Source organism: Lynx rufus, unplaced genomic scaffold (genome assembly GCF_022079265.1).
Source record: "Lynx rufus isolate CCGP_SWC_20201006 ecotype Redwood Valley unplaced genomic scaffold, mLynRuf1.p SCAF_4, whole genome shotgun sequence".
In the NCBI taxonomy this organism is placed as follows: domain Eukaryota; kingdom Metazoa; phylum Chordata; class Mammalia; order Carnivora; family Felidae; genus Lynx; species Lynx rufus.
The window spans coordinates 167254691-167326422 of record NW_025814856.1 but is presented as its reverse complement, the minus strand read 5'-3'; the positions used below and the strand labels follow the sequence as shown (position 1 = coordinate 167326422).

At 47.5% G+C, this 71732-nt stretch overlaps 1 protein-coding gene across 1 annotated transcript; it reads right to left on the bottom strand.

Annotated features, from left to right (window-relative positions):
* Window positions 1-38654: 38654 nt before the first annotated feature.
* Window positions 38655-50572, bottom strand: HTR5A (5-hydroxytryptamine receptor 5A). Its single transcript, XM_047094952.1, has 2 exons — window positions 49835-50572; window positions 38655-38987 (listed from the first exon to the last, which is right to left on the bottom strand). Exons 1-2 carry the CDS (start codon window positions 50570-50572, stop codon window positions 38655-38657), a joined length of 1071 nt encoding a protein of 356 aa, XP_046950908.1.
* Window positions 50573-71732: the final 21160 nt, after the last annotated feature.

Genomic DNA, 71732 nt, shown 5'->3' with positions numbered 1-71732 from the left:
GGCCCACATCTGCTCGTAAACTTTAATAAACACAAGCACGTTCCCAGCTCTGTTCTCAGCTCTGGGTACAGGACAGCGAGCGGTAGAGACACGGCCCTTTCCTTGACACAGCATGGACAAAACACCGTAATTAAAATGGGGCTGACCCCGCCTCGCACCGGGAGACCTGCCCGTGCGGAAGCTGGGCCCCCCGACAGCAGGCGAAGCCACGACCCCCAGGCGGGAGTTGGCCTGTGCCGTGGACCGGGTGCGGGCTGTGGGCTGGGGCCAGAGCTGCTCCACACCACTCTCCATTCACCTTGGGCCCACGTCAACACAGGGCATGTTCCTCTTCTGACGGGTGGTTGGAGTGCAAGAGGTAAAGACAAAAACACACAAGCACATTTGTGGTCTCTGCTTTTCCTCCTCCAGCCTTCATGCCCCACAGGCTGAGGCCGGTCCCCTGGACGAGCCCCGTACGGATGGGATGGGGACGCGTAGCAAGCTAACGTGCAGCAGGCTGTGGATGTGCAATTCCGTCACAGGGACGAGTAGACGGGAACCAGCCTCCGGCCCAGCAGGGGGCACACTCGGCTGTGTCACGGCCAGATTGTGGGGGGTGTGCAGACCCAGCTGGGCGGTGCCCGGTGAGGCTCCCGGTGAGCTCCACCCGGCCACCCTGCCTCCGGCCCACGCGCGCCTGGCATTTCCAAACGTCTAGCCTTTGCCAATCGAATGAGCGCAGGGTGATCTCACAATGCTTTGATTTGTGTTTCTGTGATTACTCGTGGCTTCAACATCGCTGTATTTGGTTGCTGCCTCTTTGGATCTCCTTTCTGTAAATCGCCTGTTCGGACCCTTCGCCCAGTTCTCTGTTATGGTTGCCGTCTTCTTGTTGGTGCAAGAATTCTTTTTAATTGTTAGCTTTGGACATCGCAATACCCTCCCCTCTTCCTCCTATCTTCTGCGTCCATGGTGTGCGTCAAAAAGAAACCCTTATTTTTATGTCATCAAGTGCACATGCTGTGTGTGTGTGCGCCTTGTGGTTTCTGATTTAGATGTTTTTTTTTTTTGTTTGTTTGTTTGTTTTTTTTAATTTTTTTTTCAACGTTTATTTATTTTTGGGACAGAGAGAGACAGAGCATGAACGGGGGAGGGGCAGAGAGAGAGGGAGACACAGAATCGGAAACAGGCTCCAGGCTCCGAGCCATCAGCCCAGAGCCCGACGCGGGGCTCGAACTCACGGACCGCGAGATCGTGACCTGGCTGAAGTCGGACGCTTAACCGACTGCGCCACCCAGGCGCCCCTGATTTAGATGTTTTGATGAAGAAGTCCTTCCCTACCTTTGCGGTCACAGGGATATTCTCCTGAATCGTCTACGGTGAGCTTTCGAGTTCTGCCTTTCACACGCACACCTTTCATTCCCCTTCGCATCTGGGGTCGACAGGGACCTGGTTTTCATGTTTCTCCAGGAGAGTCCATTTTAATTCATAATGGTACTCGCACTTTAATTTCTCAATTTATTCCTAGGGACAGAGTTTTTTCCTTCTAATGATGCAGTTATGTTTCTCTGGGAAAAGACTGGTACTGTTTGTACAGAAAGCCTGAGCTCTCACTGCTGGCAGCTGCAATTTCTAGAATACAGTGTCTATTTAGGTGATGGAGCGGTGGGACAAGAAATGAGGTAAAAAATTGATTTCTAGCTTCGTGGTTGGGGGAATCATTAAACTTGACATTTTGTTCTGTTTGAAGTTACAGCCTCTAGAAGAAGTAGAAATAATTCCAATTTACCTTCTATTTGGAGTCCTGGAAGGGAGGCTCCACGCCCTATGTACGAAACACCATGAGAACAATACATTTCCAACTCTAAGTGCAAAAGCTTAATTTTATCATGGTAACAACTGGTGGTGTAGAATTGCTTCCTTCATGTGTGTGTCTTAGGAGGATGGTGGGCATGGCCCTGCCAGTTTGGGGCCAGCCCTACAACACCTGTTAGCCTCTACTCTTGTGCTGGGGGAACCAGGCGCTGTGTCAGAGGTCAGAACACGAAGTCCTGAAGCAGAGCTGGTTCATTGCCATGTGACGATTTTCCATCTGCCTGACTCGGGATGCAGACAGAGCACAGTCTTTTGTTACAAGTGGAGCCCACCCCACGGGCAGGATCCACCGGGACGCCACACCCGCGAGGATCGCAGCGCTTACTGGGCGCTTGCTGTGTGCACTGGCCACTGCACTAAGTGTGCCCCGTGCGTTTGCTCATGTACCCTCTCAGCCTTCTGACGAAAGAACTGCCCTGGCTGATATTTTATTTTACAGATGAAGAGTCGAGTCTCGGAGGGGATAAATAACTTGTTCAAGGTCGCCCAGAGAGTGAGGGGAAGTCTGGGGTTGGGACCAGGCTGTCTCCTACCTGCTGACGAGCAGTTTGAAGGCCCCGGGCCCCAGGGGGGTCACACCGTCCCTGGAATCCCTGGAGTCTTGTTCTATTTTTTATTTTTCCATCTGTCGGCTCCAGCAGCTTTGGCCATATGGTGACGTCAACTCCTGGGCAGGTTCATTTTCTTCTCAGGAAGGGGTGCCAAAATGCCGGTTGTTGCAAATCACGGAGGCAAAGGGGAGGGGGACCCCTGAGGCGCTGGGGCTGGGGCACGGGAGCCCCGTGGCACGTGGGGGGGCTCCGTAGATCTGTGGTGTGCTAAAAAGAAGGCAGGTGTCGTCCCTGTCGGCTCGGAGACATCTAGGGCCGTGTGGTTAAGTAGGGATGTGACCGTGTCGGGATGAAGGACCCAGCCTCTCGAACCTTTAGTCCAAGGCTCTTCGCGGCACACGCGGATGCCGTCTGTGCGCACAAGATGCCAAGACACAGAGAGCCCCGAATGCCGGTCCAGAACGAGCTTGGCTGGTGTGGAACGAGCCACACTCTTTTTTCTTTTTTTTTAAGATTTCCTTATTTTTGAAGGGGGGAGGGGCAGAGAGATTGGGGGACAGAGGATCTGAAGCAGGAATCTATGCTGACAGCAGACAGCCTGATGCGGGGCTTGAACCCGTGAACCGCCAGATCGTGATGTGGGCCGAAGTTGGACGCTCAACCCACTGAGCCACCCAGGCACGCCCCGCCCCCCCTGCCAGCCACACTCCTGATAAGGAAACCAGTCCAGCCCAGATCCTTCTAGCTGAGCCACAGGGGCTGAAATAGTGGATTAGGGTGCGTGCACATTTCATGCCTTTGAAATCTGTCTTCCAGGACTCCTGACCTGGGAATCCAATGGTCTGGGATGTACTTACTTGGAAAATCGCCATATTTTCATTATTTGTGTGACTCTTATAAAATTGCCACTTTGTAGGTTAAATGGTTGAATGTCAGAAATTTCACTGGGTCCGGATGAATAAGAAGGACAATCCCGGCAGTAAGGGTAACCGTGAGATACGAGATGGGGGGCAGAAAGTGGGCAAGCAGGCATGCGGCTGGAAAAGTGTTCCCGCTGGAGTTGGGTGCTCACGCAGGGGGGCAGGAAGGCAGGACAAAGACAGTGGTCAGAGCCTGCGAAGCTGGGTGCGAAACTTGGCTTTGATGGGGCGCTGGGGGGTGGGGGAGGGGCTCAGTTGGTTAATCGTCTGACTCTTGATTTCGGCTCAGGTGGTGATCTCACCGTCTTGAGTTTGAGCCCCGGGTCGGGCTCTGCGCTGACGGTGTGGAGCCTGCTTGGGATTCTCTCTCTGCCCCTCCCTCGCTCATTCTCGCTCTCAAAATAGATAAATAAATTTGTAAGAAACAAACTTGGGTTTGCTAATCTTTAACATATTTTACAGAATAATGGATTTGGATCTCATTCTGCCTTTCTATTATATAAAGTATCACATGCTATGCTTCGAAGATATATGTTATATTTATAACATTTAATAATATGTGATGTTAGGGGCGCCTGGGTGGCTCAGTCGGTTAAGCGGCTGACTTCGGCTCAGGTCATGATCTCACGGTCTGTGAGTTCGAGCCCCGCGTCGGGCTCTGTGCTGACAGCTCAGAGCCTGGGGCCTGTTTCAGATTCTGTGTCTCCCTCTCTCTGACCCTCCCCTGTTCATGCTCTGTCTCTCCCTGTCTCAAAAATAAATGTTAAAAAAAAATTAAAAAAATAATATGTGATGTTATTAATATAAATTAACATCAACATATTTAGTAAATATGTTATATTTATTCAATAGTGACTTAGAGTTAGTTTAAAGATGTGGGGCGCCTAGGTGGCTCAGTTGGTTAAACGTCCGACTTCAGCTCAACTCATGATCTCACGGTTCGTGGGTTCAAGCCCCGCGTCGGGCTCTGTGCTGATGGCTCAGAGCCTGGAGCCTGCTTCGGATTCTGTGTCTCCCTCTCCCTCTGCCCTTCCCCCACTCACAGTCTCTGTCTCTGTCTCTCTGTGTGTGTGTCTCTCTCTCTCAAAAATAAACATTTAAAAAAATTTTTTAAAAAAAGATGTAGACACATACACTAAATATCAGTGAAAGCCACTTCCAGATTTTTTTTTTCAACGTTTATTTATTTTTTTGGGGACAGAGAGAGACAGAGCATGAACGGGGGAGGGGCAGAGAGAGAGGGAGACACAGAATCGGAAACAGGCTCCAGGCTCTGAGCCATCAGCCCAGAGCCTGACGCGGGGCTTGAACTCCCAGACCGCGAGATCGTGACCTGGCTGAAGTCGGACGCTTAACCGACTGCGCCACCCAGGCGCCCCGCCACTTCCAGATTTTAAATATCAGATGGATTAAGTTACTCATCAGTTACCCATTATATTTTGTAAACAGAACATTCTTAGAATCTTTAATAGTACTTTGTTACTTTTCATTCTTAAAATATCCATTCACTTTCACAATTTTGAAACTAAAAGTGTACCAGGACATACAGAAATGTTACAATGTCAGGTACTCTGGCAGAATTAGTTTCCCCTTTGGGGTTTCCTCTCGACATTCCTTGGTGGGGACAGCTTCCTCTGGTTTTGTTAATAAAGATTTATCGGCATTCAGGCTGTCCATTTCTTCACTGTCCTGAGTCCCTGGTACACCAACCTGACCCACCAACCAGCTGGCTGACTTCTTGCCTGTATTCGTTTTACTGGTTACGTCTTAGATCTTTTTAAGACTCTTTCTTCTACATTTGTTTTATTTTATTTACTTAAGTTTTGAGACCTGTTGTTTTTCTAAAGGATGTATTTTTATTTTTTATTTTTCTCAATTTTTAAATATTTATTTTTGAGAGAGAGAGAGAGTATGAGGAGGGGAGGGGAAGAGAAAGGGAGACACAGAATCCAAAGCAGGCTCCAGGCTCTGAGCTGTCAGCACAGAGCCCGACGTGGGGCTCGAACTCACGGACTGTGAGATCATGACCTGAGCCGAAGTTGGACGCTTAATCGACTGGGCCACCCAGGTGCCCCTCAAGAATGTATTTTTAAGTTTTTTCTTTTTCTTTCTTTCTTTCTTTCTTTCTTTCTTTCTTTCTTTCCTTTCCTTCCTTCCTTTTCTTTCTTTTTTTGTTTCTTTCCTTCCTTCCTTTTCTTTCTTTCTTTCTTTCTTTCTTTCTTTCTTTCTTTCTTTCCTTCCTTCCTTTCCTTCCTTCCTTTTCTTTCTTTCTTTCCTTCCTTCCTTTCCTTCCTTTTCTTTCTTTCTTTTTTTCTTTCTTTCCTTCCTTCCTTTTCTTTCTTTCTTTCTTTCTTTTTTCTTTCTTTCCTTCCTTCCTTTTCTTTCTTTCTTTCTTTTTTTCTTTCTTTCCTTCCTTTTCTTTCTTTCATTTCTTTCCTGCCTTTTCTTTCTTTCTTTCTTTCTTTCTTTCTTCTTTCCTTCCTTCCTTCCCCCCTTCCTTCCTTCCTTGCCTGCCTGTCTTCCTTTTTCTTTCTTTCTTTCTTTCTTTCTTTCTTTCCTTTCCTTCCTTCCTTTTCTTCCTTTTCTTTCTTTCTTTCTTTCTTCTTTCTTTCTTTACTTTCCTTCCTTCCTTCTTTCCTTCTTTCTTTCTTTTCTTCCTTTCCTTCTTTCTTTCTTCTTTCTTTCTTTCTTTCTTTCTTTCTTTCTTTCCTTCCTTCCCTTCCTTCCTTGCCTTCCTTCCTTTTCTTTGTTTCTTTGTTTCTTTCTTTCCTTCCTTCCTTCTTTCTTCCTTTCTTTCTTTCTTTCTTTCTTTCCTTCCTTCCTTCTTTCTTCCTTTCTTTCTTTCTTTCTTTCTTTCTTTCCTTCCTTCCTTTTCTTTCTTTCTTCCCTTCTTTCTTTCTTTCATTTTCTTTCTTTCTTCCCTTCTTTCTTTCTTTATTTCTTTCCTACCTTTTCTTTCTTTCTTTCTTTCTTTCTTTCTTTCTTCCCTTCCTTTCCTTCCTTCCTCCCTTCCTTCCTTCCTTGCCTGCCTTTTCTTTCTTTCTTTCTTTCTTTCTTTCTTTCTTTCTTCCTTTCCTTCCTTCCTTTCTTTCCTTCCTTCCTTTTCTTTTCTTTCTTTCTTTCTTTCTTTCTTTCTTTCTTTCTTTCTTTCCTTCTTTCCTTCTTTCTTTCCTTTCTTTCTTTCTCTCCTTCCTTTTCTTTCTTTCTTCTTTCTTTCTTTCTTTCTTTCTTTCTTTCTTTCTTCTTCAGTGGTTGGAGTTACTTGACCATTGATCTGTGTTCTGCTGTATTAGTATTTAGAGAAAAACTTCCTTATCCTCTTATTATGGTCAGTCCTGCTCTTTGGCTAATTGACATTTGGAGCAACCAATGGAACTTTCTGTCACCTGGTTAATTTATGTGGCTCCCCGTGCTGATCTGTTCTCTCCTTGGCTGGTGTTTGCCTTTTCTGGGAGTGAGTCAGTTTCCTGCATGTATTCCTGCTTAAGCAGGTGGAAACAAGTAGACGCGTATGCTTCATGAACTGATGTGAGAACGAAGAAACAAAACACTCACCTACATAAGCATGTTGGGGGACTGAGCTTCAGGTCGGGGAGGTGACCGCCTTGCCCATGTGGAAATTCTGCACGCCTGAAAATCTGGGAAATAGGCCTGGGGTCCCCTGCCCAGCACAGGGCATGCAGGTTAAGGTGTGTAGGGGCTCTGGGAAGCCAGTCTGACTCTTCCCTGACCCTTGCCCTCACTGCTCTTGGGTCGGAGCAGCCTGAGCCCTGGTAGACGCCCCCTCCCCAGCGCCCCCGGGGCTGCCCTGTCCTTCCTCTGTGTTGTCTATTACACCTGGCCCTGCCCGGGACCTTGGGGTTGATGCCTAGGAACTAGACCTCTCCTGTCTTCTTGGTGACATGCCTCTAGGGGAGCTGAATGGGCACCTCTGGTTATAATCATCCACCTTAATTACCGAGGGCCTCTCCCTGTGCCAGTGGCTGTGGCCTGCGTGATGTACTGGGTTGAAAGAGCCAGGGAATAAGAGGTCTTCCTGGCAGGAGGTCCAGTCCAGACAGGGCTGGAAGCACCCATAACCTCTTCTTCCTCCCTCCTGCACAGCCCCCTGGAAGTTGGTGCAATTATTGCGCATTAGATTATAACCTGCAGGGATCTGTGGGCAGTTCAGAGAGGTGCACTCCAAATGACACCCAGTCTAATCAATTCTTTTAGTTTATGTTACTTCAAATTGGGTTCTGGTTCCAAATTTTGATATGACCCACGGGCAGGAATTACAACTCCCCACCCCGTCACAGCGGCACAGCCCGCTGTCGACACATAATTGCCTGCCTTTTGCCCATTATTTCCAACAATGAGTTGAGGGCCTGTGGCTCTCCAGCCAGGACATTTTTGATGATGTCAGGGGTGCCTGGGAGCTGATGACTTAATTTTCTCAGAAACTGCAGCATCATCTGTCACTGCCCAGGACAATGGAAACCACAGCCGCGGGGCCGTCACTTCTGATTTGGGGAAGGTGAGGCGAGGGCAGACGTGTCCGGGTCAGTCTGGATCAGCGTGAGGGAGGGAGAGACAAGACAGGTCCTGAGACCTACGAGCTGCTTAACATCCTGGTTAAAATTCTTCTGGTCGGGACACGTGCCAAGCCCGGCAGGCCCATCTCAGGAGAAAGAGCGCTGTTGGGTCGTTCTGTTGCTTTAGGAAGAAGATGTTGATCGTTCAATGTCTATTTTCCACGCCAGAACAAATACTCCAAGATGGCAGGGGCCACGGAGGCTTGGACCCAGGAAAGCAGCAGAGGAAGCTTGCAGCCCCTACAACAAGGAAGAGAAGTCCCAGCGGGGGGCTGTGAGCCGCGACGGGCCGGCCGGATCCGGGGGCCCTGAGGCCTGGGTGTCGGGGGCTGCCACTGGTCAGCCTCCAGGGTGCTGAGGGAAGTCGTCCTCGCCTCAGTGGGCCAGGAAGTAGAACTGAGGACGCCCACGAGATGTCACGGGTACTTGTCAATTCCTGGCCCCCTCGTGTCCCCTTTGCTCATAGGCAGATCTGCTCCACATGTGGGAAGCTGGCCACCGGAGGTCTGGAGGTCCTCCAAGAGAGAAAAAAAAACTTTTTGTGATAGTATCATGTAGTTTTAGAGCTGCAGGGACTTTATTAGATTTTTATAAAATATACAATAAACAGGGAAATAGATTATTTCAGCGAGAAAAAAAACAGCAGACTCGGACTCGGGGTGCCTGAGTGGCTCCGTCGGTTAAGTGTCCGACTTCTGCTCAGGTCACCATCTCACAGTTCATGGGTCTAAGCCCCGCGTCGGGCTTTGTGCTCACAGCTCGGAGCTTGCTTGGGATTTTTTCTCTCTCCCTCTCTCTCTGCCCCTCCCCTGCTCATGCTCTGTCTCTCTCACTTTCTCTCTCAAAAATAAATAAATAAACGACGCAGACTAGTGGTTCTGTGAGGGAAGAACTCAAAGGCAGGCCCGTCTGACAGCACAGTATAAAAACACAGAGACAGCCGTTAGCAGATGAACCCTTAGGTCATACTGCCTCCTGGACGCTAGTAGGACTTTGGTCAACATCTGTCACCTTCTGCAGAAGTAATCATGGGAGGAAAACGAATATGGAATCCTAGGTCCTCACTTCGGAAAATGCAATCAGTTTCTACGATCAATTCACCAATAAAAATCACGTTTGGGGATTCAACTCTGTTGTAAAAGCCACTGTAATCTATATAAACTATAGTGAGATATTTTGTTCTGTTACTGATCCCTTAAAGCCGTGTGACTGTGTGGAAACCAATGTGACAATAAATTTCATATATTGAAAAAAAAAGCCATGTGACTAAAGATGATTGTTACCTCTGTAAACTCATCATCTTAGCCTCAGTAAGTCCTCAAATCGTTCAAAGTCTGCGAGCCAGTGCTGTTCATTTGCATAGTCGGGAAGGATGGGGTCAGATGGGAACGAACTTAGCGTTCATCGGCAGAGAATAACTGAATATTTAGACTGGATGTTCCATTCCTACCCCAGGTTACTGCCCCTCTACCACACGGAGGCTTGGCTACAGGGATTGTCTGACTATTTCTGAGTTCTTCGTATTAGTCATCAGTACCATAAGCAAAGTAGAGAAATCTTAAATCTATCAAGTTTGATTTTCAGAGCCAAAGTGTGTGTGTGTGTGTGTGGATGGGTGTGGATGGGTGTATGTGTGTGTGTGTGTGTGTGTGTGTGTGTGTGTCTAAAGTTGCAAGAAGTCCATAGAGGTAAAGATACTGAGAATGTTCTTCTCCTAGAAAAATCTCTGAATTCTTTCTGACCCTTCCGCTCTGAAGCTAGAAGTCTCTCTGTGGAGCTGGTGCGTTTGGGGCAAAAACGTTACAAGCCCCCCGTGCTGATCAAGACAGCTTACATGTGGGATACTCCTCTGGTTGAGAGAAGGTATAAGCCTCCATGGAGGTGCCTCCCTTCCGTGGCTGCCTCACCATGTGCTGAAAAGCCGGCCTCACCTGGCAGGGCAGCGTCCCAGGCCGCTGTCATCAGAGGTCACAGAACTGACTCGTGCAGGGCGTGTGGGAAACTTGCAGCCTGCAGGAGCTGTCTTGACCAAGTCTGCCTTCCTACATCCCTGGCTCTCTGGACACCTGTGATGTCTTCTGACCCCAGGACCCCGTGCACACTCCCTGTTTTCAGCATCGGCCTGGACAGCCAGCGGTGAGCCGTACAATCGTCCATCTGGCGTTTAGTTTTCTAGAAACGCAGCGGTCTGTTTCAGCACCTTACAGACGAGTAATGAGTCTCCTGTGTAAAAAAGGTCTTTTTGAAAGTCTAGATCAATGGGTTCTAGAACACGTGAATCGGCTTGAGGGACCCCGATCGGTCACTCGACACCAGAGTCGGGTCTCCAGGGCATGGGGTTTCCTGCATTAACACTTCGGCCTGGCCTTGGAAACTGTCCCTGCCCAACTACCATTTTTTCCTTTATTCAGTTTTCCTGACGTGTAACTGACAAATGAAATCGTCATACACTTAACGTGTACAACGTGATGATTTGGTATGCAGGTGCCTGGTGAGAGGATTGTCACGATCAAGTTAATTAGCACACCCGTCACCTCACACATTTTCCTTTCCTCTGTTTTGGCCTGAGCACTTACGTTGTACCCTCTCAGAAAATTTTAGTTATGCAATATCATCGGCTATGGTCCCCATGTTATATATTAGCTCCTCAGACCTTATTCCTCGGGTAACTGACAGTTTGTACCTTTTTAAAAAAATTTTTTTAATGTTTATTTATTTTTGAGAGAGAGAGAGACAGAGTTCGAACAGGGGAGGGGCAGAGAGAGAGGGAGAGACAGAATCCGAAGCAGGCTCCGGGCTCCGAGCTGTCAGCACAGAGCCCGATGCGGGGTTCGAACCCATAAGCTGTGAGATCCTGACCTGAGCTGAAGTCGGACGCTTAACCGACGGAGCCCCCCAGGCGCCCTAACACTTTATACCTTTTACCAACCTCTCCCCATGCCCCTTATGCCAGCTCTTGGCCACCTCTCCACTCTCTGTCTCTGTGAGTGTGACGTTTTTAGGTTCCACGTAGAAATGATACATCTAGTATTTGCATCCATGCTACCCGAAGCAACCTACTAATTCGAAGCGATCCCTATCAAAATTCCAATGGCATTTTTCACAAAAATAGGGAAAACAATCTGAAAATTTGTATGGAACCACAAAAGACTCTGATTAGCCAAAGCGATCTGGAAAAAGAACTAGGCTGGAGGCAAAAACGCTTCTTGATTTCAAGCTATATTACAAAACGACGTAACCAGAATAGTATGGTGTTGACAGAAAAACATAGATCGATGGAACAGAATAGAAAGCCCAGAAATAAATTCACGCATATATGATCAATTAATTTATGACAAAAGAGCCAAGAACATGTGATGGGGAAAGAACATTCTCTTCAATAAATGGTGCTGGGAAAATTAGACAGCCATGTGCACAAGAATGAAACTGGACCATTATTTCATACCACACACAAAATTCAAGTCCAAATGGATTCAATGGTCTTAATAATTACTAAGCTGGAGGGTTTTCGCTTATGAAAGTTGTTTGAAGTTTTAACCCCCTGGGAAAAGTCACAAGAGTCTATCTGATGAAAGTGCTCCCATGTCCATGGACGGAGGCGGAGAGAAGCCGGGGAAGCACATTCAGGAGACTGATGTGACCCCCCCCCCCCCAGGAAGACACTGGAAACCCCTTAGCCAGACAGTATTGGATGGGAACAGATGTGTTTCTGGTGTAATCAGTCTTAGACTCCCTCTTCCCTACAGGAGCCGGAGCAGGGAGGAGGGACAAGTCCCCGTTGACTATTGTTCGAATCCCCTAAGGCTTATGGCCCTGGAGCAAATAGCAGTGTTTCTTAGAGAACAGCTGTGGAAATAGTAGGTGCTCAACAAACACCTTGCCCTTGGGCGTTGCGCTGGGCGTTGGGGGCAGGGTCTCAAACACACAAAAATACCAACACAAAACTAAAAATAATTAGAAATAAACTTAAGACATTTACAATACGTATACAAGGGATGTTTCAAATGCTCCCGAGGGGCACAAAAGACACTTCAAGAAATGATAAGCCATGTGCACACTGCCCAGGCCTCCCCTCACTCACCCCCCAGGGTGCGTTTCTCTCCATGGATGGTCATCTCTGCAGCTCACTTTCCCCTCTGCGGGTCCTGCCATGTGCCACTGGTCTCACCCACGTCCCTCGCCCTCTTAAAGGCATTGATCCCGGGGCGCCTGGGTGGCTCAGTCGGTTAAGCGTCCGACTTCGGCTCAGGTCACGATCTCGTGGTTCATGAGTTCGAGCCCCGTGTCGGGCTCTGGGCTGACAGCTCGGAGCCCGGAGCCTGCTTTGGATTCTGTGTCTCCCTCTCTCTCTGCCCCTTCCCAGCTCATGATCTGTCTCTCTCTGTCTCAAAAATAAATAAACGTTAAAAAAAAAAAAGGCGTTGATCCCAAGAGCACACCCTGACACATTTTCTGCATGCAAATCTTCCTCTCCGAATGTCTCCCTGGGAACCGCTTTCCCACAACATCATCATAAGGCGTCGTTTCTCCCTGAATCTATAAAGTTTAGGTCATTCCGATAATCATGATGATATAATTTTGAGACTGGATTGATGAAGGAAGGAAGGCAGGATTTGCCCTCCTAGACATTCAGACTTGAAATAAAGCTTTTGTGATTAGATCCAAAGAACAAAACAGAAATCCGGAAATAGACGCACAGCCCCACAGGCCTGCAGTATAGAAAAAGTGACATCTCAAGGTCGTGGGGCAAATAAATTGCTCCGTGAATGGTTTGTTACCTGTGCTTAACGGGTTAGTTCCCGCTTGCCGCCTAAGAACTCACCCCAAAAGCCAGTGTCTTAAAACCACAACGGTCGGTTATCGTCTCTCGCCGTTTCTGTGGGTCAGGAACCCACCAGTGAGTGAGCTGAGTGGTTCTGGGGCCTCTCCTGCGGGTTCCGTCCAGCTTCGGGGATGTGGCTGGAGGAGCTGACCCCGCGTTGCCCGTTGGCACGTGTGCTGGGCGCGGGACTTGTGCGCGAGGCCACTTGTGTGTCCTCGCAACAAGGTGCCAGCTTCCGCCAGGGCCCCCACGCGAGCGGGAGAGCCAGCGTCCTGTGGTCTGGGCTCCGCTGAGCGCACCCTCGCTTCTGTACCATCACAGAAGTGAGTCACCGAGTCCCGCCCACCGTCGGGGAGGGGAATCGGCCCCCTTCGGAGGCGTGTGTGCCGGAGGGTTTGTGGAGAGAGTGACAAAGTGGGTAGGACACCTGTAAAACAGCGAAGTTGGGTTCGCGTCTCACACCCGACTCCAGGGTAAATTCCAGATGGATTAAAACTTAAATGCAAAAATAAAATTCGGCGGATTTCTTCTAGCCTGGAGCTGAAAAGGCCCAAGCACCTGAAACCCAGATGCTGTAAAATTAAAGATGAATAAATCTGACTGCGGATGGTGTTTTGCCATGCAGAAATTTCTTTCTTTATATAGAGTCCAAAGAGAAGTGCACTGGGAAAAAAATGCTTTCTGGTAACATCGCCGACATAGGGTTAATTTTCCTAATAGAGCGTCTGCAGGCGGATACGAACAAAGACCTGACTCAGTAGCAAAAGGAGGAAAAGAGAAGGAAAATTCACAGCAAAGGAAATAAAAAGGCACTCCAAGGAAGCAAAGATGCTCACCGTTACTCACAACCGGAAGTGCAAGGAGAACTATTTCGAGATTCCATTTTTTACCTCTTGCGTTGGCTCCCCTGGCAAAGGCAGAGAGGGAGACGTCCCACCGCCTGCGTTCTGTGGAATCGTAGATCCGGACGGCGCTCTAGCCAGCAATACCCATTAAAGTTCTAAACAAATGGCAAGATTCCATTCTCTTTCATCGCCGAGTAGTATTGCATTGTACGCATACATAAACCACCTCTTTATCCATTTCATCAGTCGATGGACGTTTGGGCTCTAAAGTGGCTGCAGTGAGAGGGTGTCGCGCTAAGCGAATGAAGTCGGTCAGAGAAAGACAGATATGGGATTTCACTTATACGTGGAGTTTGAGACTCAACAGATGAACATAGGGGAAGGGAAGGAAAAATAAGATGCAAACAGAGAGGGAGGCAACCCAAAAGAGACCCTTAAATACAGAGGACAAACTGAGGGCTGCTGGAAGGGAGGGGGGTGGGGGACGGGCTGGATGGGTGATGGGCACTGAGGAGGGCATGTGTTGGGATGAGCACTGGGTGTTGTACGTAAGCAATAAGTCACTAAATTCTGCTCCTGAAACCAAGACTACGCGGAATGTTTAACTAAATTGAATTTAAATAAATTTTAAAAACCACAAAGTGTTCTAAACAAGAATGCTACTTGTAGGAATCACAAATTATTTATTGTAATATAAATATAAATACCCACCAATAGAATGAATAGGATACTATAGCGTAGAACACCTTACACCACACACACGTGCACGCTCACACACACATGTGTGCGTGCACGCACACGCGGGTGGAATTTTGTATGCGCTCATGTGGAGAAAGCACCGTAATTTATCAAGAGAAAGAAAACAGAGTTAAGGTGTGCATCAGTATAAAGGGATGACGTTTTGCATGGGGTCAGAAAAGGATATAGCTGGCTGCGACATTTATGTGATTGTGACCCTCGGGTGGGTATTCGTTTTCCAAATTAGCTTGATTTTATCAAGAATGGGAAGGGTCCCTGTGCACTTGAATGTCTACAAAGCAGCACTTCGGTCCCATGTCACTTTTACTTCTAGACAAGCAGACTTGCGGAAGTTATTTCTCTGTAAGAGGCGTTACATCCTCTCCCGCGTCCGCCCAGCTCACTCCCGAGCGAAGGGTTGGTTAAGAGGCGTGTTTAGATCTGCCTCTCTGGCGTTCAGACGTTGCTGCAACGTCAAATGTCCCGGGCTCACTAGGAACCACTTAGATTATATTTTGCAGAGTGAGCGTTCCTAAGGAAAGACAAGGGCAGGAGACGAAGGAACCGTGACCCAGAGAAACAGGAGGTCCCTGAATTGTGCCTGCTGGCCGCCCAGGCCTGGGCTCCTGGTCCTTGGCGGATGTGGCCACACTGTGTGTGGGCGCTGGGCCCCGGGCTGCGGGGGCAGGAGCCATATTTCTGGACCTCACCTCCCTGGCTTGCGACGGTCAGCCTCACACCGTCGCTGGCCCCACATGAAACGTGTGCCCACCGAGCCCCGCGAATGTGGGCTCAAAGTCCGACTGTCCTTCGAGGTGGGAAAGGCATGTCTTTCCGGGTCTGCGATCGGGGAGTGACGTTGGTTACGTTCTGAGAGGTCGGCTTGAGGACGCTCTTTGCTTCCAGCGCTGTGCTGGGACACAAGTCCGCACAAAGACCCATGACCCAGTAGAAAATGGGCGAAGAGAAGAAAAATCCAGAACAGGCACCTAAAAATGGCCCTGATCCCAGCACCGGGCTTTAAGTGACACCTCGAGCTTGCCGTCTGCCTCCTGGCTGGGCCTGCGCCCCCCGGTCTAAGCCCCATGGTAGACGGTGGGGTCCTCGAAGTAATTTTCTTTAAAAGTGAGCCTGGTGTTAATCTCTCGGTAGAGGGTGTGGGAGGCTCACCGCCGGGGGAAGAAGCTTTCCGGAGATCCCGGCGTGGTGTGGGGCTAAGGCGTGAGGATCTCCAGGGAGCTGCCCCCGCCGTGGCCTAGACCCTGGTTCTCCGGCCATCTGGCGGCCTCGGCCTGGTGACACCCTCTCTGCAGCCCTCTCCGCGTGGAACCAGAGCCCCGTGTGATACCCCAGCCTCCCGCACAGCCACACCTCAGTCGCTGCTGCCGTTTCCCACAGGCAACCCAGAGCGGTGGCCTCCTGGTGCCCAGCAGCTGAGACCAGGCTGGAGGCAGTGAGTCCTCAGGTCCCAGGACAGCTCCCAAGGGGCTGTGTGGGGGGTGCACAGGGATCTGGGCCCCAGGCACAGCGCTCAGCAAAGAACCCTGCAGCCCCAGACGCGTGCAGGAGCACGGAGGTAGCCAATCTAAAGACGTGACCCTCGGGGCGCCTGGGGGCTCAGTCGGTTGAGCGTATGACTTTGGCTCAGGTCATGATCTCGCGGTTCACGAGTTCGAGCCCCGCATCGGGCTCTGTGCTGAGGGCTTGGAGCCTGGAGCCTGCTTTGGATTCTGTGTCCCCCTGAGCCTGTTTGGGGCCGCTGGGCCAGATCCCAGGGCTCATGCTTCCTCCCTCGCCCTCACCCTGATGGAGGACAGACCTCCTCCTGAGCAAATGGGGGCCGGTCTGGTTTAGTTTCTCCGGCACCAGGGAGACGCCTGTCCAGAATTTTAATTCTCCCTCAGGATTGAGCAGCAGCTCCCAGAAATGTCACGGAGTCCTGAACAGCCGAAGGGGTAACTGATATTGTCAGTTTACCTTCCCGCGGTGAGAGAAGCCCTTTACCCTTTTGCAAAAATAGACCGATTTCCGAGGGTGAGTGAGCCCAAGGAGAAGGCAGGGACAATTATCAACGCAGCCCCTCACTAAACATGGCCCTGGGTTAAGAATTTGGGACGGGAGGGCAGAACTCTCTAGGTACCGTGTTAGCACGCAGGCCGAGGCCGACCGGCCGGGGCAGGGCACCTGTTTCGTGGTCCGAGCAGCGGGTGATGCGTGATCAGAGGTCAAGGCGGTGGTGGGACCTCATCGCCGCAAAACAAGTCGAGCTTTCTGGGCTGGAGTCTCTAGGTGCACGTGGGAATAAAGTCATTGCTCCTTAAACACAGGTTACAGTCAGGGGTGAGCTGTGGTGCTGGGTGCCACTCCCCTGCTTGCTCAGTCACGCTACTCTGCAGGGCGGCCCTCCTTCGCATGGAGACGTGTCCCTCCTTTTCCGGCCTGGGCCGCACGTCCAGCCCGCTTGCCCTCGTCCAAACCCTGCAACCCTCAGATTAATGGATCCTTTAGGTCGAAAGCTTGCTCAGGGCTCAGGGCTCAGCACAAAGTTCCCAGATCTAGAACTCGCTGTCAGAATCCCATCATCCCATTTCTTCCCTGCAAAATGGAACCAAAGCCTGCCCATACCTACCTCACAGATTCTGCTGAAATGAGATGGCGGCGAGGAGCGATAAAACCCACGTTGACACTGAAGATCTCTTTGTAGGTCAATTCTTAGCTCCGATCAGCTAAGGGGAACTCATTTGTAGGTAATTGGAGGGCGCCCATCTGGTTGGGGAAACCCATATACTGGGCCCAGATAACATAGCCACTGATGCCAGAAGGTGGCTCAGGTAAGGAGCCATGGCTTAGGGGTCCAGCAAAGAAGGGGTCCCGCAAAGGACAGCCTCACCGCCAGCAGGAGCCTGAGCCAAGGCCGTGCTCGGGAAAAGGGGAAAAGGGGAAAAGGTATTCAGGCTCAAAGCAGAGGGAGCCCAAAGCTTCCGAAAGCCTTCATTCCGCAGGAATCGAGTCAGAACAGGTTGGCGGGAAAGATTGCAGGAAGTGGGGTCAGCATGGGCGGAGGGCACCTGTCAGGCTCCCGGGGCGGGCAGGCAGCAGGCTGGGCGTATCAGGACCACCCGGGCAGAGCTACGCAAGAACCGATGTCCTAGCTGCTGGGACGATGCGATGTCCACATGCAAAAATGAGCTGGGCCTGTATCTCACGTCATACACAAACGTTGACTAGAAGTGGGTCAATGACCTAAATGTAAGACGTAAAACTATGGAACCCTCAGAAGGAAACACAGGGGCGAATCTTCGTGGCCTCAGACGTGGTGCGAAAAGCACAAATGACGACAAGAAATAGATCAATCCAGCTTGATCAAAACCGAAAACGTTTGTGCCTCAAAGGACGTTATCAAGAAAGTGAAAAGAACCCCCAGAATGGGACACACTGTTTGCAAATATGCAGAGCATCTGAAGAGCTCCGTCAACGACAAAATGACAAACAACCCAGTTCACAAACGGGCGGAGGACAGACAAGAAGGCGTACGGATGGCTCGCCCTACATTCTGAGTCCGGAGGGAGAGGCAAATCAAACCACAAGATGCTGCTGGTCACCCACTAGGTACCAGGATGACTGGAATAAACAAAACAAAACCAAACCAGAAACTTCCGTCTGTACAAAATGCGCACAGGAGGTAAATCCATACGGATGGAAGATTGGCTGCCAGGGGCTGGGGGAGGGGAAGCGGGGATTAACCAGCTTAAGGGGAGCGAGGTGTTATTTGGGGGGAGAGAAAATGTTTTGGGGCCAGATGAGGGTGAGGCTTGCAGTAGGTGTTGCTGAGTCGCTCCCTTTCCATGGTTACTCTATGTATTGTGAGTCTCACCTTAAATAAAAAGAAATCAGCACCCAAGGGCAGTTGAACTCGGACAGAGGAAAGCAGGCATCAGTATGTTTTCACAAGTCCTCCAGGGACCATGAGCTCGGAGCTACGGCTGAGACCTGCAGGTATAGGTGGGAAGGGAGGTGGCTTTCCACGCCCCCAGCGTGTCACAGGAGGGGTCACGGTGTCCGGATACGGTGTCCCACTGGCCATGTGGACCCTGGGCAGGCTCATTCCCCACCCTATGGCCCTGGGTAAAATTCTAGAACCGTGGACGTAGCTTGGCAGTTGAAATGCAATTAAAGTGACACTTTGAGTACATCTGAGCTTACGGCCCGAGCTTCAAGGCTGTGTGTGTCCTCATACGTTTTAGTTCTGCACATGCTTAGTCATACCATAGAATTCCCTTGGGGTGCTGCAGGGTGGAGAGGCGCCTGGCTATCATTTATTCATTCAACAAACGTTAACTGAGCACGTACTAGGTGCCTGGCACCATTCCAAGCCCTGGAGTTACAACAACGAACCCACAGTTTACAGCTCTGTTGACATCTGGTGGGGAGCACTCCTCGGGCCTTTGTCCTGAGAGCCCGCAGCCCACGTGACCATAGCATCTCATGCTGCTTAAGGAGTCTTAGGTAGATGGTCGCTCGGGCGGACGAGACGACCCCAGGCTTAGGGCGTCTTTGCCCCAGAGGCCACGAACCAGTTTTGGGGGACCCCACGTCCCCACTCCCGTTCTCACCTGCAATCGTACTTCCTCAAACCCTTTCGGACCAGCTTCCCCGGAGCTCTGCTGGTCCACTCACTAAAGAGTCAAATAAAGGGGCGCTTGGGGGGCTCAGTCAGTTGAGCCTCCAACTCCTGGTTTCGGCTCAGGTCATGATCTCACGGTTCATGGGACTGAGCCCTGTACCGGGCTCTGTGCTAATAGTGCGGAGCCTGCTTGAGATCCCCTCTCTCTCTCTCTCTCTCTGCCCACCCTTGCCTCTGTCTCTCAAAAATGAATAAATAAACTTAAAAAAACAAAACAGAATTAGTTCTTATTGCCAAAGGTCAAAGCCACGGTGAACACCAGCTTTGTGAAGCCCTGGCCCCCAGCAGCCTTTCTGTCCCGTTCGGTGACCATTTGAAGCCCTCTGAGGAACAACGGAGCTGAGTTCACAGCAGGTGCAGTCAGTGGCCCACCCCGGCCAGGCCCTGCTTCCGCTTCCCAGCAGCTCCCTTGGTCAGTTTCCAGCTTCTGCCTCAGTTTCTACCCGGGGGCAGTGGATTAGCCTAAGAGTGAGCCCTCCCCCAGGCTAACGGCTGTCAGGAATGTTGCAGTGCTTAGATAAATCTTGGGCAAACACAGTTTGTCATCAGCTGGAGCTAAATAATTGCTCTCTGATGCCTTCTCCGCATTTATCCCCTAAGCCTCTTCCAGAAAGTGCACCAGGGGCTGGCTCTTGTGCTGGGTGGACGCCCTCCTCCACTTTCCCCCCATCATCCTCCCGAGTCCTCACTCGGGGGCCTGGCCCCAACTCACTTCTTTGTCTCTAGCGCCCCCAGCAGACAGAAATCTCCCTACTCGATCCATCGCAGTCACTTCCCTCCAGGGGGGTTTGAGCTCATCTGAGGGTGTGGGGGTGTGGACTTAGAAGCTCTGTGCTCCACAACCAAGAAAACCATGTGAACGTTTGTTAGGTTTAAGTGGTAAGCGGTGCTAGGTCTTTTCCAGACCCTTCAAGACTCCTATCCTCATTCAAATATTTGAAGATGAGCCGTCACCGGATAGAGTGAAATTCAGGGAGCAGAGGCAGCCTCCTTTAGAAAGCTCAGGGTCCTGGCGCGCCTGGGGGGGTCAGTCAGTCAGGCGACCGACTTCGGCTCAGGTCATGATCTCACGGTTCGTGGGTTCGAGCCCCACGTCGGGCTCTGTGCTAACAGCCCCCTCTCTCTGCCCCTCCCCTGCTTGTGGGCTCTCTCTCTCTCTCAAAAAAATAAACTTTCAAAAAAAAGAAAGAAAGAAAGAAAGAAAGCAAGCAAGCTCATGGTCCGGTGCTATTCCTACCCGGAGAGACGCTGACAGCCTGGGGGCGCGGGGGCAGATCCAGGGGGCGGGGCCGTGCCTCTGGGGGCAGGTGACTTCCCTCTGGCCTGGTGGCTTTAGAATAGAACCTGCCTGGGGCTGCCTGGGTGGCTCAGTTGGCTTCAGCTCAGGTCATGATCTCACAGTTTGTGGGTTCGAGCCCCACATCAGGCTCTGTACTGACAGTGTGGAGCCCGCATCTCCCTCTCTCTCTGCCCCACCTCCACTCTCGGTCGTTTTGCTCTCTATCTCCTGAACTGATTTGGCCACAGAGGAGCCCTTATGTTCTCACAGTGTCTATTCACATTCACTGGGATCAGGGCTTGATGGAGCACAGCCTGGAAAAGGCTGGGTGAGGAAATACTGAGTGGGTGACGGTCCTGGGGGAGGACCAGGCGCGGATGACCATCACCGCTCAGTGTCACACGGAGAGGACTCAGCTGACGCTAAGGTGACCAGGGACACGCCTGCTTTCTGGCACACTCGTTTCTTCTGACCACCCCCTGCTTGTGCAGGTGCACGTTAAAGCAGACACGTGCCCTGGAGCCCAGAGACAATTCTGTTATCTTTCTGGGGTGGGAAACTGGGAGAAAATAGCCTTGTGGAAGCCAGAATGGGACCCCCAACCCCTCAACACACACCCCCAGATGCTCCCTAACTGCAAATCCTCTTCCTTCTCCTCTCTCCTCTTCGGAGGCTCCAACTGGTGTCTTAAAGGCTGCATTCCAGCTGAATACAAGTGTCTCGGGGAGATTTCTGTCCCCACCCCGACTCGCGAACAGCCTCTGATCCACTAAGGGAGCACGGTGGGAACTGTTGGCTAACCTGCGCTTATCCAGGCAGAACCCTGCACACGTCCTCACACACTCGTGTGTCTCAGCGGGACTTTTTATGTAAAGTGTCAGAAGATTCTTTTTCTCCTTGAGGAGCTTGGGCCCAGGCAAACAGAGATTTGGGGTTGACAAGGTGTCCTATTCAGTAAAAACGTACTTTTTCTGCCCTACATTGGGCATCAGGGAAACCAGATGTATCCCCTTGAATATTTATGGTCTAGCACCTTCTGCCATTAATAATTCATCACACGCAGTAACGTCTACCCATCAACAGGGCTGTGCCGGGAAGGAGAGTAAACAGGAATAAGCCCCCTCCTCCTACGAACTCTGGAAGTCCCTGAGCCCGAAGCGGACAGATGGGGAGAGCCGCATGCCTTGTGCGGACCACCCCGTGAAAGGTAATAAAACACACTTTGTTGGAAGTTTCCACAACAAGCCTTTATTACTTTAATAAATCATGGGGGATGGGGAATCATCGGGAGAAAAAAAGCATTGCTTTTCCAGCCAAACTTCTAGGAGGAATATTTGCCTTCTTTAGGCATTAGGGGGGTCAAATATTGCTGTTAAATTTGTCTATTTTCAATACATAGGGAAACTTCCTGCCTCATGCACATTAGCTTGTCTCCAGCTCAGAGCTCTCGAATTTACAAGCACCTTTGTTTCTGGTTATACGTTATATTCACTGCAAGCGTGTCCAAAAATATTTCAAAAGTTAAAAGGAAAAGTCACCTGGAATCTGGACACACAGAGGTGAGCACCATTTATGTCTTGCCTTACAGCCTTCTAAGGTCTACGAACCCACATGTGTAAATACGTCCTTAAAAATAGGATTATGCTCAAATTGGTGCAGCCACTCTGGAAAACAGTGTGGAGGTTCCTCAAAAAATTAAAAATAGACCTCCCCTATGACCCAGCAATAGCACTGCTAGGAATCTACCCAAGGGATACAGGAGTACTGATGCATAGGGGCACTTGTACCCCAATGTTCATAGCAGCACTCTCAACAATAGCCAGATTATGGAAAGAGCCTAAATGTCCATCAACTGACAAATGGATAAAGAAGATGTGGTTTATATATATAATGGAATACTATGTCGCAATGAGAAAGAATGAAATCTGGCCCTTTGTAGCAGCGTGGATGGAACTGGAGAGTGTGATGCTAAGTGAAATAAGCCATACAGAGAAAGACAGATACCATATGTGTTCACTCTTACGTGGGTCCTGAGCAACTTAACAGGAACCCAATGGGGAGGGGAAGGAAAAAAAAAAAAAGAAAAAAAAGAGGTTAGAGTGGGAGAGAGAGCCAAAGCATAAGAGACTGTTAAAAACTGAGAACAAACTGAGGGTTGATGGGGGGTGGGAGGGAGGGGAGGGTGGGTGATGGGTATTGAGGAGGGCACCTTTTGGGATGAGCACTGGGTGTTGTATGGAAACCAACTTGACAATAAATTTCATATACTGAAAAAAAATAGGATTATGCTATAAGTTCTTACAGATGTCATTCCCTGGAAATATATTACAGTCCTCATTTCCTATAATTTGCACACACACACACAATTATAATGACTTCAAGGCCTTTCATTGTGCATATTATCCTGGGACGTTTTCTCCAATTCCTGACTGGTTAATGTTAATGTCACGTCTACTTACTCTTATTACAAAAATGCTGTGTAAGGGTAGAACTCACCTGTAGCCTTAAGAAATAACAGCTTTGTTAAGAGATAACAGCCTCATCCTATCAATCAAGGGATGGATTAGCGCTTGATTGGATTGGGGCAAGGGCCTGCTTGAACTGTTTCCACCTGGGAACTATTCCTTTGTTCTGTTCCCAGGTGATAATAAGAGGATGTGGTCGGCTATAAAAACTCTGTACCCCCGACTGTTCGAGACCCATTCTGGTCAAGAGTGTCGGTCCCGATCGGTCAGTTTCCCTTGCCTCTCATTGTGATAAACTTTGTTGTGACTGTCACCGTTGCCCGTAGCATTCTGTTTCAGGAGTCGTGTGGATGCAACATTTGGTGCGTTGGCCGGGAAAGTTAAAGGTCTGAAACAGGGCCCTTTCCTCGGATTGCTCCTCCCTTGGAAGGAGGCTCAGGATTGGGAGAGGTAAGGATTGGGGTGCGCCATTTGAATGACTCAAGAAGGGTCTGCCGGACGCGCCTATAGACCCAGAGTCAGGGTTCCTACCGGGACGCCAGTGGATCCCATGTGGTTTGGCTTTTTTTAGAAAGGATCCTATTTTCATGTGACTGCTGCGGCCTACTGGCCTCGAGATCTCGAACTTGTGTTCTCTTCGTGTCTTAATTATTTTCTTTCCGTTGATTGTGCGTCCTTCTCGGTTTTGCCTATTTATGTCATGGGTCAAAATCAGAGTACTGAGTCTCATACTAACCCATTTCCGGGACTATGGGAAAGCTGCCTCAATTCTCGGCTTCCACGTCAAGAAGCCAGTCCTTCGAACTCTCTGCGAGGTAGAATGGACCAGCTTTCAGGTTGAATGGCCTCCGCAGGGGTCCTTTGACCTTACTCTGGTACATAAGGTTCATGCTATGGTCTAGTCTAGGCACGAAGATCAAATCCCATACATTGAGGCATGGAGAACCTTCATCGAAAACCCTCTGGATCGGCTAAAACCTTTCCTTTCCCCTCACCTCCCTAAAGCACAGGTTTTGCTGCTTAAAGGCCGTCCACTTGGTAAGAATATTGACGGGACTATAGCGGCCGCCCCCTTTACCGTCTGCACCAGAGGAAGAAGAAGAAACTTGTCGAGGCCCAGAAATTGGTGATGGGGCCAAACAGGCATCCCGCCGAGGATCCCGCCTTACTCAAGGAAGTTTTTCCTTCCTCGCACCCTGAAGATTAGGATCCAAACACTCCTCACGGTAGGCAATCATTGACCCTGTCTCACCAGACTCTACTGGGAGGTCTCCAAGCGGCCGCCCGCCGGCCCACAAACATATCTAAGGTAACTGACGTAGTTCAGGGGACCGAGGAGAGCCCCTCAGCCTTCTTAGAAAGGCTCATGGAAGCGTACCGTACCTTTACCCCTATTGACCCTGAGGCACCTGAAAATAGAAGGGCATTAAACCTGGCCTTTGTCTCACAGGCAGCCCCAGACATTTGGAAGAAATTGCAAAGATTAGATGGGTTCGAAGGGAAAAATTTATCTGAGTTAGTGGAAATAGCCCAAAAAGTTTTTAACAACAGGAATTCTCAGGAAGAGAGACAAAAAAATTGACTAGGGGGGCGCCTGGGTGGCGCAGTCGGTTAAGCGTCCGACTTCAGCCAGGTCACGATCTCGCGGTCTGTGAGTTCGAGCCCCGCGTCAGGCTCTGGGCTGATGGCTCGGAGCCTGGAGCCTGTTTCCGATTCTGTGTCTCCCTCTCTCTCTGCCCCTCCCCCGTTCATGCTCTGTCTCTCTCTGTCCCAAAAATAAATAAACGTTGAAAAAAAAAAAAATTGACTAGGGTGGTAGGGGCCGTCCTGGATGCCCGTGAGGGAAGGGGACCCCAAACGCCCAAAGAATTCTGGTCTGGGAAAAAGAAAAAAGACAGACAAAGGGTTAGAGCACCACTAGGAAAAAAACCAATGTGCATATTGCAAGCAAGAGGGACACTGGAAAAAGGATTGTCCCAACTTAGCCCAGCGTAAAACTCGGCCACCCCAGGTGTCTGTAATGGAGGTTGATTCCGACTGACGGGGCCGCGGCTCGGTGGCCCCTTCTGAGCCGTTGGTTACTGTTAATATGGGGGGCCAGCCTAAGACCTTCTTGGTGGACACTGGGACAACCTTTTCAGTTCTAAAACAAGATCTTGGCCCCACCAGGTGAGGAGCAACCCTGGTGCAAGGAGCGACTGGGTCCCAAACTTGTAAATGGACCACTGAACGACAAGTAGATTTAGGCCGTACAGTTCTGGACTTAAAAGATGCCTTGTGGCCCCACATCCCGCTGGCCCCACAGAGCCAGCCACTGTTTGCATTTGAATGGACCGATCCTGAAGAGGGAAAAGCCGGACAGCTCACCTGGACGCGACTTCCCCAGGGATTCAAAAACTCCCCTACTCTTAATGAAGCCCTGCACCAGGATTTAGAACCATTTCGAATCTCCAAACCGCAGGTAACTCCGTTGCAGTATGTTGATGATATCTTGCTGGCGGCCCCCTCTCGCTCAGAATGCCTGAGTGCCATGAGTGCCACCAAGGAACTCTTGGGATACTGAGTATCAGCCAAAAAAGCGCAGATCTGTCACACTGCAGTCACTTATTTAGGTTACAACCTTAAAAAAGGTAAGCGCTATCTCGGTGAACAAAGAATCTGGGCTATGCTCGATATTCCTCAGCCTAAAACTCGCAAACAAGTTCGCGAGTTCCTGGGGGCAGCAGGCTACGGATACCTGGCTTTGCTGAACAGGCAGCCCCTTTGTGTGCCACTCTCAAGGGGTCTCCGGAGCCCTTCACATGGGGAGGGACTCAAACTAAAGCCTTCTAAGCTTTACGAGAGGCTCTCATGACCCCACCGGCCTTGGCCCTGCCAGATCCCACCAAGCCATTCCATTTGTTTGTAGCCGAGAAAGGGGGGGTAGCCAAGGGAGTTCTGACTCAGCGCCTGGGACCCTGGCCCCGACCAGTGGCCTACTTATCCAAAAGTCTAGACCCAGTTGCTTCTGGGTAGCCCACATGCGTTCGACAGATTGCTGCCACCACACTACTAGTCAAAGACGCAGATAAACTAACCCTGGGACAGACGTTGTCTGTCACGGGGCCCCATGAAGCGGAGGCCTTACTGGGGGCTCCCCCAGAACGCTGGCTACCAAATGCTCGGATTGCCCAGTATCGGGCATTGCTGCGCGACCAGCCCCGGATACGTTTTCGTGCCCCCGCAGCCTTAAACCCAGCTACTTTGCTGCCCGAAGGACTAGGTCCCCCTCTACATTCTTGCCCAGAGACCTTAGCGACAGTCTCATCCCTCTGCTCCAATCTCACGGACATTCCCCTACAAGATCCTGATCTCCACATGTTTTCAGACGGCTGTAGTTTTGTGTTTCGAGGGCAAAGGCATGCCGGTGCCGCGGTTACGACAGACCGCGTCTTAGAGCCAGGGGACAGGCCAGGGAGGCCAGCAATAATTGGTCTCACTCTTGGTCCCCCTGGCTCACATCGCTGCTCACCACCACAGCTGGGCCACTACTATTGTTACTTCTCGGGTTAACTATCGGCCCATGCATTATCAATTGGTTAGTACCTAATCAATTGATTAGGTCCAACGATGTCCCCTTAGTTCCTAATGATGAATCAAGGGATTGATTCAGGGACAAGAAAAGGGGGAAGTGTAAGGGTAGGGCTAACCTGTAGGCTTAAGAAATACCAGCTTTGTTAAGAGATAACAGCCTTAGCCTATCAATCAAGGGATGGATTAGCGCTTGATTGGATTGGGGCAAGGGCCTGCTTGAACTGTTTCCACCTGGGAACTATTCTTTGTTCTGTTCCCAGGTGATAATAAGACGATGTGGTCGGCTATGAAAACTCTGTACCCCGGCTGTTCGGGACCGACACTCTTGACCAGAGTGCGGTCTCGATCGATCGGTTTGCCTTGCATCTCATTGCAATAAACTTTGTTGTGACTGTCACTGGTGCCCATAACATTCTGTTTCAGGAGTCGTGTGGATGCAACAGCCGTCAGGAGTGCCCTGCTGCTGCGTCCCCTGACTGGTGTTTCTCTCCCTGTGTCCGTCCTGGTAGGACGGTGTGTCCAACTGCTTCTCCTTCTCCTTGCACTGCCCCATGGATGTGGGATCACAGGCGACGATGTCTGTGATCACCTACCTAAAGTTTGTTTTCTCTCTGCTGTTAAGACACAGGGACAGAAGCAGTAACAGTGGACTGCAGGACAGCACTGCCCAGGCCAGCCCGTGTGGCCTCGGTGTCCTCTCAAGGGCACACGGGAAAATCCATCCCAGAATCCCCCTACAGGGAACACAGAGCCTCTGCAGTGAAATGTTTTTAATGGCAAGCTGAGAGCTTTGGAGCCTAGCTCATGAAGTTCGAGAAACTTGGGGTTTTGATGTCTTGGTAAAAGAAGCACGGAGTTTTCCTAAAGTTGACGGACATCCAGATTGTTTTCTCAAGGACTTACAGCAAAGAGAGTCGGAGTGCCCAGCGACAAGGTCACGTACGCCCAAGCACAGCCTCTGAACACGGGTGTTGCTGGCTTCCCCACCATCCTGCTCCCCTTCGTCCACCAGCAGCCTGTCCATCTGTCTGTCCATCCACTGGCCTCCCGTGCCTCCCCCAGCCCCACCAACTCCAGGCTGGGCTCACCAATGTTTTCTTGAAGGTTTTACTTTCCTCCAGAGTAATTCCCTTAAGAATTGGATCATATCATTGTTTCACAGCCCACTGGTCCTGACCTCCAGACTCGGACTTCTGAAGAGACAGACCCTGGCTCGTTTTCATCTTTCGGGGGTTTGATCTTCTCTTCATAACACAGGAGTCTCCCACAGCGCTCCTCCCGCGGCCGCTCCCCCCTCTCCCAGCCCTCAGCCTGAAGCAAACATAACACGGTGAGAATCAAGGAACTCCAAAAGTAACTTCTTAGACACTTCAGTCATTCTGGGCCCGTGAAGATCAAAGGACGTAATAACTGTCAGCTTCTCAAAAATGTCTTTCCTGAATGGAAAGCTGCTTTCCTGAGCTTCTGGGGGCCCATCCCTAATGGGGGACGGAAGAGCAGGCAGAACTTTTCCTGTTATGCACACGGTCAAGGTTTCTGTTAAATAGAGAAGAATGAACTTCGAAAACACTGGGGCCATTTTCACTCCCACCAGCTGGGAATGAGGGAACTCATAACCATTCCAGCACTGAGTATCGTTCGTTTTGGCCATCGTGTCATTTTTTAAACCAACAGATTCTTCTTAATGAAAAGATGGAATATTGTTTTAATAGTATGGTTATTATTGGTGATATATATATATAACTCTTTTGAGCTGCCTACTTGTGTAGTGGGCTCAGTTTTCTCTTCAGATAATTCTCTCAGGTAAGATGGTTAATGAAGGCAGATGAAAACCATGACAATCTAATGTAAACTATATATAATTAGATGAGAAAATAAGATTGCCATGAATCAAGGCGCCTGGGTGACTCAGTCAGTTAAGCGTCCGACTTCCGCTCAGGTCATGATCTCGTGGTCCATGAGTTCAAGCCCCGCGTTGGGCTCTGTGCTGACAGCTCAGAGCCCGAAGCCTGCTTTGGATTCTGTGCCTCCTCCCTCTCTCTGCCCCTTCCCTGCTGGCTCACGCGCTCTCTCTCTCTCTCTCTCTCTCTCTCTCCCTCTCAAAAATAAATAAAAACATTAAAAAAAAAAAAGGATAACCATGAATCAAAACTGAAACTCAGAAGAGAAATAGAGAAATATTAAGGCATAAAGTGGGGACTCATCAAACTCAGGAAAGAAAGAGGAGAAAATGACAAAGTCCACTCAAAAACGACAATAAAATTACAAAACTAAACAATGAAGATAGCACCAGAAACACAAGGAGGAACATAAAGGGCCAAGGGGAAAAAGAAAATAAAAATGATCAGAGACATTCACGAAACTAACAAAGAAGGTTCAACATGCAAATCAATGCAGCCACTAGAAAGATAAAACAACGGAACAGACTATTTGGAATTTAATTCAAGGGCGTTTTCCTGAAATAAAAGATGGACCGAACCCACATATTGAAAGGTCCCTGGGGAAAATGGGTACGTCCACTCTGAGATGGAAACCCATAAAACGCATGGCAGAGAAGGAAAAAGGCCCAGAGGCCTCCTGGCGAAGAGGTCAGGTCACTTACAGAGCGCAGGGTGTTAGGTTTGTGTCAGACTTCAAGGGCAACGCACAGGAAGGGAACAGTCGAATAACACTGCAAGGAAGTGAAAGAATGTAAACCTTTATTAAAAGTTTGCCACAGAGTACAGTTCAAGAAGACCATTCTTGGGGCGCCTGGGTGGCTCAGTCGGTTAAGTGTCCAACTTCAGCTCAGGTCATGATCTCGCGGTCCGTGAGTTCGAGCCCCGCGTCGGGCTGTGTGCTGACAGCTCGGAGCCTGGAGCCCGCTTCTGTTTCTGTGTCTCCCTCTCTTTCTTCCCCTCCCCTGCTCATGCTCTGTCTCTGTCTCAAAAATAAATAAAAACATTTAAAAAAATTTAAAAAAATTTTTAAAAAGACCATTCTTCAGGAAGTAAGAAGTTTAAAGATTTTAAAAATTAGATCAGGGTTCAGATAATTTGCGTGCTAAATCTGCCACTTATTTTTGTGTGACACACTAGCAAAGGGTGGATTTTACATTTTTAAGAGAATGGAAAAAATTCAAAAGGATAATACTTCACAATGCAATACATTCACACTACCTGTGAAAATTACGTGAAATCCAAATTTCAGTGTCCATAAATAAAGTTTTATTGGAACAAAGCCCCGTGTGCTGATTTTTGTAACCTCTACGGCTGTGGCCATGCCATCATGGCCCAATTAATAGTGGTGACAGAAGCTGTATGATCTGCAAAGCCTAAAAATTTACTATCTGAATTTTTACAGGAGAAGTTTGCCAACACCTGATTTTTGTAGAGGACAGTCGGTCAAAACTCACTTTTGTTCTAAGTTTTGTTCACCCAAAAGTGACCAGGGAAACTGAGATTTATAGGCAGCAAGACAGGGGACCTGGGTTAACACCATTATTTGGACATCTTGTTTAACCTTTTTTTAATGTTTTAATGTTTTTTAAAATTTATTTTTGAGAGAGAGACACAGAGACAGAGCATGAGTGGGGGAGGGGCAGAGAGAGAAGGAGACACAGAATCCGAAGCAGGCTCCAGGCTCTGAGCTGTCAGCGCAGAGCTGGACGCGGGGCTCGAACTCGTGTACCCTGAGATCACGTCCTGAGCCAAAGTCAGATGTTTAACCGACTGGGCCCCTGGACATCTTGTTTAGAAAGAGAAATGGGGAGGAATGTCTGTCTCTACCACGGATACATCACGTAGCCATTTCAAAGACGAGGGCTCGTTAGATGAGTCCCAACTGCCTCCCCTTCTCCTGGAGAAGACATTCCCAGTGCCAGCCGGGCTCCTAACCCAGGAGCCATCCCCTGGATCTACATCTGTCTGCGGTAGAACGGCCAGTCTGACTTTCGTCCTGGACCACCGCCCAAACTGGGACTGGCCCCCTCTCTCCTCTCCAGACCGTGTGCCGAGGCCTGGCCCTGAGTCATTTACGTCTCGGGGTCTCGTGCCCACCTGCGGCCTCTGTTCGTCATCAGCACCTGTGTGTCACTTCAAAACACAACACTGCAGGATGTCCCCTGGACGGCCATCTAGGTCATCCTCTGTCACTCTGAGCCAGTCCGAAGGGCGGCAGAGCAAAGACGCCACGACACGGCTGCTCTCGGTCTTTTCCATGTTAGCCGAATATTTCTAGAGCATCCCACAGAGGCTGGAGGACAGGGACCACGTGCCTGACCTCATCGCTCTGCCCCTGGGTCCATTTTTCTCAATTCTCCAGGCGGAAAAGCAGGGTTTAAGCCTTTCTATTTTCACTCAAAAGATATTTGAGAGCTTACTGTGCTGCAGGCACTGACTGTATCATTGAGGCCATCGTGGAAAAGAAAGCAGGTACGTGCACCTTCTCTGCCATAGGGCACCAAGTGTCACCGCTTAGCGGCCAGACACGGGAGAGTTCGCCTCTGTAACGGTGACTTTCACGGGTCAGCTGGGCTGCGGTGCCCAGATATTTAGTCAAACGTTACTCTAGGTGTGAAGGCATCTTAAAATTTCAATGACCATGTGAATCGGTAGACTTGGAACAAAGCGGACCGACCTCCACGATGCGGGTGGGTCTCGTCCGGTACGTTGACGGCCTTCACCACAGACTGACCTCCCCCACGGAAGGGGGAGTTCTGCCAGCAGATGTCCTTTGACTTTGGCTGCAACATTCACTCCTCCCTGAATTCCCAGCCCGTAGGCCCTACTCTACAGATCGGGCACACACACACACACACACACACACACACTATGGGTTCTGTTTCCAATTATAATACTCAAAGAGAGGAGTTCGAGGAATGTAGAAAATCCTTTCTTCTCATTGTCTTTTCAAAACTGCTATTCAGAGCTGAGGGGATCGATCTATCCTTCTCCTGACCATCTTAGCCTCCAATCCCGGCAGACGGACACCTTTGGTGACTGGGGAGAAGTCTGTGTGTCTGGCAAGGCGTGGGCATAAGGCACATGAACGTATTCTTTAAAAAAGTATGTCGGTGACCCCAGATCATTCTCATAGTGATTGTTGCCCTGGCACCTGGAAAACAGGAGAAGCTCCAGGAGGTTGGCTCATGCTACCTGTGCCAGGATAGAAGACGGGTGTCCCACAGTCGGGAGAAACACACAGTTGTGGTCCCTTAAAGCCAGTGTGAATCTCGTGGAGTCTATCCCGCCCGTGTCGGCCACGGTCTGAGAGTGGCACTTCTGCCGGACCAGCCACGGCAAGGCCACGGTCCCCACGGAGGTGCGGTCAGAGGGACTGGCCTGCTTTCGGGGTCTGCTCTTAGGCCCTCCAGCTTTATCCCCTTCGTACTCTGTGGCGTGGGGATGGGCTTCCCGGGGTTTATAGAGAAAGGCAGCTGTGACGGTAGGCGCCCTTTCTCCTTTTAGAAAAGCGATCATTCCTCCTAGACGTTCCGACAAGGCTTCCGAAGTGCCCACAGCTTTTATTACAATAACCTGATTGGTTCTCTCATAAGCTGTCTCAAAGCCTTCCTGGGGCCAAAGAGGGAAATAACGATTTCATTGCGAATTGAACACGTCAATTAGAGCACAGAGGCAGAGCTAGGATGGGAGGTGGTGAATGAAATACGTTCATCATTTTCTAAAGCAGTCGGTTTACACCAGGGAGAAATACCAGTTCGGATGAGCGGTTCCCTTCCCAAGGCACTGATGTCAGGAAGCTGCTTCACTGTGGATATGAACAGAGGAGACACGCGACTCTCAGCCCGTCATCATCTTGGAAAAGTCCCCATTGGGATTTTGGCCGCAGGGAGCAGAGAACCAACCCTGTGTCCGTGAGGCAAGAACGGAACCAGGATGCCTCCCAGTGTCTTGCTACCTGGGAAGGGGAGGACCGGGAGGGCCACCGGCCCCGGCAGTCTCTAGTGTCCTCCAGTAAGAGTCCTCTGAGGAGTGGGCGCCCTTGGTGAAAGGGTCCTATTGCCAACTCAATTTGCAAGCCACTCGCCTGGGCCACTGGTGTTCTGCGCGGTGGGGGCTACGACGAGTGAAGGCTCCTTGCTCCCTGATGGAAAACCGCAGGCCCGGCATCCAGGGTGCCATCAAGGCGGAGGGATGGTTGATTTGCATAACCACTGGCACGGTGCCACATTTTGGGTGATTTGGGCACGGACCCCTCACCCACAATTGTTGGGAAATAGCACAGCTAGTGTTTCCTCATCAGGAATTAGCCTGCTGATTTCTTTTTTTAAGTTTATTTTGAGAGAGAGTGCAAATGGGGGAGAGGGAGAGAGACAGGAGAGAAAGAGAACCCCAAGCAGGCTCCACGCTGTCAGTGCACAGAGCCCAATGCGGGGCTCGAACTCACAAACCGTGAGATCGTGACCTGAGCCAAAGTCGGACGCTTCACCGACTGAGCCCCCCAGGCGCCCCTACCCTGCTGATTTCTAAGTGAGTTCAGTCTGGCCTATCTGCCCATTAAGCCGCACATTAGATCCCACATTCCAGCGGCTTGGACGATTGACCGTGTGGCTTTGGAACTTTAAAGTACTTCTTGGAAGTGGCCTCAGGAGTCAGCTGCCCGTCCTGGGCAGGTTTGCTGGATTATCTCTTTGGGCCCAATGTAATCAAGGGATCCTTACAAGTGGAGGAGGGAGGCAGCAGTGAGCCCGAGGGACGTGTGACGATGGAAGAAGGCAGGAGGGCTGTGACGTCGCTGGCTTGGCAGCCGGAGGCAAGGCAACGAGCCAAGGAAAAGTGTCTCTGAAAGCTAATGAGTCCAGGGCACGGATGCTCGCCTGCCTCGCACATCCAGAAAGAAAACAGCCCTGCGGAGGCCGTGATTTGAATCCGGTGAGGCCATGTTGGACTTCTGACCTCCAGAACTGTGAGATGATCAGTTCCTGTGGTTTTAAACCACCAAGTCTGTAGTATTTGTTACAGCGGCAAGAGGAAACCGAGCAGTGCTCGTGATCTGTAGTAACGTAATTGGGCATCCCACGGCTTGCCATCCAATGGAGGAAACCGGAAACGCTGTCTGGTGGACTCTCGTCGCGTGATTATGTCTTGAGGCTTTTGTTTCAAACCGCAGGGTGGGCTCACCACAGTTCGGTGTGTCTGTGGCCAGAACTCTGTCCTGAGGCTACAAGACGCGAATGGCCTCACCGATGGTTCCAGGGCCCTGATCTCGCGTCGTGCTGAGACGAGGTGGGTTGGTTAAGGAGCAGGAAGGAAGGAATGTGTTACACATGAACAAGGACATCCCTCGCTCTCGGATAGGATGACTCAGCATCCTAGACGACTGTCTTCCCTAAGGCCTTCCAGGTTAGGCATGGAGCCATTTACCTAACGCAACATTAATAAAAAATGCCAACCACGTTTTGCCTGGAACTAGGCACGCTGACATAGAGTCCGATGGGAAGATAGTATTTAACAAAACTGGGAAAACCGTGACAGCAGAGGGCTAGGTGAACAATAATATGATATCTACCGGAGGGCGTAACAAAATCTGGGCCTCGACGGGTAAAGAGTGTGGCACTGGTGGGTGAAGAGATAAACAGCCGAGCAGAGGAGAAGCCACACCTCCAGACGAAGAGAGAGCCAGAGTCAGCAACCAGGGTGGCAGGTACTCTGCTGTACGTAGACCTACTGTGTGTCCTGCTACTGGCTGGTTTTAAGCTCCCAGAGCCTAGGGCCCCCTGGCCGGCTGTTACATTTTACAGCCTTGTACATTCTCTGTAAGTCGCATGAGCACGTGTGCACGTGCACACACACGCAGACATGCACACACACACACACACACACACAGGGTCATCTCCAAACTTTGCTCTCTACCATATTAAAAAAAATTTTTTTTAATGTTTATTTTTGAGAGAGACAGAGAGACAGAGCACGAGCAGGGGAGGGGGAGGGGGCGGGGGTGGGGGGAGACACAGAATCCGAAGCAGGCTCCAGGCTCCGAGCTGTCAGCACAGAGCCCGACGCGGGGCTCGAACTCACTAACTGTGAGATCATGACCTGAGCCGAAGTCAGACGCTTAACCGACTGAGTCACCCAGGCGCCCCTCAACCATATTTTGGGGGACGCTAAGAACCATTGCCCCACTCACCCACTGGTCTCATTTAAAACACACAATTAAATGGACAGAAGAGCTGGGCAGTCAGTTTTGTCCTCAAATGTGGCTCTGAGCTCACCGCCAGGCCCTTGTCTCCAGCCACACTGGCGAAACCTCACGTGGTCTTTCCCGAGATCCTTCCCCTCTTTGACCTTAACATTAGATTGATTAGATTAACATTAGATTACATTAGATTGATTCTAAAATGTAGGGGGGGAATTAAGTCCATGAGACAAAACTTACATTGTCTCAAAGATTCTAACACACTGTATTTGGAGACATCAGTGTAAGTAATGAAGAATGTATTTATTAGTGGCGTGGTTTCTTGCTGATGCTAGAGTCACAACGGGCGTAGTTGTGAACGCCGACTGCGGTCCATCGTGATCCCTGTGACCCGCTGGGGAACGGCTCAGTGCCCAGGGGACCCCACCTGCCTTGAGGAGCAGGAAGGTGAGAGGTGGCCTCTGTACCCACTCTCTCCAGCCCACCTTCTCCAATCTGGGCCCGGACCTCTGTCCCCCTTAAGGTGCCTGGTCAGGGCAGAGGAGACAGGCAGGCTGTCTGGTGCCAAACAGGAGGTTTGGTTCGATAACCCTAACCCGAATCCTATCCTGTGTTAGTGTGTTTGGGCTGCCTTAGCAAAGGACCACGGGCTGGGTAGTTTAAACAAATACATTCATTTTCTCACAGTTTTGGAGGCTGGGAGTCGGAGATTACGGTGTGGGTAGGTTGGTCCCTCCTGAGGCCTCTGTCCCTGGCGCGTGGATGCCATCTCCTCCCCGTGTCCTCATGGGGTCGTCCCCCTGTGTGTGTGTCCTGACCTCCCCTTCTTATAGGGACACCAGTCACACTGGACCAGGGCCACCCTCCTGACCTCACTTCACCTTAATCACCTCCACGTACAGCCACATCCCGAGGGCCGGGGGGTTAGGGCTTCACCTATGAACTCTGGGGGGACACGGCCCAGCCCACGACACCCCCAAGTTCAGCTCCAGCAGACCCGACTGGAGAGAAGTTGGAGGGCAGAGCCTGGAGACACTGTCCCATCAAATGCCACCACCCTCAGAGTTTGCCCAGCTGGGTCAGGAGACAGGACCCTCATCGTTTCTGTTAACAGAAACACCAGGATGGCCAGAGACGACATCTCTGGGCACACGGTACGAGTAAGTGTGAGCTGCTCTGAATGCAAAGGGGGAGACAAAACAGAGAGCTGTTGTGCGGCTGGGTGATCCCGTGGCAGCCAGACATGGGCTACCCACGATGGACGTGGTCCTCCAGGGCCGTGGCACCCTCGGCAGAGAGGGCTCCCCGCGTCACTCAGGGGCTGCTCGGGAAGGCGAGCCCACCAGCCCCGCTGACAGACAGAAGCACGGACGAGCACGGCCAGCCAGCCCTGGACTGCTGACCGCGGGCCGTGGCGGGGTCACAGGTGACGACATGCACCCTAGACACCCTGGCTCAGTCACCGTTTGCATTTTCTAGCATTTCCAACCTAGTCACGGACAACTTTTGGAGTTGAAACAGAAGCAGCGAAACGCATGAGGTGCCACTCATGGAAGACCACGGCGGGGACAGTGTCTCCCACTCTGGCGCATGCAGAGCGTGTCGCACGACGTATAACGTGCCGTCCGGGAGGCGTCAAGTACGTATCGAATGACAACAGCCACGGGACCTGTTCATCTGACAGAAATGTGAATAGCCTCAGTAGGAGACTGAAATGAAAATAACGACGTGTTTCTCCAACGAGGGATACGGAATCTTGGGGGAGCCGAGGAGTTTTTGAAGCCACCAAACTAATGTGGCAGATCTTCCTAAAAGTGTCAAGGAAAGGAACCCTTGTTTTTTTAAAACAGAAAGACAAACATTGAAATAATGGATTGCAATGACATTGGCGGGCTCTTTCAGATAGAATTGACTGAAAAGTTTACCCGTGGTTCTTTTATTTATTTATTTATTTAATGTTTATTTGAGCGAGAGAGAGAGAGAGAGAGAGAGAGACTGAGCACGAGTGGGGGAGGGGCAGAGAGAGAGAGGGAGACACGGAATCTGAAGCAGGTTCCAGGCTGTGAGCGGTCAGTGCAGAGCCCGACGCGGGGCTCGAACTCATGAACTGTGAGATCATGACCTGAGCCGAAGTCGGACGCTCAACTGACTGAGCCACCCAGGCTCCCCTTCCCTTGGTTGTGATGTCCCATCTCTGGGCTCCCCTTGTCTGAGCGTAGCCTTCTCTGCTACGAGGTATTGATGAAATTGTAGAAGCTCATCCTTTATTATGACACTAGAATCTAATAGCATTTGGTGGTCTCTCTGGTTCCAAGTAATAGTGGGGAAGATAACTGAAGTGAACAATCCGTATTGTAAAATATCTGTGGGTTGGGTGCCTGGGTGACTCGGTCACTTAAGCATCTGACTCTTGGTTTCTGTTCAGGTCAAGAGCTCACAGTACATGGGTTTGAGCCCCACACCAGGCTCTGTGCTGACAGCATGGAACCTGCTTGGGATTCTCTCTCTCTCTCTGCTCCTTCCTCTCCCTCTGTCTCTCTCTCTCTCTCTCTCTCAAAAAAAAAAAAACTAAAAAGAAATGAAAATATTTGTAGGTTTGGCACTTCAAGTTATAAAAACAGAAGGCAGAGAAACCTAAGAATGTTTCCAAGCAAATTCTTCCATGAACTTGCTTCAATGCATAGATAAGAGGTCTGCACTTAGCATCATCAGCCATGACCCACAGAAGCTGTGTAACATTTCCTCGTCTGCTCACGTTCTTTGAGTAAAGAATCTTGGCAGTAAACGCAAGACTAAACTTCCAGCCAAGACCGCAAATTCACACAGATTTCCTATTCTTGATATAATTTATTATATACAAAAGAATACATATATATTTATGATAATAATCAAAGATTATTATGAGATATAGTTTTTGAATTCATGCATTGAAAGAACCAGGGACATAGTGGACCACAGGCACTTTTATTGCCCAAGATCTTTTTAAAGTTTTGTAGAATGGCCTAGGTTTTATATGATCATATAAACACCACACCATCACTTAAATGCCTGGACTCACTTATATAGAGGTGTCAACCTGCCGAGGACCGAGGCCACATTTTACCATATTTCTGCTTTTCTCATTAGTTACTAGTAGTGTTGGCCTCAAAATGGGCATTCACACATCGGTAAAAAATAGCAAATTAACCAACTGTCCCTTTAAAGTGTACGTGTTCGGTAAATATACCTTCACAGTCCTTGGTTATGAGACTAAAAGAAGCCGCCAGCTTCATGACACCTGTTTTCCTCTAACCTCATGATCCAAGGATAAAGGTCTTTGTCCTGCAACGTTTGAATAAATTCTATACAAAGAAACTCCATAGAAAATAAGCAAGTTTGACAGAGTCTACAAAACTAGTCTATTTTTCTATGGTTTGTGCACAGTTGCCTCAGAATGGTGGGAGATATTTGGTTTGACTTTTAGCTCCTGTTCCAAGTTGACGGGTTGGATTTTAGAATAAACTGGCCTTTGGAACATTCACCTCCTCCAGAGTTCTGTGTGTGTGTGTGTGTGTGTGTGTGCGTGTGTGCACATGCACACACACACACATGTGGTTGCCACAAACAAAGCCTTAAAGCCAGTATTCACTGGTCTTACAGCTGTGGCCATGTGCTTTAATAGGTTCAGAGACAATATTTTATGGCCAAACACTGGGACATACACAATAAGTACTAGGGTATATTTACCAGGACCACAGAATGGAATGTTCGAAATAAGGACTATTCCACAAAACTTGGGATTATGGTTTCCTTCCCCTCGGATATCGCAGTGTGACTTCTAATTCATCATCTTCCACCCATTCTCAATCTGTCCGTGTTGCTTTATTTCCTCCCTCTTATCTGCTATGTCTGACTTCTCTGGGGCAAGGACGATGGCCATGCTGGAGTGGATTTGGGGGAGGAAAGGGCACTTTGTGGGCAAAGTCCGTGGCTGGTAGGTGCAGGGAGAGCAAGAACAGGTAAGTTAGATTAGTAAGGTCACCAAAACTGTCTGGGAAGACCCACATTCCTGCCTTGGAGCATGGAAGGGAGGGCTAGTTCTGAAGACGACCCCGGAGAACTCTGAGGACTTGCCTCTTCCGTGTGGTGCTGGGTATTTATGGGGAAGTAGGTAGAATTGGAAATTTGATGGAGTTACAGGACAGCTCCTTCCTATCCCCAGGCCTCGTGCTCAGTGTTGCTTAGAAAAGAAGTTCTTGAAGGCGCTGTTGTAGTTCTTGTTGGAAGCTGTATAGATCAGGGGGTTAAAGAAGGAGTTGGAGTAGCCAAGCCAAAGGAAGATGCTCTTCCAGACGGTGGGGATGTCGCAGGAACACAGGGGGCCGATGAGCTCCGTGGTGAAGAAGGGGGTCCAGCAGAGTGCAAACACCCCAATGAGGATGCCCACCATCAGGGCGGCCTTCTGTTCTTTCTGCTCCCTCCACGTGTCCCCTTCTGTCTGGAAGGTGACGGTGGTGTGGCGGACTGTGGACACCATCTGAGGCTGCTGAGTGGAGGTCTTCGCCTGGAAGAGATAAGCAGAAGCTTCATGAAGAGCCACCTTCCTGTGCCTTCCAGACGCTGGGTCCCGCACATCCACCTGTAGAGAAAGCCCTCGAGCATTGCGTGCGGGAGACTGGCTGCCTGGGGAGCCCACCCTCAGCCGTGGAAACGTGGTGACAGAGCTGGCATTTGCTTGCGTCTTAGAAGCGGAAGGAAAATGGGAACACCCATAACAAATATGATGAAGATGGACTTCCCACTGCTGCCTGTTCGACAACAAACTGAAAAAATAAGCCAGTCACATAGTGCGTGTAATTCGGTGACAAAGGCACATGAGTAATCTAAAGTGCTCCGAGTCCTTGTCAAACGCTGGGACAATTAAAGTCTGACTTTCTAAAATCCTCACAACTTTCTGAAATCTTTGTAACCTTCTGTGCTCATGTGAATCCTCCCTCAAGGAATTTTCTAGAACTTTTCTCCTGGTGTCAGTTTCCCAGGACCGTTTGGGACAGTTCGCTCACCGGACACTTACCTCCCTCGGGGCTTCATGGAAAGCAGACTTTCATTCCCTAGCGGGTGAGACTACGTGGACGTTCGATATCATTCTTCCCAGCCCAACCCAGCAGATTCAGCATTCTGTGATCCCAGTGCATTTGAAAAGGATGTTCACACAGCTCTCTCTCAATAGCACACAAACTTTTAGGCGAAGGACCAGGTCAGAGGGTCATTCTTGTTAACCTAACCCCCTTGACCAGTTCATGGCTACATCTGCAGATTGGGAGTCCAAAGAAATCGATTTATCTGTTCACGGAGCATAACGGAGGTATAAATAAGGACACTATGGTTAAGGTAAGATTAGCTGCTATATGAATTCTCAAATTTGCATGATAGCCTTCTTGTTATTTGCTTGAAGAATAGTGAAACACCAAGTATTGTGCAATCAAAAAGAAAACCATAAATATTGGAACAAATAGTCCACAACACCGCAACCTGGAAAAACGGACATAAAGTGAGAAGTGAAACCTCTTTCTAGACCCCAGCCTCACCCTGAGATGCGCCACAGTGACCTTTCATATATTATTAGTGCATATCCGGTAGTGCATTGCAGGGAATTCATTTATGGAAATGCAACACAATATTTAGCTTTATTTTTCCACACAAATGGGAAAACCTACCAATTTCTTAATAAAACTCAAACCCAAAACGGCATCAGGGAAGCGATTTTTACCCCTTTTCCAAGGGTGGCAACTCGAAGCAACATTCTGGTCCTGACTTTAAAACCCCTAAAAATTCTCCTCCCTCTCAGCACTTTTTCAGGGGTAGCACTGGCCACTCAGGGTTGTGACTCCCCTGTGGCCACCCCTTAATTCCCTATAGCACAACGGATATAAAAGTAGAACACTTAAACTAGACTTTGTCAAAGGCTCTGGTCTAACAGTAGAAATAAATACAGCAACACACAGCCAGACATTCTGGCTTTGGAGATATGGCACTCTTTTGGGAAACAGCCAACCCCTCCCATCCTGACTCCCTGTCTGCCTTCCCCGTGGTCATTAGCCTTTTCAGACTGACTCCAGAAGCCCCTGCGTAGTCCTTTATGTACTCAAATTCCAGTTGCAAGACACGATGAGCCCCACAACGAAACTACCAATGGAAGACCAGCCTTCTGTAAGGATGAGATATATCCCCGTGTTGGCACATTATGTTTGTAGGAGTTTCCTGTTGCATAATGGGAAAAAGTTGCAAGGTTTCCAGGCATATGACCTACATTTCAGTGTAGGATTTGACTATTTCTATGGAAATTAGTCTTGGGAAAGGGAGCTGACGTTTTACAGGACACTTTTATGGAAGTTCATCACTTCAGTCGCGGTCCCTGTACAGGAACGTGAAGTGCCCTACGTGCAGGCCTGCTTGTATGGGCATTTGGCAGTTATCCTATAAAACCTGGTGTTCTTCCAGTTTACCTGGGTTCCTACAGGTGATGAGCTGTTCCCAGATAAAACGGACATTCGCTGGATCTGCGAGAATCGTCCTCTGTGTAATGGTTCTAATGTTGAATGAAGGGCATTCTTAAAGATATCCCAGGGAGTTTATTCCTAAGTTTGTCTTCAGGAGGACTTTCCCCATGTCAATAGGGGGGCTCAGCTAAACCCTCGCAGGGGTTACATGCATGTTCCTTCCTCACGGAGTTGTTAGTACAGCAGTGGGGAGCCCACGTCCATAGCCCCTTCCAACAAAGACTCAAGATTCCTGTTTTAACCATTCCCCTTTATTTCCCATGGGGACCCCTTATGGTTCTGCTTTAGATTCAGATTAAATATTTTCTCTGAATACTATCTTTTTCTGGCTTTCTGTGAGTCAGGAGCTATTTATAGGTTAGTCCTAGAACCCCACGTGACTCAGAAAAGCACATTTTCTAGGACCTCGATATGAAGTGTTGACTGTTTAACTGGGCCCCTCTTCATGCATCCTTCAACACCAACTCACCTGACAGAAGAAAGAGGGCCACGGATTTAAAATGGTTCTTCCGGGACAGCAGAGGCTCCGCTGGAAAGAGGATCTTTGTCGCCTGGGAAGTTTCAGGTTTCTAGTGTCTCATGGCTTTTTGTTGCTCGCCCTGTGGCTTTCTGACTCGGGGACTCCTTAGCTCTTTGCTTTCTGCTAATCAATGATTACAATAAAGCGCCTAATTGAGTCTTGAGAATAGAACTCTATTAATTACTCTACCAATTTCTCAACACGCAATTCACAGAAAAAGAAGTAGGAGGATAAAAAATAAAGTGGACATCCAAGCCAAATTAGACTTTTCTTAATCATCTTTGTAATGCTGTATCGTTTGAAGCACACATCTCACAATTTAGGATACACATACAAAATTTTTCTAGGTGAACAATTAGCCTCATCTCTCTAAATAAATGCGTTCTTTGGGGGACGTGTACTTATGTGTTAGACTTCTCATTTTTCTGAAATCGTTATGTACTAAATAACGATTTACGGGTTAATCATAAACCTAGTAGGTTTCTTTCATTTCCTCTAACCACTCAGCTCCGCCTTCCTATTAATATCACACATAATTGATAGATTACCATCAGTGGTAGGTACTGCAGTTCAAGGATGAAGACTGTTACCTTAGAAGTGGTTTTGGGTGGTTTGCAGGTTAGACCAGCCCACTGTCAGAATGGAAGATGGACCGATGAACCAGGATGCTCAAACTAGAAATGGTCTTACACGTTAAGGGAGGGCTCCACACAGGGGAGGGTGAAAACATCACTTGAACTTCCCAACAAACTTAGGAAGACTGATTGTTCTGTGGCTATGGCAACAAGGAGTCTTGCTGTTTACATATCTTCCACTGACCAGGGACAATCCCCCTCTGTGAATACTCATTTGCAAACCACACAATCCATGTCTGGCCTCGAACGTCAGCCAATTAGGATAGGACTCACCCCCAATAAATGCTCCTCTGAGCACCAATCAATTGACAGCAGTCTCACCGAGGAACCTCGTCTTAGGGGGATGTCAGTTCACTGCCCTGAACTCCACGCTGTCCCCAGTCCCCACAGGTGGTCAGCATTCTGCTCCGTTCTGGATACGGTGCTTGACAAGTATAGTTTCTTCTCACTGTAGTAAGCAGTTTGGCATTTATTTCTGTTTCAGATACTGTGTGGTGGTCGTAGCATCCTTGGACAGTTCAACAGAGTCCACTGAGATCATTTTGAAGACCCTCCACAGGACGCTTGGACCACAGGTGCGTTCACTGGAGCCCAGACTCCAGGGGCACTCAGAATCTGTAGCCAGCTGTGGTGGTCTCAACAGCTCCAACCAGCTCCAATGGGCTCTTTTTGCTCTCTGAATTTTGTTATCCTAGGACTTGTAACCAAAAGTGTCTTTGGTTAAGGTCTTTAGACTTAGGTCTTTGTACCAGGTAACTAGACCTTTGATTGAGATGTATACTATTTGGTAATTGACTTAGATCTTTGTGCAAGCCAATTATATCTCTCATCCTAGAGGTGTACCATTTGGCAAATATGTTTATGCCATCGACGTACTTATTCTACTGCTACTTGCTTTGCTTTTGCTATTATTTGTCTATATATGCAAAGTCTGGTTTCATAGGGTAGTTTCGTTTGTTTTTCCTAGAGAGCCTTTCTCTCAGTTGAATATAAAAATATAAAAAAAGATTGTTCTGCATGGCATTGGCTTGATAAGCTTCTAATCCATTCCAAGCCAGACCTGAGGGCTAATGTTCTGAGGACTGATAGACTTAACACCAATTTGTGGAAAAGCAATTGATCAAACTTCGCTTTCGGTCCTTTACAAAATTTGAGGATATTCCCTGTCCTCTCAATTTGTGAGGGAAGGTCACTTTGTTTAGTTGGTATTCCGGCTCAGTGAGTGTTGGGTTGGTGTTTGTATGGCCTCTTGCTAGCATCTGGTCAGGGATCCTTGGGCACTATTCACAGGCACTGACTGTTGGCCAACCATAGAGTCTTTCTTGTGTGTCATGGTTGGTCTAAGCCAAGGACTCAACCTTCTCCTTTAGGAACTTTGACTTCCTATTTTAACTTGCACTATAATCTGAACTCCTGTGCTTTTCTCAACAAATGCCTTTTTAAAAAAACTTTCTTGATAAGGAACTTCTGACAAGTCAAAATCAGTAAATTCACCCAGATAAGAGCCCTAGAAAAATCAGGGGGAAAAAGACCAAACAGTTAACAGCTTCCTTCTTTAATTGGTATGCTAGGGCCTTAAACAAAATCTTAACTCTAAAATAGTCTCGAAGGTTTTGTAACATCCCCACACCTACCTGCCTTGCACATCTAGGTCTTGTATATTTCTACCTAGCTGCACCTGACTTCCTAAATGAACTGTCCTCTCTTCAGGGTTTTCTCAGAAAAAGCAAAGCCACATAGTAAATTTGCCAGATAAGGAGTCAAATCTATAGAATTTCCATTAAAACCCTGGCCTCAAGTTAAGTTAAGGGTTATAATTTAGAATTTTCCTAAACTTCAGAGAGAAAATAAGAATAAAAATGGTTATGGAATTCAGAATTTGGTGAGAGTATTGGACAAAATTCTTATTGTCTTGAACTACAAGTCTGTACCAGTGAGTGAAGTGAATTGAAGTCCCCTCAGATGGGGAAAAACAGATCCTTAAAAGTAGAAGGATAGAAAAGAGAAGAGCTATATAATCCAGCTATGAACATTTTAAATATAAAAATATATAAAACTATAAGATGTAAAAATCAGAAGCCCTTCTTTTAAGGAAAGATTGAATAGATGTTCCACATTGTAAACTAAATAAAGATAGAAAATAGACTTCTGGAAATGTTCAAGCAGTATTCTGGTATAAACCCAGCATCTGAAGTTTAGAGTCTTGCCCTATCTTTCTATAAATGGGCTCAAACTTGAATTAGGGAATTGAATAATAAAAAATAATGGAAATGTGAAATTACCAATTTAGAAAATATCCATTAAAGGACTAGACGTTTCCAGATATCCTTAGAAAAATAAATTAGCTAGAAAGCAATACAGGATATGTTTCTCTAGATGAAACATCCCAAAGGACCTCTGTTGTCAAAGGTTTGGGAGTCTAGACAAGGACCCTTGTGAGTATTGCCAACAGAAAAATCCTTGAAAGAATCAGTGTTCCATACTGGCTACAAGTAAAGATGACAACTATCTAAAATCTGTCCAGTGAAGTCCCTCTGAGGGAGACATTATCACCCAACAAATCCCTGTCCTTCTAAATTTCCAAGGGGAGTTGTCTATCATTATAGATGTAGAACAATACAGCTTTCTTGTTTATACAGGCATCACTATAACTGCCATTATCCCCATAATTATAGAACAACAGATCCTTCAGCCTAAAATTTTACCGTTGTCTGAAAAGGAAACAGCAAATTGACTTGAAATAAGTTAAAAGCAAATGAAGAAAACTAGAGAAAATTTTCTTTAAAAAAGTAATTAGTTATACCAGATGGTGAAAGAAGATCATGAAAGACAATTTGTGGCTAGAGAGTAAATTTCTAAAGGCTTGAGGGAAAGTGAACTTCATGAGAAAAATTCAAGCAATGAAAATCTTTCATAATTTTGTGTGCCAACTCAAGGCTGGTATTTTAGGATCATTATTAGAAGAATAGTTCTTCAGTTTCTATAACACACCTACAAATTTAAGAAGTAAGATCTGCTTCCAGATGAAATTTACTGCAGCCCTTGTATGTTATCAGATTATAGCTGATCTACACATGAAAATACTTACACTCTGTGTAATTCCAGACATTATCAAACAAATGGCAATAAGTCTAGAATCCTATGAACAAAGGACACCACAGAGAGAAAGATTAATTGGAATAGAATGCATAAAGTCCAGATTGATTCTTCCTAGCTTATCATTAATCTGCCTTTTGTACAAATATGATAATGCTGGGCCATGCTCTAGGTAGATGAATTCAGCAACATGGTGCCTATCAGAGAACTGTTGTCTCTTGAAGGCCAACCCTCAGTTCAGTAATAAAGGTTTTTCCCTTTGCTTCGGAGAAATTACATGACTAAAATTAGTCACCACATTTTAAGACCTTATATTAAGCCTTTAAATCTTGTTATTATACATAGACAATCCCTACTGCTAATCAAAACCACCCACATTTTTCTACTTGTTGATTAATCATGATTCACTGTCACCTTCTCTTTCTCCTACTACCACCCATTGGTTTAACACTAACAATCCGGCAACTGTATAATCCTTAGCCAATGAAGGTAAGTCTCATGATTGTGTTTCTGTAACTGAAGAAGTGTCCTTGCCCCAAGCAGAATTTTTTTCGCTCTTGTTTGAAATTACAACTTACTATTCTTTGTTGGTGGGTGTTATACTGAAAATAAAAATAATGTGTAATAATCAATTTGATATGTAATAAGTAGTTCAGCCTTTCTCATAAAATGTAATTTTATATCAGAAGCCAAACTGTTCAATGACTCAACGGTGGCTGCTTCTAGGGCATATAAAATTGCTAAAATAATAGAAGAGGAGGTATAGGAACTAACAACTGGTATGCTTTCCAGATAATTCACTTCTTCAACATGCTATAGAAGCACCTTCTTCAGGCGTTCTTTAAAAATGAACAACAAATGTGAATTACTCGGTTGGTGACTTAATGCTCTCTGAAATTATCCTAAACTGCAGTGTTAGGCTTCAGGGAGGATGACCTCAACATTAGCTGCAGACAATGCCCAGAAGTAGAGGGGTAGGCGTTGGCTGCTAATCAAGAACCTTGACCAAGCAGATGAGTACATGAAGACTGTCTGACAATATACCTATAGCTTCACTGAAGTTGATCACATCTCTTGTACACCTCCAGGGTTCTTTATCCCATACTAAACTCACGCTTTTTCATGTCAATCAAGAAACAAGATTGATTGTTCAGTAGGGCCATCGGTTAGGCCATTTCAAGGACTAACTCTCCAATGCCCTCAATGGATTATATCTCCTTACAAAGAGTCCAAACGGTTACAACTCTTTCAGGGAAAAGATTCCTGAGAATACTGACCTCATCCAAAGGAGTCAGACAACTTGAGGTTTTCATTTAAAAAAAAAATGATTGGCACAATAATGTCTACATTGGCTGACATAGTAAATTGTACAGTCTACGCTCTGGGGGCACAACAAAGCAGTTTAAGTATCTTAACCTAAAAAATCTTGACTAATAAAATCACTCCAGATTTGCTTTTGGCCAGCCAAGGAGGAGTCTACCCACTAACACTAAGTAAGACTTCACATTGTACCTGGATTAACACTACAGGTAAGATACAACTATTTTTAAACTAAAAGAAAAGGTAAACTAGCGGTCTTAGGTAGACACAGGGAATCTTTGGGACTGGCTTTGATTAGGACTAAAAAATCCTGGGTCATGACTTGGGAGATCTTCCAGGCCCTTCTTATAATACTTCTACTTGTTTGCCTCAGAGTTGTTCAATGCTTGGTAGCCAGAGCTTAAATGCTTCTGCACTGCCCTGTCCTGAGAAATGATTGGAAATTACATTGACTGATGTGCAATTTGAGCATCAGATCTCCACAGATGAAACTTCATCTTCCGGGAGAATCACCAACAGTGGTCAATATCTGGTTAGTCCTTGAGGGTTTCTCTCAAAGCTTTGGCTGAATAAGGACCAAGAGTGGGAGCCTGAGAACTAAATGTTCCCACAAACTTAGGACAAGACTGTGTGTTCTATAGCCTAGAAGCCAGCTTAAACTTGGTCTATTGATCAGGGGCAATTCAACTCAATGGACTTATTTTACAAGCCAACTTAGCAGTGTCAGTCCCAGGTCAACCTGGTTTGGATTCATTCCAGTAACCCCCTACTGGGATGACAACCAACCAACAAATTTAAGACTCGTACAGATGATATCAACCTACATATATCTCTCAAAGCCTCCCAATGTCTGAACTCCAAGCTTTCTAAAAATGCTATTTAAGATCAACATTCTTCTCTGCTCAGAGAGATTGTGCCTGGCCAGCATGGTTCAGCCATACACTAGTAAATAATAAATTCAGCATTATCTTTTTATGCCAGATCTTTGGTAGTGTTTTCATCATCCTTTTTTTGAGGGCAAAGCCCATCTCTTGTGTTGCCAGTTCCCATCTCAGTGTCTGACATAGGTTAGGTTCTCAGTAATATCCTTGGAGAAAACTCAGCAGATAAAGAAGGAGGAAGTATTGTGTTTCCCTGGGTAACACAGCTAGTTGGTGGTAGAATTCTATTTAGAAATTTTGGCACCTGCTACCATGGAGAAATCAGGAGACCTGGTTTGTAATTAACCCTTCACAGTAACATGAGGACAGAGGCAGCCCCATATTGTATGTGGAACCCTGGATCATTTGGAGGTCTTGCAAAGCCAAGACAAACCATTTTTTAAAAGTTATCTGGCAGAGAAAGGAGAGAAAATGAAACAGTGCAGACTAGTGTATAAAAGCACAAAGATATCATGATGCTTTGTTTCTGTTGTCTCCAGAGCAGAGCGGTAAAAGCCTGCATCGCTTTGCAGTAAGCCTCACAAGAAAAACGGTGACTGCTTTCCTTTTAAAGCTGTATCTGGTACCAATTGTAAACCATTTACCTGGATAAGCATCCCAGCAGAAGAGAGTCTGTGTAAGGAGGACCCTTGAAGGTGGTCAGTCCTCTTGCTCCTGACCTGGGCTTGGGGTGATTCTCATACACACGGAAGTTCCCGACAGTCTGGTGCTGTGAGCACTCTTAGCCATCAGCACTCCTCATTCAGGTTAGAAATCGAATAGGTCAAGGTTTCCCAAATTTGGCATTACTGTCGTTTTGGCCTGAATTATTTTTTGTGGGGGCTGTCCCGTCCACTGTACAATGTTTAGCCCCACCCCTTGCCTCTAACGCTAGATGCCATTAACACTCTCTCCCAAACTTTGATAATCAGAAATGTCTCCAGACATTCCAAATGGAGGGGGCAAATCACCCCTGGTTGAGACCATTGTTCCAGATAAAAGGATAGGTAGCCTCTGACCCCCTTTCCCTTCTTTCTTCCAGAATGATGCACTTTCTCCTCCGTTACCTACACCTCTGGTCCCTCTAAGCTTGATTGACTGGTTATTGTTGGAGTTAGCCTCTGATCAGGAAAACAGAACCACATTACAGCATCCACAGTAGGTGTTTACCTCCCTCACTAGAGGGAACTCTTCATGGGCAAAGATGACGTCTTTCATTGTTTCACTCCTACCACCATCCCCATAGTATGTGCTTGATATGCTTAATTGAATTTATGTGGTTGTCCTAGAGCCCCTAACAGAAAATGGGGCTGTGTCGATTTCTGATCTCACTTAAAAAAGTGAATTAGACTCAAGGAATCACCTTGGCAATGAGTTGGTCAAGGGGGACGCAATCCCCACACCCCATGGGTTCAGTTGTCATATATTTCCTGAATTGAAATCAGGGTTGGATTATTAAGAGTTAACAAGAAACAGAAAAGTGTGGCGGAGAGAGAACTGGAAGAGAGCCCTCACTGTGGCTGTAACGATTGTCCTACAGAAAATGCCACTTGCAAAGAGCTGGGGAATTGTCTGCCTTAGATTTTTAATCCCTCTCCTCCCCCCCCCCCCCCCCGTCCCGTAGCCTGTCTGGGAAGGCAAACAGGTGATCCTCAGCTATACACAGAAGCCTGACAGGGCTGGGGCTACACCCAGAGAGCAGCACCACAGGCAACGATGGGACATAACAAATGCAGGCTTGGAGACAGACAAAGGTCTGTAATCTCACACCAGGGGAAGAGGACGCTGCAGAACTGCAGAGAGTAATCCAGGAGACCCTGTATTCTGCAAAGCTAGCTGCTTTAATTTGCAAAGAAAAAAAAATAGATTGGGTCGAAACATGAATCTGCTTGGCCTGCTGTTTGGCAATCTTTCTGCCAAGGCTCCTCACCATCTGTCCCTTCCTTCCTCATTGAACAGCTCAGTCCAAATGCAGGAAGCTGCAAGTTTATCTAGTATAGCCCCAGACACCTGCTTCTTCAGCCCTCCTACAGGGTGTGATAGAGTCACAGAATTTTAGAGCCAGATGGGACCCTGTGGAAGAATGTAGTCCAAACCCCTCATTTCCCATATGGGGGGGGGGAATCCATCAGAGATGGTAAAGACCATTATTGGCTCTGTGATACTGAGCGCGTTGGAGCAAAATCAGCCTCCGAGGGTTTCTTCAGCTACCCCGGTCTACCCCTTCCCCTTTGCCCCCACCCCTCCCCAAGAAAGGAAACTGAAAAGCTCACTTCCTACAAACTTTCAAGTCAGCGTGCTGGAGCTAAAGCCCGTAGGAACGCGAGTGAAGTATTCGCAAGGGTCACTAAAACACCCACCTCCACAGCCTCCGATATGGGTGAGACACTGTTGGTCCTGGAGCCCACGCGGAACCTGGCCGCCTTGTAGATCTTCCAGTACACGAAGAGCACGACGCAGAGGGGCAGGTAGAAGGCGCCCACGGTGGAGAACACGGTGTAGGACGGCTCACGGCTCACCTGGCACTCCTCGTTGTCCTCAGAGTAGGTCTCCCCCCAGCCGAAGAGCAGCGGGGCCAGGGAGATCACGGCGGAGAGCGCCCAGGTGAGCACTATCATAACGTTGGAGACGCGCTTGCGGGTGCGCAGTGTGTACTGCAGGTGGCGGGTGATGGACCAGTAGCGGTCCAGCGCGATGGCCGTCACGTTCCAGATGCTGGCCGTGCAGCAGAGCACGTCGCACGCGATCCACAGCTGGCACAGTCGCCGGCCCAGCTGCCAGCGGCGCCCGGACAGCTCGTGCACCAGGCTCAGGGGCATGACCAGAGCGGCCACCAGCACGTCCGAGATGGCCATGGACGCCACTAAGTTGTGCGGAACCCGGTGGAAGGTGCGCACGCGGAGAATGGTCGCCAGCACCAGCAGGTTCCAGGAGAACGTGGCGGCCACCAGAAAGCCCAGAAAGGTCAGGATAAGCACACCGAAGACGGAGAGGAGGGGGCTGGGGCGCGAGTCTTCCGCGCCGAGGCCGCTGCGGTTGGTCTCCAAAGGGGCGGGGGTGGAGAGGGAAAAGTAGGTTAGGTTCACAGGCGAATCCATCTCTGGGTCAGGAGGCCGGCGCAGGGTGTGTGCAGGAGGGGAGTTCAGGAAGACGGACGGTGGCCACTGCGTCCAGAGCCACTTCGGATGTTTGCAACCTCTGGCTGGGGCTAGGGTTTCTGGGGATTGCCTATGAAACTGGCCCCAACCTTCTGCCGGCGAGCATCCGTGGGAGACGGCGCGGCGGAGAGGAGGGCGCTGGGCTGCGTCTCGCAGCCGGGGCCCGCCTAAGCTGTCACATGCCCAGGCTTTTCACCTCGGCGGAGACAGCAGTCTGGTCGCCCAGAGCCGAGCATCTCCCAGGTCGGGGAGGTGGGGGGGGGGGCGGGGAAGCTGGGCGACCCTGGAGCGTGTGGGTGCCTCTCCTGCCGGAGAGGATGCTGGTGCGTCAGAGCAGTACTCTCGCAGCCTTGCCTCCGTACCCGCCCCTCTCTCCAGGCAGCGGGCTGCAGCCTCAACTCCGTGCCAGGGAAGCCAAGCAGGGACCTGCTTTCGGGGACCTGCCTTCTGCTATCCCTCCCCCCCCCCCCCCGCTCTCCCCCCCCCCCGCCGCCACCACCCGTCCCCTAGCCCCACCCCGTCTGGGGCTGCGGCTTTTGGAGAACAAACACTGGCGCGCGCTCCAGACCTCCCTTATCAAAGTGGGGATCCAGCCTACGTAAGGCATCAGCTGATAAGGTCGCCTCTCCCCGCCTCTCTCCCCAGCACGCTGGTGCTGTCCATGGTGCTGCTGCCTCTCTCCACCGGGGCGCGGGGCTTGGTGCTGTCCTCGGTACTGGCCCTGCTTTCTGAAATGGGCTTCCCTCATGGATCAAGTTTACCAATGAACTTCCCTTGAGACATTCCTGTAGCCACTCCTTCCCACGATCCTCTAGGGGTGGTCTGCGTACCTTCAGTGGGTTCTCAGCTTTCCGCAGGGACTTACATTTTGTAAGTGTATTCCAGGTTAAGCGTCTAAGATGGTATCACACTGGCTTTTCAACTACTGAAGATTTCAGTATACTATTGCATTCTTCCTACACAACACTCAGTGCTTCCCTTAAAGGGTAGTTTTCCTTTAAAGAGAAAAGGCAAGATAGTATTTACTGCTGTTCCTAGAGATGGTTGAGGCATTGGAACTCGAATGTTTAAACTATTTCCTCAGAATCACAGAAAAGCTGCAGTCTTTCCAGTAGACCCTATTAGATTTGCTCCCCATGAAGGGAAACATTGGAAACAAGTTATTTTTTTTTTAATTTTTTTTTCAACGTTTATTTATTTTTGGGACAGAGAGAGACAGAGCATGAACGGGGGAGGGGCAGAGAGAGAGGGAGACACAGAATCGGAAGCAGGCTCCAGGCTCTGAGCCATCAGCCCAGAGCCTGACGCGGGGCTCGAACTCACGGACCGCGAGATCGTGACCTGGCTGAAGTCGGACGCTTAACCGACTGCGCCACCCAGGCGCCCCGGAAACAAGTTATTATAAAACAACAACAACAACAACAACAACAACAACAACACTCCATCTCACTAGAAAAAAAGAGGGAGCATTTAACTCTTTCCCTGTGCATACACACATAACCATATATTCATTCACAGTAATTGCAAAAATATCAAAAGGCCCTACCCAGAAGTTATGATGTAAAGCGCTTTGCAGAGACATGATATACAAAGATAAAGTAAACTAAGAAAACCAACATGACAGCAAGGAAAATAAGATGGCATTAAGCATTTTTAAAGTACATACAGTAGGGGGGCGCCTGGGTGGCTCAGTCAGTTAAGCATCCAACTTTGGCTCAGGTCGTAATCTCACAGTTTGTGGGTTCGAGCCCCGCGTCGGGCTCTGTGCTGCCAGCTCAGAGCCTGGAGCCTGCTTCGGATTCTCTGTCTCCTTCTCTCTCTGCCCCTCCCCCACTTGTGCTCTGTCTCTCTCTGTCTCTCAAAAATAAATAAATGTAAAAAAATTTTAAGCACATACAGTAGGTATTAGGAAGTCCCATACATTCACAAGTGGCGGGCCACAAATTTGGCCAAAAGCTTTTTAGCTATTTGAAAATGAGAAATACATTTTGTTATAAGATTCAGTTTCTAAATGAGTATGATAAGCATCAGGAGACTACACTGGGAAGAGAGAAACTTCTCCACTGGGGCCCGTAAGAGAGAATGCTGTTGGGAAACGTTGATGAGACTATTCTTCATTCAACACAAGATTACTCACAGAGCTGCTTCACCAAATATTCCTTAAACACACCGGATGGCAGCTGCCTGGGTACAGTGCTTCTGTGTGTGGGTCTAGCCAAGGGAAAACTTGTGCTCATTCAGAGCACATGACTTTCTTGGAGCCATAGAACCAATGGGACTGAGATGTAGACCATGAATCTTCGTCTTTGAAACAAATGTTCTGAACAATTCTGCATTCCACTTCAGGGGCCCGTGACCTGGAATAATGGGTGAGCTGCATAACCAGTGGGCAGCAGGCCTTGATGATGGTATCTCCGGATACAGATCTTAAAAGGCATATGGGATGCAAGTATATTCCCCACTGGTACTGTGTGCTACAGCTAGCTGTCTGTTAAGTGAGACGCTTCAAATAGGAGACCAAGCCAGGCGTAACTGAGGTTTTTTGGTAAAAACTGGAGTGTCATATAGGTAAGAATGAAGTCAAATGCTCTCAAAAAGAAGAAGTCCAATGGAGCATTTCCAGAAAAACCTTTTTTTAAAAGAAATCCTGATTTATCTTTTAAAGAAACACAAAGAGAAATCAGAAATTTTTTATCTTAGAGCATGGTCATAATTTTAGCTCGAAAAACATGTAAACAGGTCTACAACTCTGCCATAAAGCACCTCTGAAATGCCAGTTTTGAGGAGTGGAATTTCCTGGTTTTCTTCCTGGGGGCTGAATTATGTCCCCTTCTCCCTCAAAATTCTTGTGTTGAAGTGCTCACCTCCAGTACCTCAAAACATGATTGTATTTGGAAATAGGGTTTTTAAAAAGTGATGAAATTAAACAGAGGCTCCTATGGTGAATTGGGCTGGTGTCCTCATAGGAAGATGAAAGTCTGACATACAAAAGGACCCCAGAAATGTGCACACACAGAAGGAAACCGTGTGGGAACACAGCAAAAGGGTGACCATTTGTAAGCCAAAGAAAGAGGCCTCAGGAGAAGCCAAACTTGATGACACCTTGATCTTGGAATTCTGGCCTTCAGAACTGTGACAGAAAAAAGTAAATTGCTGTTGTTTAAGCCACTTAGTGGTGGTATTTTGTTACAGCAGCTCTAGCCAATGAATACACCATCCAACAAAAGATACGTACGAAAGATACAACCAAGATGATATACCATGGGGCGGGGGATTTATAAACACAATGACAAATTAAGGGACATCTACTAAAACACATCTTTATAAAATGTACTTTGTGCTCATCCTAGGAATAACTGGACACAAGTTCTTTTGTCTACTAAGGTTACTTACAACTTGTGATTAAGCCATATCATTGGCATATAGAAAGATGCTTGTTTTACATTTTTTTTATAATGGGAAGGTATGCATCTAGTTGATTCAAGTATAAACTAAGATTCTCTTTTTTTTTCAGAGAGAGAGAGAGAGAGAGAGAGAGAGAAAGCAAGTGAGGGACAGGATCGCAAGCAGGCTCCGCACCATCAGTGCAGAGACTGGTGCAAGGCTCAATCTCCGAAATCTGAGCTGATGTCAAGAGTCAGATGCTTAACCAACTGAGCCTCCCATGAGCCTCCAAACTAAGATTATTAATTACAAGTTTAAAGTGAGAAAAAATCAAAATGCAGAACATAACCTTATTCCACCCTACTTGCAAGGATGGGAGGGATAAGATTTTTCCTATCCACCAAACCATCACAATTTCATGAGATCAATAAACCATTAAGGCATCATCATTATTACATAAAATCTATATGGCAAACCAGGTGTCAAATGCATATCCTGTGTGGTCCTACCACAAAAAGAAAATTAAGGAATCCTTATCCCTATTTTATAATTGAGGAAATGGAATCCTGGAGATGAAGGAACTTTCCCAAAACCACAAGATTTATTTAAATGTTTATTTATGAGAGAGAGAGAGAGAGAGAGAGAGAGAGAGAGAGAGAGCATGAGTAGGGGAAGGGCAGAGAGAGAGGGAGACACAGAATCGGAAGCAGGTTCCACGCTCTGAGCTGTCAGTACAGAGCCAGACAGGGGGCTCAAACTCACGTACCGTGAGATCGTGACCTGAGCTGAAGTCAGATGCTTAACTGACTGAGCCACCCAGGTGCCCCCCAAGTCTATGCTCTTAATTGGTATGTTTTACTACACAAATAATTAGGATTTCACAACAATTGAAAGCTAAGCCCTTGTCTTCATTGCCTTGGGCTGCTAAAACAAAATACCGCAGACTGTGGCTTAAACAACAGACATTGACCTCACAGTTCTGGAGTCTGGCAGTCTGACATCAGAGTCTCAGCATGGGCAGGTTCTGATGAGGGGTCTTTTCATGGCTTGCGGAAAGTTGAAAGAGAGAGAGAGAAAGAGAGAGAGAGATCAATCTTTCTCTTCTAAGCCCACAGTCCCGTTGGATAAGGGCCCCACCCTCATGAACTCATTTAACCTTCGGAAGACTGTCTCCAGATACTGCCACATTGGGGTTTAGGGTTTCAGCATATGAATGGGGGGCACAATTCCATCCATAGCAGCCTTAAGAGATTATTTAATGGTAAGGGAAAAACCAAAGCAATTTACAGAACTCAATGTGATTCCCAACCATTTTTTCCAAAGGTGAGAGAAAATAAAAATAACCAGAGGAGCCAGTCTGAGTGGCCTGAAGGCCATGGAAGACCTTCTCCATATGGTTAACAATGGCCAGAAAAATCTAGGCTTGCTGTTTGGTTAGGAAGAAAATGGCAATGTATTGTGGATGGGATGATAAGTATGTATCTAGCCTATAACTGAAAAGACAGTAGTCCCCACACATTTAAAACAACTGCTTGCCCCTATTTATATACAAAAAAAAATCTATTGTTTTGTTCATCTAATCGGCTTAACAGTAGAAAACAATCACAGGTCACAATAGACTTAAAGCTAAAGAACAAGGTGCCATCAGCCGGTGGAGATCTTACTTTTCATTCAGGATGTCTCAAGCTCCATACATATCATGCAACCAAAAGAATAAACCTGCTAGTCAAAATCCAGATTATATATGATAGAGTGTATTTGTTTCCTTTTTCAAAGGATAAAAGGGCACAGATAGACATTATTTTCAGCCCAACCCCCCACTGATTGCCTTACACACACCTGGGGGCATGTACCTAGTTTGGAGACCACTAACAATGGGTTATTCTCTGGGTGCATCCTCATAGGGCAATACACACAGACTTTGTCCGGGAGAACATGTATCAAGGGTGACAGGTTATCATTCAGAGGAGCTCCAGGGCAATAAACCATTGCTCAACCCTTTCATCTTGACGACAAACCACTGGCCTGTCCTTCCATGTCTTTCTGGATGAACTACATGAACGGGTTGACTATCCTAGTCATAGGCAATTCATTAGGCTGAATAATGAATATCTCAAGTCAGACAGCTTTTCTTTATTGTTGTTTTCCTATCACACCCAACAAAGAGCCTAAAATGTATTAGGCTCCATAAATATTTGCTGGAAAAAAAAACAAAATCAGAAAAAAAAATGATCTCCCAAGTAAACTACTGGTGTTTGTGTTTGATGTAGGCACAATTAAGGCTATCTGAGTGGAAACATGCTAATATAAAAATGAAGTTAACTTCTAACCTCAGAGCAGTGACGCTGTACTTTTTTTGAAGCCTAGTTATTCCGAAGAAGGTGAAGTCAGGAATAAGTAGATGCCAAATTGTTATTGAAATCCTATAAAATAATATCAGGACGTGGTTGTGGAAGTTGCACCTCTTGGATAATACGGTGCTCCTCCCATAATTACTGTGACAAACAACAAAGCCATAGGGGCAGGTGGGAGGGGCCAATTTGCAGTGAGCTACGGAGATGGTGAAAAGAACACAGTGAACCTCGAGTCTAGATAGATGGGCAGCCGACCAGAGCACTACATAAGGCATGTGCTTAAAATAAACCAAGCATGGGTGATGAGGAGGCCGATGATAGTTAGCCTAGTAAAAGAGACACAGTCTTCTGCCCAGCCATCACACCTGAACCACTTCTCAGGCCCAGAACCCATGGACTGAAGGAGAAGAGAAGCCAGGTGCCTGTGACGAGTGACCCTACAACACAGTACTACGTGTACTCAGAAATATCCTCAGTCCTTCTCCCAAAGAACTGACAGCTATAATCACAGGTAACTGTGCATGGAGGAAAGGAAGCATTCAGACCTTCCGAGGACTGTTGGACGCAGTCTGGATTGACACTGAGATTTAGGAATCCAAAGAGCTACTATGGCCTCCTCGTTGGAGCAGGAGCGACTGGAGGCCAGCCAACAAATGGAGGCCAAGGTCCAGGTCAGAGTAGATGCACTGGGTCAGTGGACCTTCCCCAGGGGTTGTTTCTCCACTTCCCAGAAGATTAGACTGCATTTGTGGTAGCTGGCAGAGCCCCACATCGGTCTGTTGACCTGTGGGGTAAAAGCTATTATGATAGGGAAGGCCAAGAGGGAGACTCCAAAACTCCTCCCACAACCGGCAGCCAAGACCGCAAATAACAACAACACAGCTGAAGGGAAATGGCAGAGATTATCACCTCCCTGTCTTATCCACATGGAAGTCACTACTCAATCCCTATAACATCAGCTGGATCCCAGCAGATGACAGGGATCTACCACAAACTTATTCAAGCATTAGTAGCACAGTTGCACAGCCCGTGCAGGTGCAGCTGAATTGGCACGCCGGCTGGAGTGGATTAACACAGCTTTCACTACCCGGTATGCAGCCAGCCACTGGCCTGGCCACTGAGCTGTTTTCCCCTCCCATCAGACAGGAGAATCAAAGCAGTTCGAACAGGCACTTGGAACAGCCAACGGCAAACATTTATGCTCTTGTTCCGGGGCTATGTTAACTTTCCCTCTCGTGGTCATAAAATGGACTGAAGGATCCTGGATCCTCTAGGTGAATGGTTTTCAAAGTGTGGGTCCACAAACCCTGAGACGCCCCTCGGGCCCTTCCAGCAGGTCTAGGAGGTCAAAGCTATTTTCACAATAACACTAAGACACGGCTTGCTTTTGTCACTGGGTTGACATTTTCACCGAGGGTGCGGAGGCAGTGGTGTGCAAACCTGAGAGCGGGGACTGGAGCGCACATCAGAGCAGTGGGATGAGAGTCCTCACCGCCAAGCACTCGCAGGAGGAAAACTAAAGGAAAAATTGCCAGCTTCACTGAAGACTGTCCTAAGGAAGCATCAATTATATTAAATTATATTACTATAAGTAATAAATTATACGTATAAGTAATACTGTATATAGTACTATATAGCATGTTTATACTATAAGTAATTTATTATATCAATAGATTAAACTATATATTATTAATTATATCAAATCCATACCTTTGAGTACACATCTTTTTAAAAATTTTTTAAACATTTTTATTCATTTTTGAGAGACAGAGAGGATCCGAGTGCTAGCGGGGGAGGGTCAGAGAGAGAGGGAGACACAGACTCCAAAGCAGGCTCCAGGCTCCGAGCTGTCAGCGCAGAACCTGATGAACCTCACGCAGGGCTTGAACCCACGGACCGTGAGATCATGACCTGAGCTGAAGGTCTATGCTTAACTGATGGGGCCACCCAGACACCCCTGAGTACACATCTTTTTATTTATTTATTTATTTATTTATTTATTTATTTAATTAAAAAAAATTTTTTTATGTTTATTTATTCTTGAGACAGAGAGAGACAGAGCATGAACGGGGGAGGGTCAGGGAGAGGGAGACACAGAATCCGAAACAGGCTCCAGGCTCTGAGCTGTCAGCACAGAGCCCGACACAGGGCTCGAACTCACGGACCGCGAGATCATGACCTGAGCCGAAGTCGGCCGCTTAACCGACTGAGCCACCCAGGCGGCCCAGTACACATCTTTTTAAAAGTCAATGTTACAAGTCGGAAGGTACACATATGGCATTTCTAGGATACACTGAAAGAAGATGGTTGTCCGAAGGAAAAGCACGCATGTGATCATTTGATTTGAACGAAAAGCGCTTTTTTTTTTTTTTTTAAGGAAACACCATTTTTACTTGAAGGAACTACTGACAGGTAATAAACTATCATTACTGAGTCTTGGGTATTTGGTAGATATTTTCTCAAGATGAATGAAGTGAGCCTTCACTTCAGGCAAAACAACCGACAGCGTTTGTTGCCTATAATGAAATGTGAGCTTTTGAGCGAAAATTAGAATTTTGGAAAACTCATAACCACCACCGTGAACTTGACAGCTTCCCAATACTTAATGACCTTTCTGATGAGATTGCTGGTGAGATTAACAAATGTGAGTCTTTGACATTATATAATGAAAGGTGTCGACATCTGGAGTATCTGGAGAATTCAGTGAGCCGATGACCAGTGCATGATGGTGCACAATCAGAGAGGAATAAAAGACCCATTTCAAATGGCAAAATAGACCAATGGGCTTTAACCTAATGGAGTCCAAAAAGGGCACCATAGGACTTCAGATTCCGTATTACAACAAACCTTTAAGAAACTACCACTTACTGAGTTTCAATATACCATCACAAAAACATATCCGTAATTATCTGAAAAGACTATTAAAACACCCTCCACTTTCCAGCTATCTATTTCTATGAGGCTGGATTTTCTTTGTAAACCAAGCCAAAATCACGTACCACAACAGATGGTGTGCAGGAACAAATACAAGGTTCCAGGTGTCTTGAAAAGATTTGCAAGAATGTTAAACAATGCCACTCAAAATTTTTGTTGGAAAATAGTCATTTTTTCCTAAAGCTATGCCATTTATGTAAACATGTAATGGCTTTATTACTTTATTTTTAACAGATTAATACACAGATGTGCTTGAAATTTGTCCATTTAAAACTATATTCCAGGAAACATATATAGATGAAACTCACGTAAACAAAATCTCTCCGGGATACTCGAGAATTCTGAAGAATGTAAAGGAGGCCCTGGGACCCAAATTGAGAATGGCTGTCGTCAGTATTCATCAGAATATCACCTCGGTCCACTGTGTTAATGCAGAATGTTAATAGAACCGGATGGCAATTTGCCAGTCCTTGGTAATGGATGTGTGCCGCATAGGGCAGGAAGTAAACCCTTTGAAGATCCAGGCAACTGCTATATCAGTGAAGATGTCAGGGGTCCAGTTGTCCGGGACTTGGCAGGACACCCTTCCAACGTAGAAGAAAGATTACTGCATCTGGGATTTCCCACCACTAAAAGGGAAGCAAACTAACTGCATGGTATTTTGGATGCCACAGGCAGCATATTCTATGCTTGAGAATACTGCTCTGATTCCTACATCCAGTGACACGAAGAGGCTGCCATCTCTGTTTGGGGCTAACAGCAGGAAAGGGATCTGTCCCAGACTCCTGGTGGCAGGGAAAGCAGCCCTTCTGCGTGGCCTCGAGACTTGGCAAACTTTATGGTAGGAGACGTACCTGGGATGGGAGGAGACTCCATGCGGATTGCGTGGTGAACACCAGTAAAAGAGTCACAGTATAAACTGCTCTGATGCAAAGTCGTGCCATCTGCACAGAAAGCGTTATTGGAAAAGCAGCTTGTGGTGTGCCAGGGCTTTAGTGGAGTCAGAGCATCCGAGCATGAGACATTAAGTGGCGACAGGACAAGGTGTCGCCGTCGTGGTCTGATTCGTGCAGACGCACCTGCGAGATTGGGTGGGCTTGGTAGCAAAGCCGCATAAAAATGGAAACGCCAGGAAGCTCCACAAGCAGGTGCCCTAGACCACCCTGTCATCTGTCAGCCCCGTGTGAGCGCCTGCCCCTTAGCGCAAAACCGCGGCCACGTGGCTAGTGGAGGGGGTATGAGAGGAGCTGAGAGTGGCTCACAGACAGGTCACCTTGGCGTTATGCTGCTCATGCCCCCACTCCAGGGTGGGCTCATGAGACGGTATATCCCCCAACGGGCAGAGCTCTAGGTGGCGTACCCAGCCATCCGTTTTGTGTGGAAAGAGAAGTGGCCCGAAGTAAGAATATACAAAGACTCACGAGCAGGGTCTAAAGGCCTCGGAGGTGGAAGATTGGGAAGAAGTTGGTCTGTGGAAGCAGGCACATGGATGAACCGAAGGGAATAACACACGAAATGGGAACATGTCTCTCTCTCTTTTTAAATTACTTTTCACATGCTCCCGAGGGCAACCCCACAGAGCGAAATACTGATGGCAGAATGGCCCGGCCAGCTGGGGACTGTCACGGGCCAGCCTAGTGCAGGATAATAGTTGCGTGGGGACGCCATGGCGGAAGGGAAGACAACTCCGTATGGGTAGAACAGTATAGACTCCCTCCCACCAAGCCCCATTTAGTCAATGTCCCTGCCTGATATCCAACCTGCCAATAGCAGACGCCAATCCTGAGCCCCCAGACCGGCACCATCCCCTGAGGAGATCAACCAGTCCCTTACATAGTGTCCCACACTGATTCCCTTGGAACCAGCCACCTGCCCAGGGCACCTATTCATCTGCAAATGTGGACGCGTCCTTCCTGCCTGCAGGGTCTCAGCCAGCACTCTCCAAGGACTCACCTGAGCTCTGATCCTCTGATACAGCGGTCCACATACCATCCTGTTGAGCCAGCATAGTTCATAGTCCTGGGCCATAGGACCTTAACTGCGGATAGTTCCGTGGGTAAATTAGCACGTTCACCATGGAATACTACCCAGCACCGGACGAGCAGATTGTGCTACGTCGTACAACGGGGAGGGATCTCACAGACAGAATTTTGAGCCAAGGCTGACAGACACAGAATTCTACTGAATACGGCTTTCCATGTGCACAGTTCTACTAACAGGAAAATGACTCTCGGGCCTCAGAAATCAGGGTGGTTGGCTGTGGTCTGGGGGGACAGTGACGAGAAGGGGCTAGTGTTCTAATTCTTGCTCGTTTCCCAGGTGTGCCCACCTTGTGAGATTCTTTCAGCTGTACAGGTGTGACTTGTGCATGTTACTTGATCCTATGCTTTGTGGATATATTATGCCTTAATAAAAAAAGAACTCAACGGTAGGAACAGCTCAGTATCTTTCAGTTTAAAATGGTCTCTTTCAGTAGTGCCCAGGCGGCTCAATCGGTTAAGCAGCCAACTCTCGATTTCGGCTCAGGTCACGATTTCTCGTTTTTGTGGGTTCAAGTCCTGAGTCAGGCTCTGTGCTGGCGGCACGGAGTCTGCTTGGGGTTCTCTCTCTCTCCCTCTGCCCCTCCCCCACTCGTGCTGTCTCTGTCTCCCTCAAAATAAATAAGTAAAAAGTTTAATTTAAAAAATTGTCTCTTTGGGCCGCCTGGGTGGCTCAGTCGGTTGGGCGTCTGACTTTGGCTCAAGGTCATGAACTCGCAGTTGGTGGGTTCGAGCCCCGCGTCGGGCTCTGTGCTGACAGCTCAGAGCCTGGAGCCTGCTTCAGGTTCTGTGTCTTCTCCTCGTTCTGCCCCTCCCATGCTCATGCTCTGTCTTGCTCTGTCTTTCAATAATAAATATTGAAAAAAAATTTTTTTAATTGTCTCTTTCAGATTAATTATGTCCTCCAGCAACAACTACCTTCAGCAGAATGGAGAGCTCATGATGGTCATGAAACCATTTATTTAAAATTATTTAAAAATAAAAAATATTTATTTAAAAATGTCACACGTTTCACTCCTCTTAGCAATATTAAATCCTGCCATGCTTCAGTACATTATAATAAAATTTTAAAAGCATAATGCCATATGCCTACGGCAACCATCTGCTGCTTTGTGTATTATTTTGCAGCTTTAAAAAAATTTTTTTTAATGTTTATTTATTTCTGAGACAGAGGGACAGAGCATGAGTGGGGGAGGGGCAGAGAGAGAGGGGGACACAGAATCTGAAACAGGCTCCAGGCTCTGAGCTGTCAGCACAGAGCCCGGCGTGGGGCTTGAACTCACAGACCGTGAGATCATGACCTGAGCTTAAGTCGATCGCTCAACCGACTGAGCCACCCAGGTGCCCCTGTTCTTCGGCCTTTTTAAAATTATCGTAGGGAACCAAGAAGGTGGTCAGCTACAGGTAACTGAATGCCCGATGAGCAGTGGTTTTAACTGGGGTCATCACATGAGTGGCCCTGGGTTAGAGTCGTGACAGCAATACCAACAAGGACTCAGCTCCGTCCTCACACCCCGCTGTCCTCCGCAGGCGGGCTTGCCCCCTCATGTGTTCACACTGCCTGCTGCACATCCAAGCACCTCGCCCGTGTACAAGAAGAAAGAAAAGGCTCACAAAGAAGGGCAGGGGCGCCTGGCAGCTCAGTCGGCTAAGTGTCTGACTTGGTTTGGGCTCAGGTCATGATCTCAGGGTTGGTGAGTTCAAGCCCCGAGTCAGGCTCTGTGCTGACAGTGCAGAGCCTGCTTGGATTTTCTCTCTCTCTGTCTCTCTCTCTCTCTGCCCCTCCCCCACTTGTTCTCTCTCTTTCTCTCTCTCTCTCTCTCAAAATAAATTAATTAATTAAAAAGAAGAAGGGCAACTTTCTGCTCAGCTCTGCCTGTGCACTCCGTACCTAAACCAGGGAACCAGGAACGCAGATTTTCCCCCAGAACGCCTCCATGGTAGCCTCCTACTTCTGTTTTACTGGCAAGAATTGTAGGACGTGGCCGATGCTTGCTACAAAAGAGGCTGGGAAATTTCATACTTAGCCTTTTGGTCCGTGTAGCAGCGAAAGGAGAGGACAAAGTAGGGTTGCTAATGACAGTTAAATGGGAAAGCTTAAAATCATTGGCGCTCTCTCATGTGATTTTTCCTGCTTTTCAGTGATGACGCTGTATTATAAATCTTGCTTTTTTGCTATATACTCTAGCCCTGGTCAGTTCTAGAACTCTCAAAGCTCTAACCCGCTAAGATCCACAAAGTTGTGCTGGCAAAGTGGACTCTGTATTGTCGGGGGACAACAGTACCACTCTCACAGGGCAGGGGGCATTACCCTTTCGCGTTCACGTGCTTGACGTCCATCCTGCAGATCAACGAACGGCATCGTCTACAAGAACTAAAGAGGAAACCGTACATTCAATGGCTGCAGGCATGTGCTTCTAACCATAGCCTGTGCTCCGCAGATAATCAGATGTCTTGTTCAAGCACCAAGATCCACGGTCGTGTTGGAACTCTGAGCAGGTGCAGTTGCCTTCGTCATCATTGTCTTGGGGCCCCAGCTCTCTCTGCGCCCAATTAAGCTTTATGTGCTGCAGGAGTTTTTAAGCCAATCAATGAATCAAACTTGAGTCTGCCGGGGTCCCACCACCCACTGCGGCTCCCCGCTGCTGTTTGTCTGACTCTAAACCTACCTGACCAGTTGTAGCTACTCATGTTAATCTCCGGGGAGTTACTATACCAACAGCTTCCGAAGAATAACTACTGAGCCCTTTTCAGGTAAAATATAAGTAGATCTTTCTGTAAGAAGCATGTTTTTTGAGGCCCATCATGGTGTTACAAGCAAAAATTCTTGTTTTCTGTTTTTTTTCCCTCCTTAGGTCACAAAACTTCTCTTTGAATGGCCATTTTCCTAGATATGTAAATGCCCTTTAAAAAAATTCTATCCGAAGCCCACGTTGGCTAATGAAGATGTTTGTGAAAAACACTTCCTGACATTTTAGCCCGACTGTGAGATCTGATGGCTGACCTTGGTTCTCTTGTGGCCAGGAAGACTTGCAGGAGTCACTAAAAGGTTTTGGGTCTTGGTGACAATAATTGGGTACAATATGGGTACAATAATTCTGGTAGGCTACCTGTAACAGTTTTATGGGTTAACCATACAGGGACTAACAATGCTGTAAAGTCTTCATGGACTACCTACCCCCCCTTGGTTGTGCTTAGAGCAGGGATGCACTGACCGGCCCTCCTACCCTTGGTCTTGGCGTCCTCGGAGCCACCTGTCCCACTCTGCAACAACAATCTCACTTTCGGATGGCAGTGACAGTCCTCGGGCCACCGATTCAGTTATCAACTCTGACTGGCGGCCCTTTGTCCAATGTGGAGGCAACAGAGACTCTGTTTTATGGACCTTTCGTCTGGATCCACGGAGCCCTCCTTTTGGTTAGTCTTATCTTGGGTCTGCCCGGCCTGGTCTTAGCAAGAATCCTGCTAGGTCACCCCACCCACCCTTGACGTCTCATCAAGGTCCTCCTCCCCACCTGGCCTGTCTTCAGCCACATTAGCAAGAGTCCCCTATCCTTGATGCCTCCTCTTAGTAGTTTCCGTACCCTGACCCCTCAGTCTTCTCCTTGGCTAGAAATCCCCGGTTGTCTTTGAGGTGTTCGGAGTTGAGCCCAGTCTCTCTCCTCTATTGAAAAACTCTTCCTTACTGTTTTAACAAGGGTCAGGGTAACTTTTTCTCTCACAGAGGTTGGGCAGGCAGTTGTTGGTGACCAACCATCTCAGTTTGCTCCAGTCTGAGGGATTTCCCAGGATGCAGGTCTTTCCGATGGCAAATCGGGACTGCTGGTCACCCCGGAGCATATGTGCAATAACTTGGTGCAAGCGCCCCAAGCAAGTCATAAAGAGAGGCTCGGCTCCTGGAGAAGATCTGCCAAACTTTGGACGCTCCTTGGATTTAGCTTGTGGGTGGCACTGGAAGGCAGGTGAATACCGAAGGCTGAGACACCCTACAGATCAGGGACCAGGGAGGCAGGAAGCCAGAAATCAGCGGACACAGAGAGTGATGGGTAAAGAAGTCAGGCAGCCCAGGTCTGAGTCTTGGAAAACCCAGAGATGCAAGATATACCACGCCTGCAACTGGACAGACCGCCTTTCTCCCACAATTTATTTTGAAAAATGTCCAAGCTTCTGGAAAAGTTGAGGGAATAATGAAATGAGAATCCACATATTATAACCTAGGTTCACCAGCCACACACACCTTGCTGCCTTTGGCACACACCTGTCTACGTGTGAATATATATTATTTGTATATGTATATATCCTCTCATACACACAAACACATACACACTTGCCGCCAGAGACATCTTAAGAGGCTTGGATTTGCAAAGCATTCCTGATATAGAACATGAATTAAAAATGAGTATAACTGCTGTGCTAAAAGCAAATTGAGATATGAAGAGGTGACCAGTCTCCCTTGCAGATAGAGAAATGCTATAGTTTACTTTCTTAAATCTTTTTCATTTTTCTAATCTGATGGGTGAAGAATAGCATAACATCTAAAGTTGATGGGAGTGTAGGGAAATGAACAATCCTATCCACTGCTGACAGTAATGAAAACTGCTGGTGGAAATATAAGTTACTTTGGGGAGGAAATACCCTAGGGGGACCTACCAAAATTAAGTGTATATTCTGTGATCCAGCAGTCCTTCTCTGAGAATCAGTACTCAATTTTTCAGAAATAAAAGCACCAGTTCTTAATTGTAGGACAAACTGTTTATTGCTGTGTTGTTTGTGGGGGGCAAAGAAACTAGAGCTATCTCTGTAAGTGGGCATTCAGGTTATGGTTCAATAATTAGGGTAGAACCGCGATATGAACTGTATAACTTTTTTTAGGTTAGAAGTATCCATACTAACTTGGAGGCATGCCATGATATATTAAGTGGAAACTAGTTGTGAAATTACCTTTTTTTTTTTTAATTTTTTTTTTCAACGTTTATTTATTTTTGGGACAGAGAGAGACAGAGCATGAACGGGGGAGGGGCAGAGAGAGAGGGAGACACAGAATCTGAAACAGGCTCCAGGCTCCGAGCCATCAGCCCAGAGCCTGATGCGGGGCTCGAACTCACGGACCGCGAGATCGTGACCTGGCTGAAGTCGGACGCTTAACCGACTGCGCCACCCAGGCGCCCCGAAATTACCTTTTTTTTAAATAAAAAGGGACAGAAATATTTACGATTATGTTTTGCTTAGCTGTATAAGTAGAAAAAGGGAGAGAAAATACACTAATCTGTTTGCTGTTATTGTTGCCACCAGAATCCTTTTCCTTTCCCTAAGACAAAACCCCACTGATGGAGGGGTAATTGTCACCCAGCACTGTAGACACTTGATAGAGGAACAAGACATTGAGACACCTGCCTATTCTGGAGGTACTGAAAGACTCAAAGCCTCTCTGTCAGCATCATGGTGTAAAGAGAGGATAGGCGTCAACCCAGGTTTGACAAATTCATTGCTCCCTCTGTTGACTTTGGACCTTGAGAGAAGGGTACAAGTATGGAAGAAATGGTTGTCTTTTATTTATCCTGGTGCTTGGGTACCACTTGTAGGCTAGCAGGCCCTCTCCCAACTACTTTTCCTCACCTATTGAGAGCCAACTTCATACCTGTCCATGTTCATGCTTGTATCTCTGGTCTTGCAAGTTTTAGCTAGACTCTCCTGCAGCAGCATTTGAACTTGCCATGGTTCACAATCGTTTCTAACTCACACACCACATCCACTGTGAGGTGCTGCTTGTGGTCGCTCAGGGATCCAGGCCAACAGAGAGTTTGGACTTTACAAAGGGTGTTTAAGGGTGCCTGGGTGGCTCAGTTGGTCAGGTGTCTGACTCTTGATCTCAGCTCAGGTTATAATCTCATGGTTTGTGAGTTGGAGCCATGCATCAGGCTCTGTGCTGATGGTGTGGGGTCTGCTTGGGATTCTCTCTCTCAAAATAAATAAAGTTTAAAAAAATAAAAGCATGAGCTTATTTAAAAGCTTTTGGGGGGGGCACCTGGGTGGCTCAGTCAAACACCCAACTCTTGATTTCAGCTAGGTCGTCTCACAGTTTGTGGGTTCAATCCCTGTGTTGGGATTCTCTCTCTCGCTCTCTCTCTGCCCCTCCCCCTCTTGTACTCCCCCCCCAGTCAAATAAATAAATAAGCATTAAAAAAAAAAGATTTTTGGAAGACCCAATAAAGAGAGGTTGAATATATAAGGGAGAGAAAGAATAAGTGATACACAATTCAGGATGTATGCAGGTGGGATAAGATCTAAAGCTTTAGAGTCAGAAGGAAAGTTTCTCTGTTCTCACCTGAAAAGAGGGCAGGAAGTTGTATATGCACATGAATTTGTATATCACAGACCCTGAATCTAGGTTTAACCAGATAAGCGGAACAAACGCAAGACAGGATGAGGAATTCATCATAGCAACTGAACCTCACACAGCTGTGGAGTTGATTGAACAGTCTGGGTGAGGCTGTTGCTTCTACAACTGGTCATGTGGTCACGGCTGGAGTTTACAACTTCCTTCTCCCCCTATCCATTGTGTAATTTTTTTGCCCTTAGCAAGCATCTGGCTAGCCATAGGTTGTCATAGCTCTCCACTGGCTCTAATCACAGGGCACGGGAGAACAAAGAGTCTCCTGCACTCCAGACAGATGTGGAGCTGTAAGTTGTAAGAACAGGGATACTCAAGTCAGGAAGGCAGCAGTAGATGCCCCCAAATTATTATTGGGTGGAATAAGAGAAAAACAGGTCTGGGTGGGAATGCAAGCTGGTGCAGCCACTCTGGAAAACAGTATGGAGGTTCCTCAAAAAACTAAAAATAGAACTACCCTACAACCCAGCAATTGCATTACTAGGGATACACGGATGCTGTTTCGAAGGGGCACATGCACCCCCATGTTTATGGCAGCATTATTGACAATAGCCAAAGTATGAGCCCAAAAGCCCATTGACAGATGAATGAATAAAGAAGATATGGTATATATACACAATGGAGTATCACTCAGCAATCAAAAAGAATGACATCTTGCCATTTGCAACCATGTGGATGGAACTGGAAGGTCTTATGCTAAGTGAAATTAGTCAGAGAAAGACAAAACTCATATGACTTCACTCATATGAGGACTTTACGAGACAAAACAGATGAACATAAGGGAAGGGAAACAAAAATAATATAAGAACAGGGAGGGGGACAAAACAGAAGAGACTCATAAATATGGAGAACAAACAGAGTGTTGCTGGAGGGGCTGTGGGAGGGGGGATGGGCTAAATGGGGAAGGGGCATTAAGGAATCTACTGAAATCATTGTTGCACTATATGCTAACTAATTTGGGTGTAAATTTTTAAAAATAAAAAAAATTAAAAAAAAACAGGTCTGGGAACTTGATGCAAGGTAATAGAGGCCCACTGAGCGACATTAAGTGGCAATACGAATAAGCAGGCTTTCTTTTTTCTTTTTTGTTGATAGGAGTGGACCTCTGAACAAATATGTAATTACTACGAATAAAACATTACTGCAAGATGCAAGGTGAGAGAAGTCATGTTCCTCTGGATTTAAACCTTCCTCTGGCACGTTTTACCTTACCGACCCCAACTTCCCCAAATGGCTCCCATCTGAGCACCAAAGAAATGAAGATCACCGATAACACCGAGTCAAGTAAGCCAGAAGAGGGGATGGTAGGGCACCAAGGAAGAAAATGAAGACTAGTGTATGGAGCAGGGAAACCTTGACACGGCCCCGCTCAAGTCCCTGTAAAGCCTATTTTACTTGCATTTTTGGATGTTCACTCAGCGTCAAGAAGCCTTGAAATTCAATCATTTTATGTCTGAAATGATTCAGGAAATAAGCAACCGTTCCCAGGATGGGTTCCAAGAAGGTGCTGCCCAGAACAGGCTGTGGCAAACTGGCAAACACCGACGGATTGAGTTTCAGGTGCGCTCATCTCTGATGAATCTGTAAATACCGATGCTAAAGAGGGTATAAATGAACCTGCTTTCTCTGATCCTAATGAACATGCAGGTGAATGGAGTAAAATCCATAAATTACAACACTTACAATTCAGTGTTTATGATGTTATAACACACACCCAATACTCTGCAAATTTTCCATAGCAGTGGAATGCGGGACTCAACACCGTCTGCATATTCCTCTCATTTTCTGTACTTCGGTGAGATTCCTTAGAGCTGCCACACATAGGCAAATAGGTTAAGCAAATTCTCCCACTTAGAAACATGTTAGAATTATCTGGAACTCTATTAAATCACTCAGTAATTGAAGAGGGTTCCTGGGCCAAGAATTCTGAAAGTAAATTGCTTTTGTGTTCATGGAGGTGACTCTCTGCTATTCTTCTGTTACAAACGAAATAACAGAAAGTCACTGCCACCCAATTGAAGGACATCAGCTGCTTCTTTCCTGCGATTCTCTTTCTGATTCATCCTCTAGCCTCCATGCTCCGAACTGGTAAGCCACTTCCCGCAGTCTCTGTCTTTGAAGGGGTAGCATGTGTTCAAGGAAAGACGATGAACTGATTTAAACGGAGTTCAGAGTTACTTGTAAACCCTGCCTAGGAAACAGAGGAGAGTATTAGAACTTTGATGTCATTGGGTTTTTAGTATCTTAGAAAATGTGTCTGTAGAACTGACCAGGAATAGGAAGTCCATAAACAAAGAGTGATACTTTTTTTAGATTCATAGTCCCTGGATTTGCTCTAAGCTTCAGGTCCAAAATACTTGCTCCTGTTAGGAAATGGAAAAAAAAAAAAAAAGGTATTTAACTCACTTAAGGAGCCACATACTTAATTTTGTGACCATTTTCTGTTTGTGAACATGTTGTTCATAAAAACAGTTATCACATGTTGAAATGTCTGGCTTGTATTTGGTAACCAAAATGGTTTTTATTAATATCTTGGGAAAATGTCCCTAAATCCCTATATTTATCTTGACACGGAATTATTTTAACTTCTTTTGATTAGTGCTCTTTTTTTTCTCCACGCACGCCACTAGACAATAGGCATTTATATTCAATACACTATGAACAAATTTCACTAAGACTTTACTCATTTTCACCTGTGCCGTGCTAATAAGTCTCAAACAGCTCGGTCAGGTCTCAGCAGCTGGCATTGTGCCCCACTGAGTATCACAAACCGAAAAATGATTATTTGGGGAGGCTTCATAATTATACTAAGATGAAAATGTTGGCAGCCAGGAGATACATATTTTTCAAGATTTGAGAGAAAATTTAATGAAAGTGCCACAAACATATTACTTAGGATGATGATTTGCACTTAATATGAGGCCCTTTTCTCTCTGGATTTCAAAGTCTGGACTAATTAATTAGCCCTAATCTCCCTGTTTTCCTGATGGTCAAGCATTCAGACAGACCCCGGGAGAGCAGAGAGTTATCAGAGTGAAGCAGAAAGCGTGCAGACCGGGGCTGTGAGGCTGGTGGCTTAGTTCACACCTGTTGGGTGTCAGTCTTTGTTTCTTCCACTTTCAAGTTTGTAACCCTGGAGCCCTGCCCCTCCCCCTGCCCCCACACCCCTAGTCGGCAAACCAAGACCCAAAGGCTAAATCTGGCCCACTGCCTGTTTTGGCAAAGAAAGTTCTGTTGAAACACAGCCTTGCTCACTGGTAAGCACACTGTCCATGGCGCTTTCACACTGCAGCAGCCAAGGTAAGAAAGCAAAACAGACTTTATGGATCATAAAGCCTGAAATATTTTCTACCTGGCCTTTCACAAAAAAGACTTTGCTGACCCAAGACCTAACCTTTCTGAGCATTTCCCCATCTGTAAAATAAAACCCAACAGCCAGTAACATAGCAACTTCACGAGAAGAGTTAAGTTTTAAATTTGCACAAGGATGACTGTCTTTAATGGTGCCTCAAAACCCTTAGCAGTGATATTAATTCATTCAAAGTGCAGCCATCTACTCTTTAAATATGTGTCCACTGTCCACTCTTCATCGGGCACCATATCAAACAGCGGAGGAAATACACGTTAAGGGAAATAAGACTTGTTTCAGTTAGTCGTGGAAGGATTACGTGGGGATGGGGTGTGAGATGATGAAGTATTTCAAAATAAAGTCTTTCTGGTATTTTATATCTAGATATAGGGGTGGAGATAAGCTATCACATTTAGGTTCCCTACCCTGTTGTATTCCTTGCCTTGAAAATGGTTCACAGATGCATCACACCAGCCATTACAACGGGTTGAGGTAAACTCTCTCATATTTGATCAGCTTAGTCATCCTTGATCCGTGCCAAAGAGCCTTCACTTACATGATTTGTTTGTAATCATAAATAGAAGGGACAAATATTTCTATCTCAAGGCTTGAGAGATGTTTCAAGAAACGGGCACTTGAGCTTGGCCAT

Bases quoted from the DNA above. Each gene is read 5' to 3' on its own strand.
- HTR5A (XM_047094952.1), bottom strand. From the start codon at position 50,572: ATGGATTCGCCTGTGAACCTAACCTACTTTTCCCTCTCCACCCCCGCC. The intron at 38,988-49,834 runs GTGGGTGTTTTA...TATCTCTTCCAG, and splicing joins CCATATCGGAGGCTGTGGAG to GCGAAGACCTCCACTCAGCA.